At 43.2% G+C, this 72,089-nt stretch overlaps 2 long non-coding RNA genes across 2 annotated transcripts; one reads left to right on the top strand and one right to left on the bottom strand.

Moving 5' to 3' along the window:
- Window positions 1–5,713: 5,713 nt before the first annotated feature.
- On the bottom strand, window positions 5,714–29,677 carry LOC127492958 (uncharacterized). Its single transcript, XR_007922806.2, has 3 exons — window positions 29,317–29,677; window positions 26,863–26,944; window positions 5,714–12,907 (listed from the first exon to the last, which is right to left on the bottom strand). It is a non-coding gene; the product is annotated as an uncharacterized lncRNA (long non-coding RNA).
- Window positions 29,678–51,601: 21,924 nt separating this feature from the next.
- On the top strand, window positions 51,602–54,424 carry LOC138849728 (uncharacterized). Its single transcript, XR_011388860.1, has 3 exons — window positions 51,602–52,739; window positions 52,816–52,917; window positions 54,192–54,424. It is a non-coding gene; the product is annotated as an uncharacterized lncRNA (long non-coding RNA).
- The last annotated feature ends 17,665 nt before the right edge of the window (window positions 54,425–72,089 follow it).

Raw genomic sequence — 72,089 nt, forward strand, 5'->3', positions numbered from 1 at the left:
CAGAGTGAAGAGCTAGCACCTGCCACCTGCTAGCATGTCTCAGGATCCATTAATAACTTTCTCTAGGCAAAGGCGCTGCAAGATGAATAAGAGTGAAAACTACCAAAGCCCACAGTGACCATGCAGAGGCGGAAAGTGGAGAAGCACCTCAGCTTTCAAATCTGAGGACGGTGATTGTTACTGAAAACTAAATAGTCGTTTTGCCACTGCCATTGGGTCTTAGATTCCTGCCCATTTCTGCACTCACAGTGTTTTCTGGGGTAACCAAGCCGATCTATTAACCCAATGGAGTCCGATAAGTGACAGAACAGTGGGGAAGAAGATTTTTCAGAGTATAAAGTGACCAAGATGTGAGATAATATAATCTGTACCAAATGCAATTGGAATGCACCTTCAAATAAAGTGGTTCTGAACAGCAGAAGTCTCTCACACAAATCAACAAATGTCTGTGCTGTGGAATCGAAAGCAGTCACATACTTTCCACTCATAAATAAGCCAACATAGAGGCGATCTTTTCAAACCGAACATAATCATAAGAACAGGAACTCTTGTCCCTATTCTGGAGTGGTGTTTTTGAAAATGTAGGTCACAGCACATCAGTAGCTTGCAAAATTCATTAGTGGGCATGACTGGTAGTGTCTTTTCTTTCCAATGAAATAAAGTCGAATGGAAATCTCAGATTGTTTCATACACAGCAAATTTGTGAAACTTCTGCTTCAGCATGTGTGTGTGTGCACTGGGGCATGATACAGAGCAAAACATCTTGCTGAGACACTAGGTTGTACTGCTTGAAATGTCTGGACACCTTGTACTATGGGTTCAATTGTATGAACCCAAACACACGTGGAAGTCCTAAGACCTAGGTACCCATGAACGTGAACATAGACTTATTTGGAAATAGAGTCTTCGATGACCTCACAGAGGTGGACTTACATTTAAATATGTAAATGTTGTGTTTGTTTACATGTGGCTTATTTTGGAAGAAACACTAGCTAAATGTGTCAGATTAAAGCAGCTGAACCAAACCATACATAGAAACACAAAAATATATGCCTCCAGCATCTACCAGCTACCTCAGGTTGTCCTGTGTTATGAGCCACACTCATCCATGTGTATGGTGCAACTTTCCCACTCATTCAGAAAACTTTCCTTCCATGGCTTCATACTAACTCACAAGCTCCAACCCTTCCTCAATCAAATTCCTGGTGCTTGGTAAGGTAAAGTATGATATTTATTGCAATGCGTATGCCTTTCTTAACCATTCAATATATGTAACACTTTGCTACTTCCTTTATTAGAGTCCTATCTCGCCTTTTTTAAATGTGTCACTGTCATCAAGTGTTAAGCCCCAATCACACTTTTTTTTTTTTTTTTTTTTGGTGTGAGCCCTGTGGTTGTTATTGAGTGATGTGGCTATTAGTTGTGTGTAATTTTCATGGCACAGCAATGTTCAAGTTTACTGTATTGTGTGATAGCAAAACAGCCTGTGTGATGCTTAAATCCAAGACACTGGATGGAGTCACACAGTGGGTGAGTGGTGGAGAGAGACCAGCCCACGGTTGAGTCCAGGGACCCTCCGCTTCAGCAGATTGAGAAGAGGAGCCAGCCACAGAGTTGTCTGGTAAGGTGGTGTTCTAGAGGCCAAGTGCGATGTTTCCAGGAAGGCCTATTGTGCCATATCCAGGGTCGCAGAGAGATCAAGAAAGCAGAGGATTCACAGAGAGGTGACCTCTGATGCTTGTTGTGTGAATGCCTTGAGTGATTTTGATTAATGTGGGAGTTTGGGTGGTGTAGTAGGTCTAAGCCTAATCGGAGAAGACTTATGAGAAAATAGAAAAGAAGAACACATTTTCAAAATCATCATGGAATAAATTTTATTTTAATGTGACTCTTTTTCAAGTAAGTTCTGCCATTCATAAGCATATTTATGTCCTGTGTGGTACCCTATGGATCAGGATCTATTTACAATTTGTAAAGATTGCTCTGAGTTCCTATTGTATGCCTGACAGCATGGGTCTAAGGGTGCAGATGCTGGAATGAGACAGACTTAGTTGAGGGTTCTGATTCTGCCACTTACCTGTTGTTTGCAATGAGCCTCCCTGGCCACATTTCCAGAGTGGGGTTTATATCCTGAATCAATGCAGCGCTGTCAGAGTCAGATATGCAAAGTGCTCAGCACGGGGTCTGATTCAAAAGACGGGCTCACGAATGTTATTATTAATATTCTTTCAATGATGTATAGTGGTGTCTGGCCTGGAACTTACACAGAAGTCGAGGAGACAAAACAGGAAACATTAAGAAAATAAAGGATGATGCACAACTAGTGTCCTGGAGTCAGTGTGACTGGGTGAAAGGAGACTTAAAGTAGAGCATTCAGAAGAAATAGCTCTGAGAAGGAACTCAGTTTTACTACACACCTGCTACTCTTCATGGTGCCACAATCACAATCACTTTATTATTTGAGAGAGAGAGAGAGAGAGAGAGAGAGAGAGAGAGAGAGAATGCATTAGTTTTGTTTACTCTCCAAATGCCTGGGAAGCTCAATGCAGGTCTCCTATGTAGGTGGCAGAAACTCAACAACTAGGCCATTGTGGCTGCTTCTCAGAGTCTACATTAGCAGGAAGCTGGACCAAGGACTTGAATCCAGGCTTTCCAGTATGGGATACAGGTGCTTTAACTCTAGGCCAGAAGTCCACCCCAGTTATTTGTTTAATCCTCACAAACAATTACAATGAGACATTATTAACCCCAACTTAAGGAGGAGAAGACTGAGGCTATGAGAGACTTGCTATCTTGCTTCAGGTCACCAGCTAGCGGGATAGCCAAGTCAGCCCATCTGTACTTGTCTCAGAGTGCACGTTCGGTGGTGGTGGGCCAGAGCAACAGGGAGGTTCAACTCTCCACACTGCCATATGGAGAGGATGATAAGAAACAAACTAATAAAAAAAACCATGTTATACCAGCCTTTTTGTAGCCCAATTCCTATGTCACTTAAAGAACTAAATTTAAGCAACAAACCCAAGAAAAGCAAATTGTGTGTTCTTACCTTGACTTTTTTTTTTTTTTTTTGACAGGCAGAGTGGACAGTGAGAGAGAGAGACAGAGAGAAAGGTCTTCCTTTTTTCCATTGATTCACCCCGCAATGGCCTCTGCGGCCAGCGCACTGCGGCCGGCACACTATGCTGATCCGAAACCAGGAGCCAGATGCTTCTCCTGGTCTCCCATGCGGGTGCAGGGCCCAAGGACTTGGGCCATCCTCCACTGCACTCCCGGGCCACAGCAGAGAACTGGCCTGGAAGAGGAGCTACCGGGACAGAATCCAGCGCCCCAACCGGGACTAGAACCCAGGGTGCTGGCACCACAGGCAGAGGATTAGCCTATTGAGCCACAGCGCTGGCCTCCCCTTGATTTTATATCTCCAAGTAGAATGAATTCTGTACCCAAAGGGAGTTCAGGGGCAGGTCAGGGAGAAGCACAGGTTGGGAAGCATCAGCAAGCACCCATCAAGAGATGGTTGAACTTGTGGGGCAAGGGTTGTAATCCCCGTGGAGTCTGGTCCCCCACCTGGTAGATTCAAGGGTTGATTTCTCAGTGGACGGCACCACCGCAGTCCTGGTTCCTATGTATCTCCTGTTGGGGTTGCTAACAGATGGGCAGGCCTTTCAGTTTCCAGGAAGTCTGTGCTCTGGGTGAGCCTCTAACTCAAGCTAGTCACGCAGGTGCAGCTGCTATTCTGCAGGGTCAGGGCTGCAGAGTGCCCAATCATTCTGCACTAATCAGCCATTAAAGATCCTCGAAGTGCTTTCTTTAGTAGATAGAGATTTCAACTGGAAGAGCTGCGCTGTGTCACTAGGCATCCTGTTAATTAAAGCATTACCCAAGGCATTCAATCTATTCACCTGCTCTCAGCTGGTAAAGGCAGTGACATTGTAGGATGAATCCAGAGCAGGCAATTGCTGATGGATCGAGAGACAAGAAACATGACTCTTTCTAAGGTGTCTGCGGGTCCTTGAAAGAGGGTCTTGATGGAGAGGTGTGTTAGTTTCCTAGGGTTTTCTGGCTTAGAGCAACAGAAATGTATTCTCTTGCAGTTCTTATTTTCAGAAGTCTGAATTAGGGATTGGTTCCTGCCAGGTGTTTTGAGAGAGAACCTGGTCCACACCTTCTTCTTGGCTTCTGATGGCTGCCAGGGATCTCTGGGTGGCCTCGGCTTACCAGGTCATCTCTCCAGTCTTTGCCTCTGTCTTCATGGGTTGTTTTCCTCATGTCTGTGTCTCTTCTTCTTATGAGGACTCTGGTGATATTCCTTTAGAATCTCACCCTATTCCAGTACGCCTTCATCTTAACTAGTTGCATCCACAATAGTGCTACTTCCAAACAAGGTCCCATTCTGAGGTGCTGGGAAGGACCTTCCAACCAGCACAGGACAGGAACATAAAACCTTTGGGTGTTTTTGTTGGAGAGTAAGGATAATGACAGCGAAAGGAAGGGTCTTTAAAAAGCTGTTAAAAGGACAAGGAATGCTGATAGAGCAGGTGGCATTAGGCTGGGAAACACGTCCCATTGAATGGGGAAACTGAGAAGAGTTGTAAGAAAGAACTATTTACAGGGTTAACAAAAAGCAAATATGGGAATGCCAGTGCCAGAGTCACAATGGATGGGCTCTGTGATCACAAATCTATTGGCCTTCTCAGAACTACATCTCCTAGCCCTGCCCCTGGCCTGCTCCATCAAGACCTGCCTGGGCCTTCCATGATGCTGTATTCTAGGCTGCCTGGGGAACCCTGACCAGCTTTCGGGCGCAGCTGGAAATGTGCAGGCTTGCTGGAGGGTGCACAGCACCCAGCTGACATGTGTACCCCATGCTTCTTCCCCAACACGCAGTTTCGAGGTGCATTTCCAATGATTCCTCAGGAGAGTCTCAGCACCTGTTGACAGTGGCAGTGGTCACTCAAAAACTCATCCTTGGTTTTGCCTTTTAACCTCCTCATTCACGCTTCTGGCCCAGGGCACATAAGCCTTGGTCTCAAGCTCTTCCTGGGCAGAATGTGCAAGAAGACTGAAGCATTACTGGGCAAAAGGGGAGACAGGCCAGGAGAGAGTAAGAGTAAGCTGAGGATGAAAACAAACTCTAGGGTCCCAAGGAACAAAGCAGTCCCTGTCCACTGTCAGGCCAGCAGACAGCAGGGAGGGGAAACGCACAGCCCAACCCGATCTCTTTCCATTGGCAGTCGCTTGCTGGACCCTCTATTGCTGAATCAAGTCCCAGAGGGTGTGGAAGGGTTGGCTTCCATGCTGCTCCAGGAAGTCGCCTCCCAGGGCCCGGAGCAGGTGGGAAGGAAGGAGAGCCCAGCTGGAAGGAAATGGAATTTCCAGCACGACTCCAGGGAATCACTCAGCAGTTTTCTCTCCTGCTGCCTGGGAACCTCACACCATGGACACCACATTGACAGGACGGGCAAAGCAGCTCCCAGGTCAGGGAGTGCTCTCTGGCTGGTCCCAAGGCTTCTCACATGAAAATACTGCAGACAGTGCACAGAAAAAGGAAACTGAAAGGTATTTTTGAAATGTCTCCATAGTTATCTCATAATTTGAATTTTCCAGGAAAATTTTAGGATTTCTTTTTTTGCCACAAAATGAACATATCTTTTAACTTAAAGATTTATTTATTTGAAAGGCAATGTGACAGAGAAGAGAGAGAGAGAGAGAGAGATCTTCCATCTGCTGGTTTTCTCTCCAAATGTAGCAATGGTTAGGGCTAATCCAGGCCCAAACCAGGATCCAGGAACTCAACTGAGGTCTCCCACAGGGTGGCAAGTGCTGAAACACTTGGGCCATCTTCCGCTGCCTTCCTGGGTGCACTGGTAGGGAGCTGGGTGGGAAGCTGAGCAGCAGTACTTGAATGGGTGCAACCTGATTTGGGGTACTGGCACCACAAGCAGCTTCTTAACCTGCTGCTCACAAGGCCAGCCACATACTTTTCTCTGAATCCCAGATTGCAATGAACTTTTTGAAGTACCCTAGTATTTGTGTACCACCATTGAGCACAATGGTCATAACAGGCTGGCCATCATCTGGACCAAGCAGCCTCCTGGGTTAGGAGGAATGTGTCCTTGAATTCAGAGCTTCCCTGGCTCAGATCCCGGCTCTGCCACTAACAGATAGGTGCCCTTCAGCAAGCTTCCTCTCTGAGACTCAGTTCCCCATAAGCAAAATGGGATTACAATCTCAGTCTTACATCACAACATTTTTGTGAGCATTCAGTGAAATAAGATGCTGTATATGGTAGCTTTGTTTTAAAATTGATTCTCATTTGCCTAAGTTATCTACTTATGTCTATAGTTATCAACGGGTATTTTTTTTAACTTTTATTTAATAAATATAAATTTCCAAAGTATAGTTTATGGATTACAGTGGCTCTTTCCCCCCATAACTTCCCTCCTACCCGCAACCCTCCCATCTCCCGCTCCCTCTCCCATTCCATTCATATCAAGATTCATTTTCAATTATTTTTATATACAGAAGATCAATTTAGTATATATTAAGTAAAGATTTCAACAGTTTGCACCCACACAGAAACGCAAAGTGTAAAGTACTGTTTGAGTTCTAGTTATAGCATCAATGGGTATTATTAATAAATTATACAGAATTGATGTAACAGTTACAGAAATCTAAAAGTTCCTCGAAACATGAAAGAACTTTCCCTTAAAGTTATGGTTGAATAATTGCAATATTTTATCATCTTTCTGTCTTCTTGCTATGGACTACACAAAATATCCTAGAGTAATAGTAAGTGACAAGTGAGCCAGGTGTTCTCCTGTTGCTTCCAGATGTCAATGGTCTTTAAACCAGCATTGTGGGAGACGAAGCCTTTTACACTTGGACTTTATGCTGATAGTGATGAATCACCACGGGAAAGGCCCACATTGCTTCTGCTGGAGGCTCTTACAGAACTCCTGAGTCAGCTGAGCTGCACACAGTCAGTAACAAAGCGATCTCTGCCAGGAATTCTAGTGCAACAGGGCTTTTCACAGCAGGGCTTGCCCTCAGCTGTGTGACGATGTCTTATGAGACTCTACCACCCGCATCTGTGATGGGAACGCGTGGGGTGCCTGAGGCACAAGGCATCTCCCTGCATTCCAAAACTTGAAACTCTGTGAAACAGAATATCTTTAGTTCTTTTCTCACCCTCTGGGAGAAATCCATGCAAGGCTTTTAGGTCCATGATGTCATGTGAAGGAAACGCCTTTCTCTGACCTTGAAAATCATTTTCCCTTAAGTTTCTTTCTCTTTCCCCAATAAGGTGTTTTTTAAAATGTGAGCAAAAATAATAATAAAGAGGATTTAAGGAAAAGGAAAACATGATTTAAGTTTATGATCATGGCCTTATTTCCTAAAAAAGGAAAATAATGAAGTTGATGCAAATTGGCTAATCAAAAAAAAAAAATCCAGAAGTATTATCAAGATGACAATGCCTATGCTTCCTATATGCATGATGTAGCTATTAAACCCTATACTCAATGTGCTGAATATTGTGTGATTGTTGCTGTTTATAAAAATGATTACCAGTTGATAGAAAGAGCCAACCAGGCTCTATGGAAAACATCACAAGGACAGAAATGTGTGCTTGGTAAAAAAGGTTTAGAAGGAAAGAGTGTTGTTGGTAAGAAGGGTTAAAAAGGAAAGAGCTTTTTAAATAAGGAAAGGACATGGTTTGTAAGAATCCTGATGGCTAGTTTAGGGTGTGTGGAAGTCACAAAAGGTTACAAAAGAAAGAAATATTGGACATGCTAACTGCTGCTCCAGGGGTATCTGTGCCATGTTCCAGGAAGAATGATGTCTCTTGGTCAATCAGACTAGACAGGTAGAAATCCAAATTCATACTTTTCCTGGACAAAGCCAAACAGCTCCAGGACCAGCCAAGCAGGGTTGGGATTTCTGGCCTGACATCTGGTCATGGAAATCCTGGCTATTTCCTCTCCTTGGCCCAATAACTTCTGTAATCTTGATGCTTCTCTTTGCACCGAGTGTTTTTAATGCCCTTGTTCATTTTGTCTCTAGCAGACTAAAAGCTGTCGAACTCCAAATTGTCGTCAGACAAGGCTTCCAGCCCATTCCATTGGAAGACCTGAGCAGCCCTCTGGACCGAACAGCACAGTCTTTCCAAGGCCACTGTTGCACACCATAAGACAGATAGCAAGAGGAAATACCCAAATCCCCCTCGACGCCCAAATGCAAGCTTTGAAGAAATTACAGAAAACGGAACTCCATCCATAATCCCAAAGAAGAATTTTGGGTATTACCTCTTGAGGGGGGAATGTTAGGTAGGAAGTTAGGTATGAGCTTATGTGTGTGTAACAGGCCTAAAGGGAAGACTATGTCCAGCATATGCTGCATCTCAAAGTCATCCTGATGGTGTTTCAGGGGTAGCCCAGTATTCACATCCTGCCCTGCCCTGACCCCTTCTACCTGATATCTCCCAGGTGCAGCGCAGTATCTGTATCTCAAACGCCCTGCTCCCCCTCTCCTGTCTGATAACATTTGCATCCATAAAGTCCTTTGTTTCAGACCTTCAAGAGAAAACTCAGGGAGAAGCTTCTTAACATTTGCAAAACTCAGGGAGAGCTTGTTTGGAGGTTCTAGCAGGGGAGCGCAGCTACTTGTATACCCTTGACCGAAGACCAGTCCTCCTCTAGTGGGGAAGGTCGTCCTCTTCAACCGAGTGTGCAGCTTCGGGAGGGACGCACATGGAGCGGTGATGGAGGAAGGGGACCCCGCCTAGCCAGCCAGATCAGCCGAATCAACCCTGGCGATCAATGGGGTGACAGATGTCGCAGCCAGATAGCCCTCACATCGAGGGACGTTATGGGGGGGAAGCCATTGTAATCAATATTCTGTACTTTGGAAATTTATATTCATTAAATAAAAGTTTAAAAAAAAAAAAAAACTCAGGGAGAAGTTTCTTAACATTTGCATCCAAAAGCCCTTTGTTCCAAGAGGAACAGGTGGGGAAGCAAGACCCATCTCCTTAAAAACCCCCAGCCTCAACTGCACTGCGCTCTCAGCCCTCTGCCTCTCTGCTGAGTCACCCGCCCGCCTGGTCTGGCCAGGTGTAATCTCTGCACTCAACCATGTAACCTCGCTCCCCCCACCCCAGTCTCTCAGGCTCTGTCTGGAGAGGTGCCCATCCATCCTTATGGATGTCCCTTCCCTAATAAACCTTGCTATTTTACCTCCCACACACAAAAAAAAAAAAGTCTCACTCAGCAGAGCAAGCCAGAGGGTACGGTAACAGATCCTTATATCCATTAATCCTCCAACAGAGGATAAACAAGAGGGCTGGCAGTGCTGCTCAGGACTGAGGTGTTACAACCAAAACTTAAGCCACAACAGAATTCAAACAATACCCTTCTTAGGAAGCTTTCTCTCAGGACACATATTTGGAATCTGTTATCAATGCACAGAGACTGAAGGCACTGGAAGAAATGCATTTTCAGTTGGAGTTATGTGAAGGGGACACATGGAAGAACACAGTTTGAGGTAGGTGGCAGTGGGCGTTCGGCTCTGTGGTTAAGATGCTGCCCGGGACCCCCACAGGCCATATCAGAGAGTCTGGGTTCAAGGCACAGCTCTTTTCTTGATTCCAGCTCCCTGCTAACACACACCCTGGAGGCAGCGGGGGATGGCTCAAGTAGTCGGGTCCCTGACACCTGCGTGAGACCCAGATTGAGTCCCCAGCTCCTGGCTTGGTTCTGGCCAAGCCCTGGCTCCACACCTTGGGAGGCAGCAGGGGATGGCTCCAGTACTTGGATCCCTGGCACCTGTGTGAGAGATCGGCTTGTGTTCCCAGCTCCTGGCCTGGGTCTGGCCCAGCCCCGGCTATTGTAAGTATTTGGCAGTAAACCAGCAGAAGGGAAATATTTCTTTCTCTCTCCTTCCCTCTTTTTCTCTTTTTCTGTCTCTCTGCCCTTCAAATAAATAAAAATGGGAGGAAAAAAAGAGAGTGATAAATCAAATCTTTCCTTTAAAAAAATAAATCAGAAAGGAGTTATTTGTCATTTAGGACTGGGCACCAGGAGAATGGTTGCCTTTAGGAGCCTGTCAGCAAGAATTTCTTTAATTTTTTTTAATCGACAAAAATTACATACCTGCATATTTATCATGTGCAACATGTTTTAAATTGGGTGCCTTTTAGAATGGCCAATTGAAGCCAATTAACACATTCATTAGCTCACACACTTCTCATTTGTGTGTGTGTGTGGTGAGCCCATGTAAATCTACTCTCTTAGCATTGTTGCAGAACGCAATATGAAAGTGTGTCAACAAGTTTACAAAAAATGGAATGAAAATATCAAAACATTTAAGTGCAAAACATTAGAAACTCTTACATAGTGTTTCCATCGTATACATTCCCAGGAACTTTTTGAAGACCCCTCGCATGTTATTAGCTACAGCCATATTGTATACAAATATCTTGGACTGACTTATTCCTCCTTTCTAACTGAACATTTTGTGGCCTTCCTTTGACCAACATCTTCTGTTGAAAAAATTCCAAAGGAATTTCAGGAATACTGGAAAAATTGATCAGCGTGCTCACTGTCACGCGCTTCTCTTTTATCTCCGATAGAATTGTCAAAACCCCTCTTCCTCCCGGCATTTGGAGCCACCCTGGGGAAGGAGGCAGGGCTAAGGAGGCCCCTAGTCTCACTTGAGGTAGTACAAGCACACGTGGGCACACGGGACGCAGTGCCTCCTCATAGTTACCATTCCATGTGCCTCTCTTGCTAGCCCTGAGCACCTACCACCGGCTGGAAGGTCTGAGACTTGGGAAACCCAGAGCTTCAGGCCTCCCCCAAACGCAGGCAGTGACGAGTGAGCACGCTGCCTCCAGGGAAAAGTGCCAGTTGCGCCTCAACCTCAACCATGTGAAGTGACAGTTTACCCCTGTGACTAAAATGCACCCCAAATGCACCTGCGACTGATTAGATCTCCCAGAGTCAGCCCAAGCTGATCCGCCTACCTACTTGAGCAGCTGGGAATGTGCTGTCAAGTGCGGTCTCGTGTGACTTTCTCAAGAGGTGTACGGATGGCTGTCTTGGTCTTCACGTGGATTGTCTCTGGCCTGTATTCTCCCCTTTGATCCTCTCTCCCCAGTCCAGGGGTGTTGAGGTCCACACCCCTGCTCTGTTTGTGGATCTGGGGCTGACTCCTGCTCTCCCCAGCTGGGCTGAGACCATCCCTGGAAGAGTTCTAGCTCCTACTTGTCATGACTTCTTGGCACCTGCAAATTTACATGAATCTTTGCTTGCCATCCCCAAAGACAGCTTCTTCCTCTCCATTCCCCAAGCTGCCTAGGTTATTTACTGCTCCTCTACCTGTGTCCACTGTGTGCGGCTTACACAGCTAGCTCACATCAGACTGTGCGGTTCTGCAAGTTGGGGGACACTCTCACTCAGCTCAGGACTCCAGAACATTTTAGCTGGTGCCTGGTCCTTCAGAAAGAATTCTCAGCTGAGTGAAGCAATGAATTCATCACTATCAAAGGAATTCACAAACATTTTTTTCTGTAGCTGGACTGGCAACCATTCTTGCTCCTGTCACTAGCCAAGGAATTGCATTCGGCAGACATTGTGGTAACTGGGGCATGGCCACAGAGTGCACAAAAACAGATCCAAGGAAAAGACATTGTCATGAGTCAAACATAGGCTTTGTTTAGATAATAAAGGGTAACGCCAGAGTTAGTAATAAGGTAGACGAGACAGTTAGAAAAAGTACAAAATGAAGAAATAATTGCTACTCGGGAGCCCGTTGCTTTAGAAGGCAATGACCATGCTGATGATTTGTATTTATGTTGGATAAGATCCTTAGACTCCATTTTTCCAAACGCATTGTAAAATAGTTATGACCCAGTGTACTGTACCTCTGGGGTGGAGAGAGGAGTATCACGATGCGGCAGGAAACTTCTCAATATTTGTCTCTGCTATGCTCTGCTTAAAGTGTCCTGGGCTTTGTGATGCCCAAGATCTTTCTGATATCTAAAATGTGATGACTTTTTTGGGGGGGATAATCATCTTATATATAAGGGAAAACACACAATTATTCAGAGTACCTTTCACTTTACAAAAACTGGTCTGACTATTCTTCCGCCCATGAATGTAAGTTCAATACTCAGATGTCATTTGTTATCTGTTCAATGGTCTATTTTAAAATATTACCACTCATCAGAAATAAATCTGAAAAACTGCACCACAGTGATGTTCTCATCACGATTTGCTGAATCACATCTTGTTGGGACTGACGAGCGAGGTTACTTCTTAGCCCCGAGGACCACCGAAGCCTTTACGTAGTTAAAGTTGGTGGGAAAAGGGACAAGCCCATCATGGGGTGGAGGTAGGTAAGGGAGCTGAGGGGGAAAGTAGGCGCTTGTGTGTGAGATGCCTGCCACTGTAGTTCTTCCTCATAAACTGCCACCCCACAGAGCCAGGAGGAAGTGTGAAGACAGAGCTGAGTCGCCCATGGATCATAAACAAATGGAAACCCACTGGTTCCCTATCCTTTCTGTCTCATCATTTCCCAGTGCTCTCATTCATCAAACACGGATCCCCTACACCAGGTACAAAGAAGAGGGTGTTCAGCAGTGACTTATAAAAATCAACCATTGAAGGTATAATCCCTGTAGCTTGGCAGAGTGGTTAGGTTGCCTCTTAGGATACCCCTATCCCAAATCAGAGTGCCTGGCTTGAGTCTCAATTCCTCCCCTTCTGATCTGGCTTCCTGTTCAGGCACATCCTGGGAGGAAGCAGATGGCGATTCAAGTACTTGGGTTCTTGGCCTTCATGTCGTTAAGGGGAGAACGGCAACGAAGAAGACAACCTCGGTTCTTGTCTCATGTGAAAGAAGAATTTCCCTGCAGACAAAGCAATGGGTAAAGTAAGATTTATTTAAGTCAGAAACCTCCTGTGGCAGCAGCCAGGAGAGGGGCTATAAGAGAGGAAACCCTGAGGAACCGGCGGAAGTGGAGTCTTCTAAGCACAAGTCAGGGAACAACCAAAGGGCGGGACAAACCCGTCAGAAGGCCAGAATTATAATTCTGTTTAGCTTGCTCAGGATAAAACAAACAAAGCCATCCAAAGGGTGGGATAGATAACTTTTTTTTAGAAAACTTTTATTTAATAAATATAAGTACAACTTTTGGATTATAGTGGTTTTTCCCCTCATAACCACCCTTCCACCCGCAAACCATCTCATCTCCTACTCCCTCCCTCTCCCATCCCATTCTTCATTAAGACTCATTTTTAATTATCTTTATATACAGAAGATCAACTTAGTATATACTAAGTAAAAATTTCAAGTTTGCACCCCCACAGAAACACAACTTCTTTCTATTCTCATGCTAAAACTAGAAACTCAGAAAGGCAAGATAGGCACTTTTGTCCTGCTTAGAGTAGCTTTTGGAGAGAAGCATGCATTTTGTACTCTTAAAGAGACTTTCCCCTTTTCTCATTCCCACTAGGACCTGACCTAACTGCCTGTTCTCTATCACCTCACAACATGGACGACCCAGATTGAGTTCCAGGCTCCTGGCTTGGCCTGGCCCAACCCTCGCTGTAGAGGCATTTGGGGGAGTAAACCTGCAGATGGAAGAGCCTCTCTCCCTCTCTCTCTCCATATTTATCTTTCTGTCTTTCAAATGGAACAAAAGTAAGTAAATTTTTAAAAAATAAAAAGAATTTTATGGTCTAACTTGAGTGTTAAATTACATTGATCCACATATACAAGGAGAGTTCAAAAAGTTCATGAAACATAGAATTAAAAGATAACTTTATGTTAGTGTAAACATTTCTGAAGTCTATGCACAGTTTGTTCATAATACAAGTTTTCCATGAATATTTGGAAGACCAATTTTATGCACAGATTAAAATATTTTTTACACAAAAGCAGAGTTATCTTTAATTCTATTTTCCATGAACTTTGAGAAGCACCTTTGTGCTACCAAAGTCTGTTTTTTTAAAAATGAGATTTTGCAAGCTTTCTAAATGTGTTTACTTATGAGGAAGATAGTCTGGCTTGGCCTTTCCCTGTTGTCATGCTAAAACAGGTTCTGATAAATGCAAACCAAACTTCCTCTTTGCTGTGTTTCCCCTCTTTCAGAGCTTTGAACTCTTCCAGAATACAGGTCAGAGTGGGATGCCCTTGAAATAGCGCCACACATGGGAAACTAACCCTCTTACCTGTGGGCAACTATGCTAAGAGCTATGCATCCATGGCCTCACAGTCACTGTGCAAAGGCACTTACATGGGATGAGGTATCCTTGATGGGTGTCGTAATCCCATGTTCTTGTCTATGTCTCTCTAACCATAATCATTATCCAGGGAGTTGTGCAGTTGCTCCAGGATTTAATTTCAGAGGGAACCTGAGCTATGTATGTGTCTTAGTGGACAGATTGTCCCTGAAATCCCAGAAAATCCAATGCTAAATCATCTACTACAGGGCTGCCTTGGTGTAGGATCTGATTCAACTGATGCTATCTGGTGAGCTGCTCAGAGTGCAAATTAGGGTGCACAGAGGTGGCAGACGTAGGAAGCAGACAATTTGCTGAGTGACAGCTATAAAATGAAACAAGGAAGAGGTGTCACTAATTTGGTTCAAGCTACCTCTGCCATGTGAAGAGGGCCTTGTTTTGGCAGTGACAAGCTATTAGGGTCCAAGGAAAGAAGTGCTAACCTTGGATGCATCAAGTTGTCCAGAATTCTCTCTGAACAACAAAAGCTTACTGCCCCCACCAGCACTGACCGGGGGTGGAAAGGAAGCAGAATTGGATGAGTTCCCAGAGAAAAATGGAATTGATTTTGTACACAGCTACAAAGGCTATCACCAGCAAATGCCCTCCTTTAAGAAATGCACACCACACTCCTGCGTCCCCTTGAGTCACTTGGGCTGACTCTCAAGGCATGGTAAATGTGCTTTCTTTACCCTTACTACAATGTGTTTTCCCCTTTGTTTCTCTTCCAGACCATGATATGAGGAATTAGAAGGAAATGGGACACCACTTTTCCTAAAACACCATCCTAATGCTGTCTTTTGAAAAAGCAAGAGTGTGTCAACTGCATGAGAACAAGAAATACCAAACTGGTGCTACTTTCTTTTTCACTTGGTTTAGTTTGTGAATGGGTACCAGGGTACTTCAGAAAGTTCATGGAGATAGAATGATAAGGTATGTTTATTTTGACCCCCCCCCCCAAATTTCCGAAATCCATGCAGAGTCTTTGCATAATGCCCATTTCCCAGGAACTTTCTGGAGCTTCTTTATATGACAATAGTGAGGAACCTCACGGGAGTTTGCAGAGCCACTGTCTGGGGCGGAAGGGTATTTGCTGCACCCTTTCACATATTCTCTCCTGGCAGAGGGAGACCATCTGTCTACAGCTGTGGGAAAGAACAAAGTTGGGTGGAACAGACGCAATGACACCCACACCTTCTTGCTGGTGCTGCTGCTCTCATCAGTTACTTGTTTTCAGCTCTTAGCTTTCAAAACACAGCATGGGCTTTGCAAAAAACTTTCTTCCACACCCACTTCCTACTCTCTTCCCTCCCCCAGTGAATCATTTTCCCCAGACTGTTTCTAGACTTTGTGCATAGAGCAACATAGTGAAACCGTCCATTTGCATTCTGTTTGTCTCCTCCTAGTATGTGAAGCCCCAGAGAGAATAGATGCTATTTTATCAATAGCCCTATGCCTAATAGTCAATGGCAAAGTAGGAACCAAAGGAATGTATGTGACACTGAGCTGGCTGCACACAGGCAGCTCCAGAAACACACGGTCTTTTTCGTGCGGATCCATCTCAGCAATGATTTGTTTATTTCTGACTCAGTAAGGTTCCCTCAAAGCCATTTCCAATGTATTGTGAAATATCCTTCTCATGAGCCACTTCCCCTTCTAGCCCCTCCACACATATGTACACACAGGCCAGGGTTCTAGACAGTGACGGGAAATGAAAATACCATATTGCATTAATTCTAAAACGCAAAAAATTTTTTACCATTTGAATTGACATTGGGTGCTATTTCACAATCAGTGGCATCTTAGCATTATGATTGGCAGTGTTTTTTTTTCTTTCTGAATAGTACTCAGAATAATGTGTCTTAAAATGGGTGTCTTAAATGTGTTAAAAATGCAATACTACTAAAAGAAGTCCTACTGATGGCCAGCCTAGCCATGTCAAGTTCCATGGTAGGGGTAGCTACTGTGGTGTAGTAGGTATTGGTGCAGTGCAGGCATCCCATATGGGTGCCAGTTCAAGTGCTGGCTGCTCCATTTCTTTTTTGTTGTTGTTGTTATATAGTTTTTTTTATTTAATAAATGTGAATTTACAAAGTGCAATTTGTGTATTGTTGTGGCTTCCCCTGCCCCAAACCTCCCTCCCTCCCGTGGCCCTCCCCTCTCCCACTCCTTCTCCCATCTCGCCCTTCATTGAGTTTCATTTTCAATTACCTTCGTATACTGAAGATCAACTTAGTATATACTAAGGATTTCAACAGGCTGCACTCACACAACCTCACAAGGTATAGGGTATTGTTCGACTAGTAGTGTTGTTTTTAAGTTTCATAATAAAACACATTAAGGACAGAGATCCTACGTGGGGAGCATGTACCCAGTGACTCCCGTTGTTGATTAATAATTGACAATCTTATTTATGACATCAGCAATCACCCGAGACTCTTGCTATGAGCTGTCTAGGCTATGGAAGCCCCTTGAGTTCACCAACTCTGAACTTGTTTAGGCTGTATCACAGTGGAGGTTCCTTCCTCCCTTCAGAGAAAGGCGCCTCTCTAGGAGGCCTGTTCCTTCTGCTGGGGTCTTATTCACCAGGATCTTTCATTTAGATTGTTTTTTTGCCACCGTATCATGGCTTTCCATGCCTGTGAGACTCTCATGGACCTTTTAGCCAGATCCGAATGTCCCAAGGGTTGATTCTGAGGCAGGAGTGCTGCCATTCTATGAGTCTGCTGTGTGTCCTGTCTCCCCTGCAGGATCATTCTCTCCCTTTTAATTCTATCCTTCATTATTTGCTTACACTGGTCTTATTTGTGAAATCTCATCGACACATACCCTATCTTTTTGATCAGTTGAATCCAGCTCTCTGCTATGGCCTGGGAAAGCAGTAGAAGATGGCCCAAGTCCTTGGGCCCCTGCACCCACGTGAGAAACCCAGAAGAAGCTCCTGGCTCCTGGTTTTGGATTGCCCAAGCTCCAGCCATTGCGGCCAATTGGGAACTGAACTAGCAGATGGAAGACATCTCTCTCTCTCTGCCTCTGCATCTCTGTAACTCTGCCTTTCAAATAAATAAATCTTTTTAAAAAAAATGCTCCATGGTAAATTCTGCATATGCTCCATGGTGCTACATTAAAATACATCAAAACAGAAACACAGTTTGTAGAATACAGTTAGAGAGTTGAACTTGAAGGATCAGAAGGCAAAGTTCATAGGAGATTCACTGTTACGACTCTGGCATCTGATCTGTTATGTAGCTGGCACATCTATTCCTCCCTTAATAAAAAAAAATAGTTGGTAAGAGTTTTTGAGTCCTTACTAGGAGTTAGTCAGTGTTTTTTTTTTTTTTGAATCCCCTTTCCATTTCCTTGAAAGGCAGAAAGAGAAAGAGAGAGAGAGAGAGAGAGAGAGAGAGAGAGAATATGGATCTTCCATCCACTGCTTCACTTCCTAAATGTTAGCAACAGCCAGGGCTAGGCCGGGTTGAAGTCAGTAGTCTGGAACTCCTTCTAGTTTCTATGGGCCACAGGGGCCCAAGCACTTGAGCCATCATCAGCTGTCTCCCAGGACATATTAGCAGGAAGCTGGAAAGGAAGTGGAGCAGCTAGAACTTGAACCAGACACTCTGCATGGGATGGGTCCATCCCTAGTGGCAAGCTTAACCTGCTACACCACAATGTGATCCCATCATTGTGTTTTAAAAGCTTTTCATAGATGAGTTTATTTAATTCTCAGGACAACTCTTTGGGTTGGTTGATTCTAATCTCTGTCTTTTGGATGCATAGACAGACTGTGAGTAGGTAGATGACTTGCTCTGTGTGCTATAGATAGTAAGCAGCAGTGCTATGCTGGATCCTAGATCCACTGAACTTCAAAGTCTACACCCTTGTGTTCTCTGCAATGCTTTCACCCCAGGAGATACCAATTTTGACAGCCATTGCTTGATCAGAGCTATTGGTTCTCAATTTTGTTTCTAAACTTGCAACTTTCCTAATGACTTTTCTGAGTCTCACAATCTCAATTGGTCATTAAATGACTAGCAGAGATGTAATATTTAGATTAGCATGCTAATTTTTAGCAAGCAGTCCGTGGGGGAAATGTTTTTATTTAATGAAAGGCAACATTCGATCAAAATTCAGTCATCCAAGGACCATTGCGGTCATGATTGGATGTCACAAATGTGATATAACAGAGGCAAATTTAAGATTTTAATAAGCGGGAAACAAAGCAATCTCTCTTTTCTAAGATTGTCGCCACTGAGTTCCCTGAAAGGAACTAAGTCCCATGGGCCTGTTAACCCCCTCTGTTGGGGCTAAGAGCTGTTTTTGTCCAACACTGAGAAATTCCAGCATAATCTTACAAAATTATCAGGGAAATTTCACTTCAGGCACGGAAGTTTCTGTTAGGTCACCTCACCGCTTTCTTTGCCTTTGTTTCAGGGAGCCAGTGAGGTGATGGAGTGGCCACCATGCTGTCAGGCAGAGGAAGCACTGAATGAGAACAAACTTGAGCATATTCTACGGCCACCTGCAGTGCTTGGGCTAGCACTCAGCACTGGCCTCACCCCAGAGATTCTGAATTATTAGGATTGCTATGGGCCCTTAGAATATGCATTTAAAACAAATTCCCAGATGGTGTGGGTCCAGGTACCACACTCAGGGATCCATCCATCTCAATATTAGAAGACCTGGTGGCCGGCGCCGCAGCTCACTAGGCTAATCCTCCGCCTTGCGGCGCCAGCACACCGGGTTCTAGTCCTGGTCAGGGCGCCGGATTCTGTCCCGGTTGCCCCTCTTCCAGGCCAGCCCTCTGCTGTGGCCAGGGAGTGCAGTGGAGGATGGCCCAAGTCCTTGGGCCCTGCACCCCATGGGAGACCAGGATAAGTACCTGGCTCCTGCCATCGGATCAGCGCGGTGCACCAGCCGCAGTGCACCAGCCGCGGCAGCCATTGGAGGGTGAACCAACGGCAAAGGAAGACCTTTCTCTCTGTCTCTCTCTCTCACTGTCCACTCAGCCTGTCAAAAAAAAAAAAAAAAAAAAAAAGGAAGACCTGGCTTTCAATCCTTAATTCCTCACTTGATTAGCTGTAAATCTGTAAATTAAGGAATTTATTTGGAAACTTAATTCTCAACTACCTGTTTTACCCACTTTTATGAGTATAAAATATAATAGCACATGCGCAAATTATTTTAAAACTTGATTCTTATTATTACAAGTATTATCATGAAAGAAGCTGTAGATTTACGTCAATCCAGACAGGAGCTGGTGGAATCTTTGAAGCGTACCAGGAGTTGGGAGTAATTCAGGGAATTCACAGTAAATATCATACAGCTTAGAGGCCCTGGGAACCAGATAGAACATGTCTTCTGCTTTCCTGCAAATCCACACATGTGTATTCAACTCCTAACTCCATGGATCTGTGCCTGTTTCCAGCCTGAAAAAATAGAAACAGGAATAGCTACCTTGCTGGTCTCTTGGGAGGGCTATTTGAGATAATAAGATACTAAAGAGCTAATTCTATTGAGGGCATTTAAAGAATGAGTGCAGTGCCTGGAATGCAGTAGGCTCTTAATAAATATTAGCTCTTACTATAGTTATGAGAACGAAAACCAATGGGGGCCGGCGCCGTGGCTCACTAGGCTAATCCTCTGCCTTGCGGCGCCGGCACACCGGGTTCTAGTCCCGGTCAGGGCACCGGACTCTGTCCCGGTTGCCCCTCTTCCAGGCCAGCTCTCTGCTGTGGCCAGGGAGTGCAGTGGAGGATGGCCCAAGTCCTTGGGCCCTGCACCCGCATGGGAGACCAGGAGAACCACCTGGCTCCTCGCTGCGGCCGTTGGAGGGTGAACCAATGGCAAAAAGGAAGACCTTTCTCTCTGTCTCTCTCTCTCACTGTCCACTCTGCCTGTCAAAAAAAAAAAAAAATGGGGAGAAAATATCCCAGGGGTGCTGCTCGGGCTAAGCAGCTGGACTTGCTGACTTATGGGGTTATTTCCAGATGCGATCCTAATGTCAGCACAAAGCAAATGCAGCTAGTCAGTTGCCAGCTACCAGGGCTCTCTCTCCCAATCTTCCTTTATGACTGATAACTACGCCACTCTCTTCATTGCCATGACCTACCACATAATCATTAAGCAACGCTTTCTGGAATTCCCTACCAAGGACAGCACTAACAAGAGCGGCATGGAAACGACAAAGAGATTAGTGCTCAGAGCTCATCATTCTCCCTGTACATTATGTGATCTTTGAATCAAGCCTTAACCAAACAACTCATGACAGGACAGTGAGCTCTGCACTAACAAACACCAGATAAGCGCCGGCAATCTGCTCCGGGTGGGTGGAAGTTCCAGGCTTGCAAAATCCTGTAGTTAATAGAAGCAACAACTGGAGTACAATCGCTGACCCAGTCGCCAAACTTGATGCCATGTCATAAGGCTGGAATGCAGCTCCTGGTGCTATGCTGGACAGATTTTCATACGCCTCATGCTGATTAGAAGTTCAAGTTCACCCAGGCTGCGTGTCATCTTGCACATTATGCAGACCAACACTCTACTCATTCAACTTGATCCCAAGTGGTGCAGACAAGCAGGGTGGCCTTGAACATGCAAGGTGGTTCCTGTGACAGCAAGTGCTTGAGTCAACAGCACAGCTCAGTTCTGTCATCCTCTGCTTGAGCGGTGGAAGCAGACTGGGTGGTCACAGGACAGGTGGGTGCAGGTAAGAGGAGGCATTTCGAGGTTATCTCGTTATACTCTTTGCCAACAAGTATGCAAAATGTGCTTCTTTACCTGAGTACCTAATATTCCATGTTAGAACTAGGGTTGAGGTAGCTTTAATATTTTTCTGATGGAAATACCCCTGTAACTTCAAGATAATGCACTACCCATGTTTTAGCCAATCCCTTTCCCTGCCCCACCCCAACTCAACATAAACTTCAGGCTTTGTTGTCCTCTACTGTATTTCCTGATCCCAGTGCCTGCTGACTCTGAGAACTTTTTCTCACTTTCTTTGATGGTTTTAGTTTCTGGACTTCCTTTCCGTGTAGTTTACTGCCAGCTTCATGGCTGCCCCTCAGACTCATAATCTTCTGAGCTCTTCCCCATGGATGCAGTCTGCTCACAGGCAGTGTCAGCCACCCCCAGGAGGGCCCAGCATTGCCCTGGTCACTTCCAGGGAGCTCTGCTCCACTTCCAGGGAGGCCAATTCTGCAATCTTCTTCTGTTGATTGGTTTTCTGTTGCTAATAACACAACTCCCAGGGTAGGTAAATTTTAAAGAAAAGAGGTGTCTTTTGGTTGAAAATTCTGGACCAAGGCTGAGGAACTGTATCTGGTGAAGAGTTTCTTGTTGGCAGAACCCAAGGCGGCACAGAGAAGAGACAAGGAGCTTGTCTGTCTATCCTTTGGTCTGTCTGTCTTTTTTTATTTATTATTTTACACATTTTGCCATATTCACTACAAATATAAACATTATATGCATTTTTATGTATACTATTTTTTCTTGAAAAGAGATTGACAATGATCATAACGTAGGGATTAAAATATATTATCATTTATATGGTATGATTCAATAAAGCAATACTGATAGCTAAATACCAAATGATATGACATCCACACAATTTGTATGTTCTTTTTCTATATTAATTTCCACAACTAAGAGAAAACATACAAAACTTGTCTTTCTGCATCTGGCTTATTTCACTTAGTGTAATGATCTCCAGTTCCATCCATTTTGGGGTGTGTGAGTATGTGTGTGTGTGTGTGTGTGTGTGTGTACCACACTAAGCAATCAATATTCAATCCTGGAGGTTTCACCTTGATAAGCTTGTCTAATACCCCAGCAGAAGGAACAGGCCTCCTAGAGAGGCGCCTTTCTCTGAAGGGAGGAAGGAACCTCCACTGTGATACGGCCTAAACAAGTTCAGAGTTGGTGAACTCAAGGGTGTCGCTCCCCCTCTTCTTGGAGGAATGACACTAAGCCCTGCTGGCTCTCTCAGGGGCTGCACAGGTGTTCCTCTTAGATGTTCCTGGTGCATGTTGTCTCTCTCCTTCTTTATAGTCCTCTTCCACCAATCCCAACTCTGCTACCCACACGCCGAGTACACTGCTCTCCTCCAATCAGGAGCAGGTCCTGCTGTTTATTGGTTGAACTGGAGGCAGCTGTGTAGAAGCTGTTACTCCCTTCTCAGCGCCATATTGTGGGAGAGCAGATGCATAGAATAAGTCTTAATTCCAGTAACAGTCTAGTCCGAGTTGCTCCCCACAAAGGGGCTTCCATAGCCTAGACAGCTCATAGCAAGAGTCTCGGGTGATTGCTGATGTCATAAATAAGAGTGTCAATTATTAATCAACAATGGGATTCACTGGGTACATGCTCCCCACGTAGGATCTCTGTCCTTAATGTGTTTTATTATGAAATTTAAAAACAACACTACTAGTCGAACAATACCCTATACCTTGTGAGGTTGTGTGAGTGCAGCCTGTTGAAATCCTTGCTTAGTATATACTAAGTTGATCTTCAGTATATGAAGGTAATTGAAAATGAAACTCGATGAAGGGTGAGATGGGAGAAGGAGTGGGAGAGGGGAGGGCCACGGGAGGGAGGGAGGTTTGGGGCAGGGGAAGCCACAACAATACACAAATTGCACTTTGTAAATTCACATTTATTAAATAAAAAAAACTATATAACAACAACAACAAAAAAGAAGCTCCTGTTGCAGTTAAATCCCTATGGCAAGCTATTAAGAGGATGGTGTTTAGGGGAAAGGCTGTTTGCAAAGTGATAAGCTTGTCTAATACTAATCACTTTGCAAACAGCCTTTCCCCTAAACACCATCCTCTTAATAGCTTCCCAGGGGACAAACACCCTCCTTCCCCCACTGCTGCTCCTTCACCTGTCACCTTTATGGAGACCACTGGTTTCTGGTTGCTAGGAAGGGGTTTTTGGATGTGACTAACATTTAACTCAGGAAACTTTGAATAAAGCAGATACCGCCACATGTTAGGGAGCCTCTCCCAATGAGCTGAAGGGCTGGAGGGAAAAAAGCAACCTGAAATCCACAGTGGCAGGGAATCCTGCCTCCAGACTGCCCTCAGACCAGAGCTGCAACGTTGGTTCTCCAGATCTCTGGCCCATTGGCTTGCTGTGCCGATTGGACTTACCAGCCCCCACAATTGTGTGAGCCAATCCCTTAGGATAACTCTCTCTCTCTCTCTCTCTCTCTCCCCCCTCCCTCCCTCTCTCTCTCCCTTCTACCCCATCTGTCTCTCTCTCTCTCCCAATATATGAGGAATTTCCAAAAGTTCAAGTGTGTACCATGAAAAAAGGTATGAATTTAAACTATTTCTCCACAAAAATTAATTTAGCTTTTAACTCCAATTTTCCATACACTTTGACTTATTTATTCATTTTTTTATTTGAAAGGCAGACAGGCAGAGATCTCCCATCTATTAGTTCTCTCCCCAAATGTCTGCAATAGCTGGGGTTAGATCATGAGCCGGGGGAACTCAATTCAGGTCTCCCACATGGGTTGTGGGGACCCAAGTTCTTGAGCCATCACAGCTGCCTCCCAGGTGTGCAATAGCAGGAAGCTAGATGCAGAGCTACAACTCAAACCCAGCAACTCCACTATGGGTACCCCAAGTGGTGTCTTAACTGCTATGCCGACCTCACGCCCCTCCATGCAGTTATAATCTCCTGATGGATCTGCTCTCTGGAGAACGTGGACTGATATAGCTTGCCTTGCTCACTAGGTGCAAATTGAATGCCAAGGTCTTTATCTAACTGAGCCTCACAGACTCAGTACTTTGCACATCTCCAGACTCATAGTAAATAGCCATACTATTTGATGGAAGCATAGAAGCTCATACTCATACCTACCTTGTAAAAAAAAGTTACTTGCACATACTATTCGGTTAATTCATTCCCTCAACCTAATGAGGCATTTATCTAACACTTAGGGTCATCCACTTCTGTATTTGAATATGCTTGACACTGATGATGCAGAAAGAAAAGATAGAACACCTTCTCACTACTTAATCGTGCAGGGGACAGGGGTATGGATGGGGCAGACCCAGCAATGGAGGGAAAATCAGCAACGGGAAGCAGATTTGCCAGGTGAGACAGATTAGTTAGGTGAGAGATTGGCCCCAGTGAGACACAATACTCAGATGATAAACTGATAATGGAGAGGATCAATGGGGAGGCCGTGGAGGATGAGTAGAGAGCAATTTAGGAGGTAGAAACAGTGGAGGTGAGAAACAGGAAGCCGGCTGGCTCCCATGACTCCCTGGTTTCTGGCTGAGATGTTGGGAAGATGGCGGGGAGGGGGGGAGTGTAGAGTTTCTCATCGTCTTATCTGATCCCGCTCTTCCTGTACATCACAGAGCACCCCCCCCCCCCGCCACCCATGGTAGGATACAGGCGTGGAGGCTGACAGATCTGTCCCAACCCCCCTTCAGCTGCAGCTGACAGGGTGTGTACTAGACTCAAGCCTCTGCTATTAGGCCACTATGTCCCCTCCCTGACCCCCACTGTGGTGCCTGCCAAATTCCTTGGGCAAAGGCGAGTTGGTGGGTGTGGAGTCCCTGTTCTTGCCTCATGGTGCATTTTGCCTCCCAAGCTGCCAGCTGCTGACCAGCCTGCCAACGTCCCTGTCTGTTCAGTGGCAGTGCATTGATGACCCAGAGGGAAATCACTTCCTTTCCCGCTGACCACAGAGCCTGGCAGGTTTGGGAAAGGGAGTGGCATCTATTTGGAGAGAGGGAGGGAGGGAGAAGTGTGATTGGTCAAAATGAAAGTACATTTTCTCCAAAAATCTGAAATAATTATATGACTTTCTTCCTGAGAAGCACCTTAGTCTTGCATGGGAAAAGTGTGTTCCTTTTCCAGTAAATGACAGTTGGTAATGTCATGTCCTTTACAACCTGCCTGCCCATGCCTTCTCTTTCCTGCTCCTGCTGTTGGCCAGAGTGGCTGCTTGAAGCCTGTGAATTCAGGAGCATGGAAGGAGCCTGGAGCCCTTTTCCTAGGTTGGTGGTGTTGAGTAGCCACTGGGGAAAGAATTGTGTATTCTCCATTTCTGAGGCTGGAAAGTGGAACCCAAAGGTCATCTCTGGCCTCCCACACCATATTCCAAGGCGCTCTGCATTCTCCCTTCAGCTGTCCTGGCCTTGATCTCTCAATAAGGCCCTTAAGTTTTAGGAAGAACCAGTGGTAGTCAGTTAACCATCTGGAAAGACGTCTTCACATAGCTGGACCTTTGTCTTGGCCTCCATTTGTGATTCTTTTGTAGTCCTCTGCTGAGACCCAGAGGCCTTCTGAGGATACAGGCACTGTCTTGTTTTTCTAGCATCTCTGCCTGCTCCCTGCCCTGCAGGACTGCCCTCATGCTAACTACATGACAGAGTGCTTGCCCAGTAACTCAAGTGGCATTTGAATTTGTTTGCAGTACAGAGCATTAATCAATGCTAGCATTCTTTCTGCTACAGCCTGGACTTCTGAGCCTTGCTCTCCCTGAAATGTCTAGAGGTTTGCTTCACCCACCATTATGGATGGCCTTTGCTGTCACGAGTTGGGTCTGAGGGGCTGAATCTGGAGATCAATTGGGTCCTGACCTAGCACCTGACTCATTCCAGCTAGAGGATGGTCTGATGCCAGGCCTCAGCCTTCCACCCTCTCCCCAGCCATGCTCAGCTGTAAGTTGATGATCAAAACTTCCTGAATCTCAAGGGGCAGTAATCAGATCCTTGCCAGATGGCCAGGCAGCTGGATGCTATTTTTATATGAAATCACTGCAGAGCCCGTATCCAATAGAACAACAGTTTTCAGGAGCACCAGCTGAACCCTGCTAACCATGCAAACCCAGAGTTTCTCTAGCTTTTTTATGCAGTGGATAAAGTATCACAGTAATGTGATTCAAATTCATTGTGTGCTCCCTGTTGTCATCCTGCGAGTTGGAGAAAAGGGTAGAAAATATCAACCATTGTTTTCCATGATAAGATTGTTTTGTGTGTGTGTGCTAACATTCTGACCACAGAATGGTGCAATGGGTCTTAACTCACATTCTTTTATAGCTTTTCATCAATTTAAAATAATGGATATAGTGGACGTCAACGTTCTACTGCTTAACCCCTGGGTTAGATCTGCAAGCTTTCCGTTGTTTGTTTCACCCTGGGTTTCCAGTTTGGACAACTGAGAGTTGCCAGCACACTCATGAGACTCACCATGCACATGAGACTCACTAGGCATGTGAGACTTGCCCTGTAGTGGAAAATCGTGATGCTGCCCAACAGTCTTTGTGAAGCCTCCAGAGCCCTCTGCTTCCCCGGGGGCATGTGTGTGTACCATCTGTTAGGCTTGTGTGTTCCATGAGGTCAGAGGCTGCGGCTGCCTTGTCCACCACTCTGCCCTCAGAGCCTGGCACCTAGAAACCTCAGAATAAATATTTATCGAGTGGATGCCTTGAGGCTGACCATCGGCTATGCAATGGTGTACTTTGTCTTTTTCTATAACAAATGATCCTCAAAGGTCAGAAGGAAGAAGATGAAAATAGGAGAGATTAAATAAGAGTTGTGACATGGTCCCCACTGACCTGTGCATATGCAGACAGGGTTATGCCTAGATCTCAGATCTTCTTCAGAGTGTCTTTCCCTCTGCTCTTAAAACTGGAGATTCTTGTGCAGTTATCAGGCAGAATGAAAAAAAAAACATATGGGAGGAAGAATTCAGAAGGATAAGTATAAGCATCCTCTTCCCTATGGAAGCAATAATAACAGAAATAATAGTAAGTTAAAATTATATTGTATGCTTTCTGCCCACTGTACTTTACTCTTTAATCCTCACAAGTAACCCATGAGATGGATATTATTATTGTACTCATTAGTGGGAAACAAAAAAGGAACTTAGAATAATTGAAATAACTTGCCCAAACTGGTAGTGGAAAAGCTGCAATTGTATTTCAGGTCTGCCTGAGTTCACTGCTTAACCACTAGTTCTTGGGTTCTTGGCGGCTTCAACAGTTAAGGGCAAAGTCCAAGCCTCATTCACTTTTGTTTCTGTCCACACCAAGCTGAAGGTCATGTCTGCCAGCATGGAGAGAGTAAATATTTATTGATTCATAAATACAGATAACCAAAGGCACTGGGCCAGGGTTATTTTACTAGAAAACAGAGCCTGCGAGAAAGGAAATTTCAGAGCCAACTGAGGGCTAGCCTTGTGGCACAAGCAGTCTTGTATCCTACTTTATCATTAAGTATGTTTGGAATTCACAGCGTCAAGTGAAAAGAACATTCTAAAGTGGCAATAAGGATGATAAATCATAGGAAAGAGCTGGAAGGTTCCTAAAGGTCTTTTGCACATTTCCAAGTCCTTGTTTTGTTCCAAGGACTAAGCTACAGAAGCCAATTGGGATAAATGCTCACAATGGTGCATGAGTCGACGATCTTCACAAGTCAAGTAAATCAAGCCAGAATTATCGTAGATCCATGCAGTGCTTGCATTCGCATCTTTAGGCCTCATCTCTTTCTGACCATCTTAGAGAGCCAGCTCCCGCTGAGCAGGGCAGCCAATTCAAGTCCTCGCATGATCACCTTGTGGCTCCCTGCTCTACCCCTGCCCTCCAGGCAGGGCGCATGCTGCATCTAGATCCTTCCTAGAATGCTGTCTCATCCTCTTTCCTGACATTTAAAGAAAACTGAAGAAAGTGAAAGCTTAAATGAGAAAATGAGTAAGCACTTTCACATCAGAACTCTTAAACTCACATCCAGCACAGCTTAGAGTTAGTTCCTTTCCAAATGCCTTTGACTCTCATGCTCAGAACCAGATCTTGCAAATAGTTTATGTTTATTGTCTATTTATTGCTTGGATGCATGCATGAATGAACGTCCCCTCATATTTCTTTAGAGGATACGTAATGAGTAACATGTTGTGATAGAATCCTGCCTGCCAAACAGAGTATGAGAACCTGGTTTAGATCTCATACCAGCAGGCTTGGGTTACATAATGAAGAAACTGAAAATCATCCTTACAAACAATTAAATGTGTCTCAAAAGGAGTTTTGAGGACCTTTCCAAAAAGTTCAATATTGATAACTTCTGGATAAAGGGTCTTTTAGGCAGCATTCACTTAAGAGAAGATGAATTAAAAGTTTTCCAAGTGTAAGGAAACTTCAAAACATTTGTGGAAAAAATGTAATTAAAAGAGAAGTTTATTTTAGTGCAAGACATCTGTGAAGTCCATGCATACTTGTTTTGTAATACACACTTTTTGCAACTTGGGGGAGTCTCCCTTATACACCTGCATAACCTCACAATACCTCAGATCAAACAGATCCCAAAGCCGCAAGTCTGCCCAGAGATCTTGCTCCTCCATACTCATTTTCCTCTTCGCTATGGCTCCATCGCCAGATTTTAAACACAGCTGTCAGAGGCAGTTCATCTTGGCTTGTAGTCAAGAATTATGAAGACTTTTTTTTCTCTATAGCCTCTCTCTTTCCTTCCCTTCCCTTGCTTTCCACTCCCTATAACCCAACACTCTAGGTCCAGCCCTTCTGTTCTCAGATTCTGCTATTTCATCAAGAATTCAAGTTGTCTCCTTGCCTAGTTTTCTCTCTCCACCAGCAGCTTTTGAACTGAATTGTGTGCCCTGCCCTAACCCCATGTGACTGCTTGGAGATAGGGCAGGCCTTTGGGGAAGTGACTTCGGTTCGTTGAAATCCTGGGGGTGGGCTTCAGGATTTCAGTAGGACTGGTGTCCTTCCTGGAGAAAGGAGAGATACCAAAGACAACTTTTTCTCAGCTTGTACACAGACAAGAGGCCTCACCAGAAGCCAACTTTCCCACTGTCATGACCTGCACTTCTAGCATCCAGAACTGTGACAAGTTAAATTTCAGTTGTTGAAGCCACCTTGTCTGTGGTATTCATGCAATCCTAACAAACAGGCCATGCCCAGTGTTCTCAGAGTTAGACGTGGGGAACAGTAAATGGATCTCATGCTTTTACCAGCTTCCAAGGCCTCCTCACTGACCTGTGAGCCCAAACTCCTTACCTTGGCACCTGATGCCATCTTCCCAGTCATCCTGCCTCATCTGCCCGGCCTGTGGCTCTCACATTGCTTTCGCACACATTTGGCTCCGGTGATCTTCTCATTGTCCTCAAAACACGCTCGGCGTTTTCTGGAGCCACAGTGAAGCACTATGCCTTCGGGGAGCTGCCTTAGTTGCCGTGGTTAAAGGATGAGTCACAGGCCAGGGGACGGCAGGATGTAAGGGAGAGGAGGCCCATCTCCGACTCGGCCGTTTCCTCCCTTTCCTCCGTGTCAGCAGGGTCCCCTCACTGAGTTTGGGACAGATCCAGAGCCAAGAGTGATGTCTAAGCCGGGAGTCAGCAAGTACTTTTTCGCAAGGATCCAGTGAACGTGGGCACTTTAGGCTTTGTGGATTTTGCAGACTCTGTCCCAACTCTGCGGTTACAGCAGGAGAGTAGCCATGGGCAGCAAAGGAGCAATAAGCCCTGCTATGTTCCAAGAGAGCTCTATTTCAAAATAAATAAATTAAACAAATAAATAAATAAAATAAAATAAATAAAAAATTGTTGGGCTAGATCCAGCCTGGGGGGCATCATTTGCCAGTCCCTGATCCCTGGTTGGACAGTCCCAGGCTGGTGACATGGCTGATTTTCTGAATCAAGTCTGGCCAGCTTTCATATTTCTTGGTATACAAAGGGGAGAAAGTAGCACTGTTTTAAGCTCTTGCTATTTTGGAAGGTGTAGGCCTTAGACTAACAGAATGAGTATCACCTGCAGGCTTGTCAGAAATGCAGGATTTCAAGCCCCACCCCACCCAGGCCTCCAACCAAATGTGCGTTTTAATAAGAAGCCCTAGTGGTTGGCAGCTACACTGGGGCTTGGGAAGTGCCAACTGAAGCTGCTATTGATTGCACGGCCTGTTGCTTGCAGCTGAAAGCATATCCTCACTACAGCCCATAGGGAGGGACCAAGTCATGAACATCGCACCTGCTTTGCTGAGGACTTGGCTTTGTCCTGAAGGACATTAAAGTGTTTTAAATGGGAAGTGAAATACTCAGGCATTTATTTATTTATCTATTTATTTATTTATTTTGGAATACATCTCATCACTCTTAGAAAACAATAAACTTCTTTTTAAAAAATTTATTATGTGTCTTTATTTATTCGCCCTCCCAAGACAACTTTTATTTAAGAAACACAAGCTTCATACATGTCACAAGTACAACTCTAGGAATACAGTGATTCTCTCTACCATACCCGCCCTCCCACCCACTCTCCCAGCCCTCCTCCTCCTCCCTCTCCCACCCTCAGTCCCATTTTCCACTAAGATCCATTTTTGATTAACTTTATACACAGAAGACTCTGTACCAAGTGAAGAGTTCAACAAATTTGCATGAAAACAACAACAATAACAAAACTGTTCAACAGTTGAGACAAGAGCTGGAAAACCATAAACCTCTAAAACTCAAAGCATACACCAAAGAAACAGTGCCGTTATTTATCCTTCTTTCCAAGACCAGCCAGCTAGACACTTCAGTATTGCCACACCATCAGCTGGAATTCAAAAGCAGCTTCTTCTGTAAGATCTGCTCTCCCGCCCAGGCCCCAGGAGGCTGGCTATTTCTTACTTACTCTTGGGAAAAAAATAAAAGTGGCTGGGGGGGTGGTAAGAGGGGGCATTTGGCAACAGTTAAGACAGTACTTGGGATACTCCCATCCCATATTGTAGGCCTTGGGTTTTAGTTCTAGTTCCGCTCCCTTTTCCAGCTTCCTACAGATGTGTGCCCTGGGAGGTAGCAGGTAGTGGCTCAAGGGCTTGTCATACTTATGGGAGACTTGATTGGAGTTTCCAATTCCTGGCTTCGTCCTGGCCCAGACCTGGCTGTTGAGGACATTTGCAGAATGAATGGGTGGATGGCAACATCTGTGTTTCTCTCTCTCTCTGTCTCTCAAATAAATAAATAAATTTAAAATTGGTTTGTAAGCTATAATTATTCCAACACTATATTTTGTAACCTCAGACTTAGAAAAGCTTTACTTTTATTGCATCCAACACTGCCACCACCAAGCTTGGATGGTCTATTTTCTGAATGTATCTTCTCCTATCTCATAAGAATATAAGCTATTTAAGCACAATTACATTTTAAGATTTTTTCAATCCTTTCCATAAGCCTTGCAAAGTGATCTGCATTCAGTAGATTCCTGGCAAATATAAAATTAATTTTAAAAATACAAAAGTCACCATATATTGCTTCTCCAAGTTTGTTAAACAATATTTAAATGGGATAAGCATCCTGAATGCATTGCTCATGAGCTACGTTAAAACCGATAGAATCCAAAGGATTCAAATATTATGAACTCCTTTACAAAATAGGCCTTTCCATATTCTTTATGTTTGGGTTCTAACACAACCCAGAGATGGTTTTATAAAGAATTATGTACAAACATCTGCTCAAGGGTGCCCCATTTATCAAGTCACCACATCCTCCTGTGGTTCATCTTTGCTAAAACACAAACAAGCACCACCTCTTACACAGTTTCCCAGAGCACTTGGCTCATGCTCACGTAGCAGTCATAACTTCTTGATAAATACTCGCTCAGTGACTCTGTACAGGACCCTAGGAATGGGGAGATTATTAACTCCTATTATTGCTGAGGCAACTGGGGCACAGCGTGTAGATGCCAAGGGACTTAGGATTGCATGGCAAGAAATTTGGTGGCAGTAGGAGGGGAGTTGGAACTCAAGCCCCACCCACTGAGTCCCGGAGTCTGCTTAGAATCACCACATACAAGTCTTTTTTTTTTTTTTTTTTTTTTTTTTTGACAGGCAGAGTGGACAGTGAGAGAGAGAGACAGAGAGAAAGGTCTTCCTTTTTGCCGTTGGTTCACCCTCCAATGGCCGCCGCGGAAAACCGCGCTGATCCGATGGCAGGAGCCAGGAGCCAGGTGCTTCTCCTGGTCTCCCATGGGGTGCAGGGCCCAAGCACCTGGGCCATCCTCCACTGCACTCCCTGGCCACAGCAGAGAGCTGGCCTGGAAGAGGGGCAACCGGGACAGAATCCGGCGCCCCGACCGGGACTAGAACCCGGTGTGCTGGCGCCGCAAGGCGGAGGATTAGCCTAGTGAGCCGCGGCGCCGGCTCACATACAAGTCTTTGATACATCAAAGGCTAACCTCTCACCACTCTCTACTCTCTTTTCTTTTCTTTTTTTTTTTTTATTAAAGATTTATTTTATTTGTTTGAAAGACAGAGTTAGAGAGAGAGGTCTTTCATCCGCTGGTTCACTCCCTAGATAGCCACAACGGCCGGAGCTGTGCCAATCTGAAGCCAGGAGCCAGGAGCTTCTTCCTGGTCTCCCACGCAGGTGCAGGGGCCCAAGGACTTGGGCCATCTTCTACTGCTTTCCCAGGCCATAGCAGAGAGCTGGATGGGAAGAGGAGCAGCCGGGACTAGAAGCAGCACCCATATGGGATGCCGGTGCTTCAGACCAGGGTGTTAACCTGCTGCACCACAGCGCCAGCTCTTCTACTCTTTTTTCCTCTGCTGGTAAAATCATTGGCTAAGATTTTTATGTGACAAATAATTTATACTAAGTCCCAGATATATTGAAAATAAAGCGTTAGGAGCCACTCACTCTGGTCAAGTTCCATGACTGAAGATTTCTTTTTTTTTTAACTTTTATTTAATGAATATAAATTTCCAAAGTACAGAATATGGATTACAATGGCTTCCCCCCCATAACGTCCCTCCAACCCGCAACCCTCCCCTTATCCACTCCCTCTCCCCTTCCATTCACATCAAGATTCATTTTCGATTCTCTTTATATATAGAAGATCAGTTTAGCATACATTAAGTAAAGATTTCAACAGTTTGCTCCCACACAGAAACATAAAGTGAAAAATACTGTTTGAGTACTAGTTATAGCATTAAATCTCAATGTACAGCACACTAAGGACAAAGATCCTACATGAGGAGTAAGTGCACAGTGACTCCTGTTGTTGACTCAACAAATTGACACTCTTGTTTATGGCATCAGTAATCAACCTAGGCTCTTGTCATGAACTGCCAAGGCTATGGAAGCCCCCTGAGTTCACTGACTCTGATCATTTTTAGACAAGGCCATGGTCAAAGTGGAAGTTCTCTCCTCCCTTCAGAGAAAGGTACCTCCTTCTTTGATGACCCATTCTTTCCACTGGGATCTCACTCACAGAGATCTTTCATTTAGGCTTTTTTTTTCCCCCAGAGTGTCTTGGATTTCCATGCCTGAAATACTCTCATGAGCATTTCAGCCAGATCCGCATGCCTTACGGGCTGATTATGAGGCCAGAGTGCTGTTAGGACATTTGCCATTCTATGGATCTGCTGTGTATCTCACTTCCCATATTGGATCATTCTCTCCCTTTTTGATTCTATCAGCTAGTATTTGCAGACACTATTCTTGTTTATGTGATCCCTTTGGTTCTTAGTCCTATCATTACGATCAATTGTGAACAGAAATTGATCACTTGGAATAGTGAGGTGGCATTGGTACATGCCACCTCGATGGGATTGAATTCGAATCCCCTGGTATGATTCTAACTTTACTGTTTGAGGTAAGTCAGCTTGAGCATGTCCTGAATTGCACATCTCTTCCCTCTATTATTCCCACTCTTATCTACATTTAAAGCCCTTTCCCAGTAGGAGTTAATGACTTGATATGACATTATTAATACTGGAAAATACCACAGAAGTTAAGTTATAATTTATAAAAAATTTTTTCTTTGCAGTAATTGCAGTAGAAAGCTTTCCTTCATCATTTCAGAGTCCACAGTGAATACTATTGAAGGACACCTGATATTATGACTTTATTGATCTACCTAAATTCAAGACAGTTTGTTACAAAGCACCTAACCATATACAAACAGCACAATGTAAAGCATGGAACAACGTTTCAATGACTGAGAAGTATAGACAGCCAGATGAGAATACTGAACTTAGAAAGTGGGTCGTTTTTCTCAGAATAATTCTGTTTGTCCCAGTTCATGCAACAATTCAACTCTTACTTCCCCCTGGCTTCTAATCTTGAGTCTAATGTTTTCAAAGTCAGCATGACCACTGAAAAATTACAAATCTGAAATGTGATCCCTGTTAAACATAAGAGTAGGAATAAGAGAGGGAAGAGATGTACAATTTGGGATATGCTCAAGCTGACTTGCCCCAAATGGTAGAGTTAGAAACATACCAGGGGACTCCAATTTAATCCCATCAAGGTGGCATGTACCAATGCCATCTCACCAGTCCAAGTGATCAATTTCAGTTCACAATTGATCATAATGAAAGGACTAAGAGTCAAAGGGAGCACATAAACAAGTCTAGTACCTGCTAATACTAACTGATAGAATAAATAAAGGGGAGAGTGATCCAACATGGGAAGCGAGATACTCAGCAGACTCATAGAATGGTGGATGTCCTAAACAGCACTCTGGCCTCAGAATCAGCCCTAAAGGCATTCGGATCTGGCTGAAAAGCCCATGAGAGTATTTCAGGCATGGAAAGCCAAGACACTCTGGCAAAAAAAAAAAAAAAAAAAACCCTAAATGAAAGATCTCTGTGAGTGAGATCCCAGTGGAAAGAACAGGTCTTCAAAGAAGGAGGTACCTTTCTCTGAAGGGAGGAGAGAACCTCCACTTTGACTATGACCTTGTCTAAACAAGATAAGAATCGGAGAACTCAGAGGGCTTCCATAGCCTTGGGAACTCATGACTGGAGCATGGGGAGATTACTGATGCCATAAACAGGAGTGTCAATTTGTAAAGTCAACAACAGGAGTCACTGTGCACTTACTCCTCATGTAGGATCTCTGTCCTTAATGTGCTGTACATTGAGGCTTAATGCAATAACGAGTACTCAAACAGTATATTTCACTTTGTGTTTCTATGGGGGTGCAAACTGTTGAAATCTTTACTTAATGTATACTAAACTGATCTTCTGTAAAAAAAAAAAAAAAAAAGAAGAAGAAGAAATTATCAATTCCCACCTTGACTCTCACTGGGATTAAACATGACAATAGGTCTGATCTGATTTCATCATCATTTAAAAAACCATCTATTATTTTTCACTTTATGTTTCTGTGTGGGAGCAAACTGTTGAAATCTTTACTTAATGTATGCTAAACTGATCTTCTGTATATAAAGAGAATCAAAAATGAATCTTGATGTGAATGGAAGGGGAGAGGGAGTGGGAAAGGGGAGGGATGCAGGTGGGAGAGACAATATGGAGGGGGAAGCCATTGTAATCCATAAGCCGTACTTTGGAAATTTATATTCATTAAATAAAAGTTAAAAAAAAATAAAAAAAATAAAAAATGAAAAAAAAGTAAAGGAAAACTTATATTGGATTAGGAAATTCAGAGGGGCTTTTGTCAGAATTGTGTGTGTGTGTGCTTTTTAAAGCACCATATATAAAAAAATTAGAAACATATACAAAATTAGAATCATAATAAAATCCTACATATACCTCACTCAGATTCCATAGTTACCGATTCTTACTGGATCTTATTTGAGTTAAATTCCCTATGGAATCCTTGGAAAACTGGATTATTTAAAGCTAATTCTAACATCATATCATTTTATCACCGGTATTCAATAGTTTTCCTGAAAGAGGATTATATCTTAAAAATTGAATTGCTTTACAATTACCACAATAAAAACTTCTAGTGATGCCTTTATATCTTAAAATCCAACTGGTGTTGAAATCACAGTTGTTTTTATTTTATTTGTTTTAAAGATTTATTTATTTAGCTGAAAGGCAGAGTGAAAAAAAATTTAAAAAAATTATCAAAAAAAAAGAAAAAAGAAAAATTACAAATCATCTCCAGTAGAGCCTCTTTCTCCTCCAAGTTATTACAACTACGACTTTGTACTGAGCAAGTTGACACCAAAGGATTAGTTGGCGTATGCCTTGAAACCTTACAATTGTTCCTAGAGATTTCCAGCCCCGTCCCCATTTTAAAAACCAGGAGTCATTAACTATTTTTAAATGGCAGTGTACTAACCTAGGTAAGTTTCTAGGAAAAACTTATGGCCCTACTTCAAGCTGTTGCTAGCAAAAATTGCAGACTTTAGTAAAGAGAGATGGTCTTCTGCAAATCAGTTAGTTACTCACCAATAATTTCTGGTGTGTGAGTTCCTTTTGGTGTGTGAGTGCAGTTCTTTTGGGTTGATTGATTGTTCAACATCATTACTCCTGACATCACTTTGGCCTCTCCTCCTTCATTTTTTTCCCCTTTTGTCAAAGTCCTTTCTTTCTAGAAATTCCTCTTACACTCACCCAATTGCTCAAGCCAGGAAGCCAGGATTATCCTCTAAATATAATCAATGATCAAGTCTCACAGAGTACAACTTCAAAAGAGACCTCAAATACAATTCCACTTATGCTTTCCACTCTTCCCCCAATCAACATCCTCAGAATTTCTCTTTATATGAATATCTACCCCTAAGGAGCTTGGACTACTGCAGTAGCTTCTTAACCATCTCCATCCACTTCTGCCCCATCATCTATTCTTTACACATAAGCCAAAGTGGAATATGTTATTCCATTGTTTAAATCCTCTGAAGGCTCCCTGTTGACCTTAGAACAGAAGTCAGCCACATGCATGATCTGGCTTTTCTCCAGCTTCATTGAGACCTCTCACAGTACTCCAGTCATGCTGGACTCCAATGTGCTAAATTCTTTTCTATCTTGAAATCTTCTCCTTTACTTTCACCTCTGCCAAGAAATCTACCCACCCATCCTTGGCTTTTTTGACACATACTTTAGATCTTTGTTCAAATATTGCTTCCTTAGAGATCTCTCTAAACTTAGGTTTCTAGGTGCCTTACCTCCTTCTCATAACAGCTTACTCAAAGAATAGGTTTGTGTTTGTGTGTTTCTGTGTTCATCTCCTGCCTCTCTCAAAAGGTTATAATCTCCATGGAGCCAAGGACAATGACTTTCAATTGATCGCTTAACCTTGGGTTGGGTTCATGGTATGCCCTCAGTTATTTTTTGTGGAATGAGTGAATCAATATAATTTGTAGTAAAACAAAATGCATGTTTCTTTGAAAAACAAAAGAAAATTGTTCATGGATTCTTAAAGATAATTGACAGATCCGCAGCAAGTTCTTGTGGGTTACCTCACATGTTATCACAGAACTTGTTTCTGCGAAATGCATCAGTAGAAATGGAAATATCAATATATTTGAGAGGCTTTGTGGTAAAAATTACCCTGAAAAAAATATGTCAACATGAAAACCAGAGCCTACTGTAAACAACAAAAAACAAAAAAACTGTGCTTAATCATGGCCTTTTGTAGCAATGTCACAGACCTGCACTGTCGTGACATACCATGGCTTCTTCCAGAATAGCAGGAGAGCAGCAGCAAGTCTGATATATCTCCTCTTCCCCGGGGCCAGGACAGGAGATTTTCTGGCCTAGGAAAACCGTCCTGTATGTCAGAGGTGACACTCATGCGTGCAGTCATTATAGTCAGCATGTTGGACATCTCCCACTCCGGTTGCAAATTTGGAGCTAAGGTTGTCTTACACACTTGATAGTGGCTAAAAACATTGTAATCCTAAACACTCTAGTGCCAGACCAGTTGGCATTTTCTGTAGCTTTCCTCAATGTTGCTTTTCCATGCAGAGCACATTTGTAAGGACTTTTGCATATTCCAGCTAATCTGACTCTCAAAGAAGGTATTGTTATCCCTAATTTGTTGCTTGTTATAGTAAATATACTCTCCTCTCTTGGCTCCAAACAAAGCTATTTAGTCTCTATTTTTTGGTGCAGGTCTGACACTCTGAAAACCTTGTTTTCCTTGTAGGGTTGCAGGATTCTGTCCAAAAGGACCTTGTAGGGAGACTGGAAGGCAGGAGGAGGGAGCTGGAACTTGATTCTACCAGTGCATACCATTCCTGGCAGAGCAAGTGTTTCTTCACCAGGTGTAAGTCCTGCTCATTTTAGCTTCCAGCTTCTTTCTGCTCTCCCTGAACCAGCCTCATGGCCCCGCAGTGGAACATCAGCAGCACTGGAGCTGTGTCCCCTCTTCAGAGGTTTGAAATGTCATGATACAACCCTATCAGGCTGACTTATTCACTTGAAGGTAGAACCATACTGCAGTACTTTTTCAATAAATGTTGAGTATGTATCTAATCCAATTATGGTGAAAATGGGACTAAAACATTTTCGTGGTGTTATTATTGTGAATAAGCTCCATATGTGCCAAGATAGGCTCTAATTGCCCCTCTGCTTGTACCATGACCATGGAACTGCCTGCAAGGCGTCTCAGACCTCTGCCTGCCTCTGCTACTGTGAGCTCACCGTTCTTCTCTATGGAAGCTAGGAAGAGATTCTGTCCATACAGCACACAGCTGCACACGAGGGTACGGACATAGCATGGTGGTGCCAGGTGGTTAACTAGATAATCCAAGTGGAACTTATCATGACATGGAGTTAAGGGAAATATTTATAAAGAATTGTGGACTTCTGAAAAATATGTCCATAGATCTCTAGGGCTCTGTGAGTCCCCATCATACTTATCAAATGTGAAGGCAGTACTTACTATGTGAACACTTTCCTAAACACATTTTAACTCCTGGTTCAGTTAAGCCCCATAATAACACAAGGTAGGTACCACTCGTATCCGTGTTTTCAGAAATGAGGAAACACGGTGAGATTACGTAACCTTTCCAAGGTCACAGCTTCACATGGTGGAGCTGCAGCTCAAGCACAGGAAGCTCTGAAGGTCATGCCTGTAATTTCTTGATTTTGCTGAGAATCATTCATCATTTTGACAGGCTGATCACTCTGAAATTCAACTCAGGGTCCCCAGCTGTGTAGCTAACAGATAACAGGAGTTTTGTTGACTCTGGATTTCCTAGCCAAAGATAAGACAGGTAAGGCAACATGGAGTCCCCACACTCTGACTGTGACCAAAGTCGAAAGGTGTGGTGAGAGGAGCTCAGGATCTCACAGAAATTTTGACACACTATTGAGTTCTTCCTCTTAGGATTTACCCCATTGTCTGCCACGCAAGCACATCTCAAATTCTTTGGAAACTGCCTCAAAGCACACTTGGAGATACAAGTTTCCATACCTGGAATGAAAGCCAACTTCTTTTTCCTGTGGGCTCTTCTCTTTATAACATCTTCGGTCTGGCAGGGGTGCCTATCACTGAGGCCACAGTCCTTGGTGACACTGTCCATGCTCAGGTCAGTATCAGATTGTCTCTGTTCTGCTCCACAAGGCCAAACTCTAACTGGATTCTTGGCTCATTCTGCAGTAGTGGCTTGTAGAAAGGCAAATATTTTGCAATTTCTCTTTCCTCTTTCCACTTCAAGGTCTTGGTGTCTTGAAGAGCTCCCTGATTTTAGATTTTCTACAGCTATGAGATGAACTTGATACCTTTCCCTCCTCCAAAATAGATGAACTTTTTACTAGTTTAGTCAATATTCAAGACTAAGTCTTAATTCTAGGTCTTCCATTTTGTGACATTATCTTTGATATACTTTACAAAGAGTTGGGGTCTTGTTACGCAAAATGTGGTCCACAAACTAGCAGCATTGGCAACACTTGGGAATCTGCTAGAAATGCAGAATCTGAGGCCCCATTCCAGACTTACCGAATCAGAATTTTCATTGCATGGTTCAGATGCACTTTAAAATTGAGAAGCACTGGGTTAAAGGATATCAAATTGCTTTCATCTCAACTGAGGGCCTGGGATATCTGTTGGCAACTCATATCATAATCTCTGAACATTAATAATCTTTTTCTCATGGCCCTGGAATTCTCTGTGAGACAATGTTGTTAGGCACCAGAGGAAAAATCATCTGAGAGGGGCCATTGTTGTGGCATAGTGGGCAAAGCCTCCGCCTGCAGTGCCGGCATCCCACATTGGTGCTGGTTCGAGACCCAGCTGCTCCACTTCAGATCCAGCTCTCTCCAATGGACTGGGAAAGCAGTAGAAGATGGCCCAAGTCCTTCGGCCCCTGCACCTGTGTGGGAGACCTGGAAGAAGCTCCTGGCTCCTGGCTTCTGATGGGTGCAGCTCTGGACATTGCAGCCAACTGGGGAGTGAACCAGCGAATGGAAGACCTCTTCTCTCTCTCTCTGCCTCTCCTCTCTCTGTGTAACTCTTTCAAGTAAATAAATAAATCTAAAAAAAGAAAAAAGAAAAATCACCTGAGAAATCTTCTCTCACCTGGAAGATAAAATTCTCATCCTTCCATGCCCCTACAATGCAATGGATCCATATGAATGAGAAATTGAATGCCACTAGATTTTTGTGGTCACATTTGAGTTAAAATAAAATTATTCAATTGCTATAATCCCACCTTCGGATATACGAACTTAGTGATTCTCTTGATTTTCTTATACTACATGCTTCTCAGTTCACTGTATGTTCCTTTCTCTGTGGAATTCCCTTCCTTCACCCAGACCTTGTCACATTTCATGATCAAACTGAAATCTTTCCTCTGTGAAATCGTTAAACCCCATGGCATCTAGACGAGCAACTGTCTGCTCTGTACCCATCAATGTCTGGATATTCTTTTAAGGGGACTGTGGGAGAAAATTTGCATGAGCTTGAAAATGACCAAGCTTAAAGGGCTTCTTGGTTTGACCAATTCACTTCCTACATGAGTTTGGTTAAGTTGTTGAAGTTTCATTGCCTTCTGTAAAATGACATGGCTTCCCTTCTCCTGATGCACTCCTGGCACCGCCATCTGTTTAGTTGTTGAGGACTAAATCCTTGGATCCGTCATTGACCCCACCCTTTTCCCCACCACTCACCTCCAACCCAACAATAATAAATCCTGTTGCTTCTACTTTCAAAGCACATCCAGAGTCTCCTCCCTTTTACCACCTCTATTGGGGCCACCTTGATGTGAACCATCACCTTATCTGTGTGGATCACCACCATCAGGCATCTTCTAACTGACTTCTACCCTCTTTCCTATTCTCTTCTAGTGGATAGTGGCCGGACTAATCATATTAAAATAACAAGTCAACCAATCTCCTATCCAAAACTGTCTAATGGAAACCAAAGTCAAGGCTAAAGTTCTGATGGTGACCCAGGGACTGTCTCACCTCCAACTTTAACTCCGGGGCCACTCTACTCACCCCGCTGTGACATTCTTACTGGTCATCTTCTGGTTCCTGGAGCAGGCCAGGCAAGGGTATGGCAGGAGCTCTTAGCACTTGAGGTCCCTGCCCTTTGTCTGGAATGTTCATCCTGAAGATATCTACATGTTTTGCCCCCTTACCTCCTTCAAATCCTTGCTCAAATGATGTCTTCTCAATCAGCCCTTCCCTGACCACTGAATTCAAAATGGAAACCCCATTCCCAGCATTCCCCATCTATTTTCTTTGTTTCATGGTTGATGTCACCACACTTTTTAAAAATCTTTTCCACATAGGGGATAATTTCATTGCAATGGCAGTCTCCAAGTTAACAACTAGGCAAGCTTTCCCTGAAGGGCTCACAAATTAAATTAAGGTAATCAAATCACATGGCTTATTAAACCAATTTGAGGCTCACACTGGCAGAGCAGCGGGGGTAAGTTCACAAGCTTAGCACAGCACAGAGGCGGGTAGAAGGACCACAGTACCTGGTCCACAGCTACAACAATGGTCAGATGGTCAGAAAAAACAATGTTTTTTTCTCTTCCATAAACTTCCCTGATAGTTCCTGGGATCTCCATTGCCCTTGATCAAGCGCTCTCAGCAGACAGAAAAGGTATCTGGACCCAACACATAGCCATGCTATTGTCTGCTAATTAGCCTGCTGAGCAGCTAGGGATCTATTTGTTATTTTTGAGCGAAAGTCACCTGAGACCAGAATGGACTTCACAAATAAGTGGCAAATAAAGAACTCATGAATACTGAGTGCCTTACACATAGTATACTGTCATGAATATCAAGAATCCTGGCCCTGCTATTCCTTACTGGTTTTAAAAAACTAATTAATTTAATTGAAAGAGCAACAGAAAGAGAAAGAGAAAAATAAAGAGAAAGAGAAAGAGCAGGAGAAAGAGTGCTTCCATCTGCAGATCCACTTCCCAAATGGCCACAATATCCAGGACTGGGCCCAGTGGAAGCCAGGTCCTAGGAACTCCATCCAGGTCTCCCGCAGAGGTGGCAACAGACCAAGTACTTGGACCATCTTCTGCTGCCTTCCCAGGTGCATTAGCAGGGGGACTGGATCAATAGCAGACCAGCCAGGACTGAAATCAGAACTTTGACATGGATCACTGGTATCTCAAGCAGCAACTTAGCTCACTTGCCCCAAGGCTGGCCCCCATTCCTAACTGTTAATGTTAACAAACACAGGTTCTACCTGACCTTTCTGACATACCTCACACATCGCCGGTATATCCATGTACTTACACAAAATATGAATTCATAGAAATGTGAATCTCATCCATCCCAGGTGTTGTCTTCTAAAACAGAATTGAAAATTCCCAAATGATACCACCAATGCTCATGAGAGCCTTCTAACAGATCACAACATTCGCTCATTTGTTTTCTTAACTGTCAGTCTCACACCAACTAGAATAGAAGGGCCAGGAACACTGGACTTCTCACCTGCTGTCATGGCTAAGTCGGCACCTAGACGTGTGCTTGGCACAAAGTCCATAATTGTTACAAAAAAAAAAATGAGTGAAATTTAAGAACCATGAGGATTGAATCAAGGGACGAATTGCACTAGAATAAGGGAGGGGAACAGTGGCTTGGAACAGGGAAGGAAGATGAAAGTGAGGGCTGAATTCCATGTGGCCTTGGCCTTGCTGGATACCTGTCCTGCTCCAAGCCCATGGGTATGGAAGTGGTTGGAACGTTCACGTGGAAATGCTGCAGACTGCCTCTTCTTCTGGAAATGGGCTCTCTGGGGCTGTTGTTCTGCCCACTTTACCTACAGTCCAATACATTGTAAGGATACACGTTGAAGTATGCGCTTAGTGGATAAATACCCTGTCGAAGTTTTCCTTGCACTCGAAAGTGTTCGTGAAGACTGACGCTTGAATGACTTCAGGTATTTCCCCTGATGGGACTGGGCTTCATTCAGCCCGGAATAGAACTGGGCGAGAGGTTGCAGCCTGGGAGACCAGGAAGTTCCAGGCTTTGCACCTTGTCTCAGTCAGCTCAGCAAAATGCCACGGACTGCGTGGGTTAACCAACAGCAATTTATTTCTCACAGTTCTAGATGCTGGGAACATGAAGATCCCAGATACATTTATCTTTATCTATAGAGATAAGTGTGATTCCTGGTGAGGAACCTGGCTTGCCAACAAAAACCTTCTTGGGATGGCCTCTGCATTACAAAATAAAGCCCTGGATATCCAAAAAAAAAAAAAAAAAAAAAAAAAAAAAAAAAAAAAAAAAGAAGAAGAAGAAGAAGAAGAAAAAGAAAGAAAGAAAAACCAAACAAACCAAAAAACACCTTCTTGCAGGGCCTTCTTAGTGAGGGGTGTGGGGGAGTGCAGAGTGCATGTCCTTCACTTCCAAGGCCACGAGTGCTTCAGGATTGGGACCTCATTCAACTGCAGGTACCTCCTACAGACCCTGACTCCAAACTCAGTCACACTGGGCTTCCACAGATGAATTTTTGAGGTGGGTGGGGGGACATAATTCAATCCATAGCATGTCTGGTTTCTTCCTAGTACAGTATCTTTTTAATATATTCTTTAAAAATATTATTGTCTTTTAAAAATTTTTATACATTTCTTATAAGATCCACATTTTAATCCTTTCCTACTCATGGCTCACTTATTTAATTTGCCTTAACAGCTCCTCTAGGCACTGGGGATATATATTTTTTCCAAACCACAATTTAGAACACAGGACATTGTGAGTATGGGTGTGCTTATCGAAGAACAGGGCAAAATTCCAGAAACTGGGATTATCTTAGAAAATCTGGAAGTACCAAAATGATGATGATGAATAATCTAATTTTCCATATTTGTACAGCAGGGGTTAAGGATACCTTTAGTTCAGTTTGTGGCTCGATATCACTCATACCCATCAAAAATTTTCTTTGTTCAATTAGACTTTGCAATGATGGGGGAGCCTATTGGTACTGGCCTGCAGTAAATACAAAGTTGAAAGTAGGCATAGCCCTCCACAACAGAATTCTGCATGTTCACTTTGGTCATATCTCAAAGCAAGAAATTTTACCTTTGGATCTTGTACACTGAGATGCAATTTCTCCTCTATCCTGTCCTAGCCTATCTTATCCTTTGCCATCCCATTCTTTGATATAATGCCTGCTACGACCTACAAAGCTGATTTCCAAACTAATTGGACCTTCAAACTTAATTGTGACCTGCAGTTTGAAAGCAACAGTTCTAATGGACCAAGTCCAGTAAACTTCAGTTTGTTTTCTGTTACTATTTTGGTTAAAGTGAAGGAGGTTTTGCTTATTTATTTCTGTTCCGTAAATACTTATAGATACCAGCCTAGTATCTATGGAAAATAATTTTATTTCCTTAGAAATGTATCTGCTGAAGTTTCTCCAGCCACAGAGCAGAGATGTTCAGAACTGGAAGGAGCTGCAGTGGTTAGATCACAATGTATCTCTCAACAGCATCCTTGTTCGAGTTCTTGGTGTTTGGGCATAGTGTCCCTGAATAAAAATGTTTAAAAATTGCTTTCCTTGTTTTTAAAACTCTTCTGAGCATAACTGGTTTCTACTTGTTCTCCCTTGCAAGACTCACTGTATGATTTATATTTTATTTTGTCTTGTTTTTAGTTTCCTGGCTATTTTTTCCAGGTCATAGTATCAGTTGATTTGGTGATTGTAGCTTGAGATCACCAAGAGGCTTAGTATAGAGAAGGAAGGGCTATCCGCGATTTTATTATACACTCAAATTGCTGTATGATGACCGAAGAGTTTCAAAAGGGCCGAAGAGCCCAATGGTGGGGTTGAAACTGCCAAGAGGGGAAGATGGATCATGTGCTGCCATCTATTGGTAGTGCTATGAAACAGCAGTGATTAAGCTTTGGCAGCTTTTCAATCTCACTCATCGGCTTTAAAAATGTATGATTTTGAGGGAACTAAAGTTCACTTCACCTGTCCTCCAAAACTGTTCCCCAAGCAGCCTTGCATCCCAGTGAAGGATCCCGTGGATGGGAATGACCGATCTCTAACCCTAGTGGAGTTGTCTGTAAAGTAGACCAAAGGGAGAGGGGAATTCCCACACTTCCCATTACTGTCCAACCCGACGCACTTCCCCTTTAGGATGGTCTGGGAGAAGGAGAGACTGTCTGCCCATCAGAGAGATTCCAAAGAACATGCTGTTCTCATCTTTCAGCTCTCTCCCATTCCTTCCCCGGCCTCTGGGATTACCACGTGTCACGTGAGCAGGGTAGCTTTGAAACAGAACTACACAGTGCCCCCCCCCCCCCGCCGCCCCTTTGAAGCTTGTTGATTCTAAATGCAGCTCCATTGTGAACCTTCCTTTGGGTTTGTTTATTACTCAAGGAAACTGAGCATCAAGGACAGAGCACTTCCATTTTTAAAGGATTCCTGTTCATTTTCTTGATGAGTACATATTTATGCTGAAAAAGTGATCATTTTTACAGATCACAATTCAATGCAGTTTAATTGTGCTCATCATTATGTAATTATAAGCTTTATTTATTAATTTATAAGGCATCATAATAGTGGAATGAACAACCATAGTTCTAGCTGCATTCACACACACACACACACACACACACACACACAATCTTCAAAAAGTTCATGGAAATGTGTTGAATTGCAAGTTTATTGCACCCAAAATGACCTCATTTAATTCCATTTTCCACAAATTTTTGAAGTTCCTTGCATATATAATATATATATATGTACATATACATACATGTATAATACATAAAATAATATGTACATGTGTATTATATATATATACTGAGTTCTCTACTGGGTGCTCAGATGTACCCATCAACAAAGCTGGCTTAAATCTCTGCCCTTAGGAGCATGCATTCTAATGGGGGCAAATAAACAAATGAAGCCCAATATAGAGCAAGACTGGGAAAAATAACGCCTGTGATGGGGAAAAGGCTTCAAAGAACAGAAGTGGGGAACATAGGTGAAGGAGTTTGTTGTAACTTTAGGTTCAGGGACTGCTTTGTTGAGAAGTAGGATTGGAGTGGATACTTGTAGCTGGTGAAGGAATTAGCTGTGTGGGTATGCAGAGGGAGTATTCCAGGCACAGGCAGCAAACCAGTGTCCTGGATGCAGATGGGAGGTAGTGAAAAGGAGGTGGGATTGGTAGTGCCCATTGCAAGGTTTTAAACAAGGAAGAAATGAGATCCGCCATAGCTTTCTAAATTAAAAAAATCCATTTTATTTAAAAGGCAGAGAGAAAGATGGAGGAAGTTCTTTCAATCACTGCTTCAACTCCTCAATGCCTGGAACTCAGTCTGGGTCTCCCATGTGGGTGGTAGGGATCCAGGTATTTGAGCCATCACCTGCTGCGGTAGCAGGAAGCTGGGTTGGACTTGAATCAGGCACTCTGATAGGGATGTGAGCATCCGAAGCTGCCACTTAACCATGGCACCGAATTCTCTCTCCTTCCTGGCTTTTAAAAGAACTATGCTAGCTGTGAAGTGGAGGATAGCGCACAGGGAGTGAGGACCGGGGCCAGCCAGGTCAGGATCGCAGGGGCTTGCCCCAGTTCACCAGGCAAGGTCATGAGGAATGACTGGATTCGGTGTATAATTCGAAGACAGAGTCAGCAACACTGAAAGACAGGTCACTAAGAAACGCCAGCAGGAGCAGAGAGCAAGATGACCGAGGCTTTTGGCCTGAGCACCCGAAGACCAAGCAGATATCCACAGTTATAAAAGACAGCACCGAGCATTTGGATGGACAGAAAAATTTAGCAACTTCTCGCAGTCCCATCAGAGGAGCTCTGTGCCTGGATGCACAGCCTTATATGGCCACAATCAGGAGACTAAGTGAACAGCTGTTTGGTCTGAGATGTAATTCCTTTCTCATGGGGTGGCTCCCTCTTCTCCTGTGGCTACCAGAAACCCCTTCCGAGGGGGTAATCTCAGAGCATGTATTTATGATTTGGTGATAGCTGTGTGGTTATTTGCTTAATTACTATTTCCTCTACAAGACTCCAAGTGCCACGTCTCTGCTTTCGTTGATACAGCCACCTGCTAGGCTGACCCAGCTTGTGATGGGTGTCTACTGCACACGAGGTAAAGAAGCAACGAAGTTGAGTAAGACTTCAGGGCCCTGCCAGAAACCCTCAGGAGCTCGTCAGGTTTGATCCTTTCACTCTGTCTGCTTACTGGGGGCTTCTTTAACCACGTACAACACTTTGGGTCAAGGATTCTTATATGATAAACCCAAGAAGCAATGTGGCCCTGTTCTAACAGGGAGGCTACCTGGGGCTGAGGAAAACATGGGGCCTAGGTACATACATCTTGAGGAAGCAAATCCAGCCAACCCTTGGTATCTTTGGAGTACGGTTCCAGGACCCCTTGCAGTGTCTAAGATCTAGGGATGCTTGAGTCCCTTATATGAAATGGTTGGTATTTGATTATAACCCACACATGTCCTCTTGCAAACTTTAAGTTACTTCTAGATTACTTACAAACCTCGAAACAACGTACACACTCTCTAAATAGTTGTTTAGACTGCATTGTTTAGGAAGCAACAACAAGAAAAAGCCTGCTCCTAGGGCAATACAACGGCAGGGGGTTTTGATCCAGATATTTTCTATCTGCAGGTGATTGAATTTGAAGATGTGGAACCCACAGATATGGGAAGCTGTTTTCTCTGTTGTTGTCCTTTGACCTCCTGCCTAAGAAAAATTCTCACTTCTCCTGCCTTTCCTTTACTCCAACTCCTTAGCTGACCCTGTTCTCTCCGTAATGCTTTTTGGATAGATCGGAAGGAAGAGACTAGCTTCTCTCTCCACTAACTACTTTGACAGCTAACCCTCAAGGCTGCCATTAGCATCCCTCTATCTCAAGTCCAAGTCCTGGGTGGGTTTATAATGTGAATACGGTATTGTTCTACAGACTGTCGAAACCCTTACCCATGGCACGACCATGTCTTTGTCTCTACTCGGAATTTTCCTTGTTAACTTTAGAAATAGTTTTGGTGGATGATAATACTAGGCATGGAAAGCTAAAAAAAGTTGTTAGATTACAAAATAATCATTGGCAGAAAATCCTGGGAAACTCCCGCCCTAGTGGGAAAATTACTGGGTTGTGTATGGTATTACAAGCCTTCACTAATCCAAGCAGGAGTTGTTAGCTGAGTTGCAAATGAGAAACCAGCAAAACAAAATTTGTTATGAAATATTACCTAAAATGTGGGCTTACAGAGAGCTAGAAATAGAGCTTGACTTTCTACATTAGACCCAGAGCAACAGGAGCTCAGAGAGTCAGACTCCTGCGGAGGTTAACTCTTACAAGACTATCATTTGGCAAAGGCAAAACAGAGGGCAGAGAGCTTGGTTCAAGGGCCAAAAGGAGCCTGGATTCAAACTCAGCTCTTCTAGGTCTCTGTTCTGATGTGTGATGGACTTTCAGCAATCCATTGCAAATTGACACAAATATGGTCAATTTAGACAGTTGTTTTTTTTCCTAATTGTGAGTCAATTAAATTCAAAGCACTTGCCTTTATCCTCCCAGATTCATGCCCTATCAGCCCTTCTAACTTTTTATTATTGTTGTTGTTGTTGTTGTAGTTGTTGTTGTTTTGGTGATAAAATATTGTTTCTATTAGGAAATAATGACTCCCAATGGCTTTGGAATTTTGGGGGTTTCTAAGTACCCTTATTTTGGCAATCCTAAAATAATTCATGACTGCTGCCGCTTTAAAAAATAAACAAAAAATCTGGGAACCGCGGCAATAGAATGCCTGTACCCAAAGGACAACAGTGGTTTTCCTGTTCCTAGAGAGTAAGGCAGGGTGCACCAGCCTGGAGGGTGAAGGAACCGGAGACTCACATATGAACAATATCCATAGACAATGGCTGCCCCATGTTTCTCACTGGGGCAGCTCTGATCCTTCCTCTTCCCTAATCTTCTCTCCCTCATCTCTCAGATCTTTCTGGAGCTTTCCAGAGCCCTTGTACATGACTCTTCATAGGGGGCCTTGTTTGGTCACCAAAGTGGCCATGACTGGTCTGAGCCAAGACTTTTGGGTATATCTGGTGGGAGTAGGGAGTGATAGGAGTGATGGCTCTCTGAACCATCCATGGTTTTTCCTGCTTGTGGTTTACTCTAGAATGCAAGAAGTATTAATGTGTTAGTTATCCCATTTTCTCTTTAAAAGCTTTTTATGTATTATTTATTTGAGAGGCAGAGAGACAGGTGTGTGCTCACATACACACACACACACACACACACACAGCTCCCATCTGCTGGTTCATCCTCAGATGCCCACTATAACAGAATCTGGGCCAGGAGCCGGGAATATGGGTGGCAGGGACCCAACCACTTGAGCCATCACTGCTGCCTCCCAGGGTCTGCACAAGTAGGATGGCTGGAGCCATGTATGGAACCCAGGGGTCCTGGTGTGGGATGTGGGCATCTTAACTTGTGTCTCAGTTGCCACACTAAACTCATGCCTCCTCCCATACTCGTAAGCTTTCCACCTGAGGAAAAAATGCTACTATCCAAGGAAAGACTTGTAGGTACTGTAGGAGTGGGACTGAAACTGCTCTTTCTTTGTCCCATGGTTTGCTTCAAGCTCACTCCTGCTGCTGGGAATAAGAGGGTGAAGTGATTCTAAAAGTTTTGCCAGGTTGAATGTGCACCAGTGTCCTGATACACCAGTGCCACCAGACCCATCCGATTCCACATTTACATTCCGAGTCTTCTGTGAAGGAGTGAGCCTGCAGCCCCGCCATGATCATCCGCGGTGCTCGGGGGCTCATATACCGGGAGCCTATGAGTGTCCTCCAAACCACGGGGCCTCAGCAGTTCCCAGCCAACCCTTCCCTAGAAGGAAGTTTACATAGGGTTTTGAAGAAGGAAGGGGACAGTGAGATGTCTCAGAGATCTGAAAGCATTCTCAAGAGAAAGGGAAATCAGAAATAGGGAAGAAACATGCTGTCCACATTTACCTACGTCCTCGTCTCCAATTGAATTTCTGTTTGACCAATTCCTGGACTCACAGTTGTGTCAGAGGCCCGTGTTTCTTCATCAGGATGTACTGTTCCAGTAACGTTACAGCTGGCCAAGGGCGAGGCTGGCTTTAGGTGGTCTCAGATGAGGTCACCTGGAGATGCAACTCCAGGAAGCAGTAGAAGGGGATAAACAGTTCTTGACTTGCTTTGCAAGAGGCAAGTTTGGGAGCTCTCCACATATGTCCTTGTGCAATCTTCACCACAATCCCCTGGGGTGGGTGTTATTGTCCTCAGTTCACAGAGAAGGAAATTTGTCCCAGCTCACAGGGCTTCAAGAGGACAGAACCAGTCCTATCTCCCCAGGAGCAACCCAGGATTTGAATCCAGATCCTCCTGCCCCTACAGTGTTCCAGGCCATCCAATGCCTTTGCGAAACAGGGAAGGTGAGTGTGGTCTCTGAGCACAGAGGGAATCTACAGGGCAGAGGCCAGGAAACATTCCGAGAACAGTCAGCTTCACCACACAAGGTCATGTTAACTGGCGGCTCCTGGGCTTCCTGCGGCCCTTTGTCAACCAGACAGCTGTGTTGGACAGCAGACACACTTTGACATAGGAAAGGGAGGAATCTATATTCCATAAAAAACTAAAAACTTAGATTTTAGATTGTGATTTTTTTCCATTCTTACCATGGAGAATATTTTATTTTATTATTTTTTTTTATTTTTATTTTTTTTGGTGAGCTTGCCTTTCTAGCAGTTTCTAGAGTTAGGAAACATCTGACAGCCGTCAAGATGCAGGTTAGGATGCCTGCGTGCCACATCACTGTGTCTGTTTGAGTCCTGGCTCCAGTTCCTGATTCCGGCTTTGTGCTGATGCAGACGCTGGGAGTGAGCAGTGGTGGCTGAAGTAGTGAGGCCCTGTTCCCGACATGGGAGACCTGGACTGAGTTCCCCACTCTGGGCTTCAATCCCTGGCTTAGCAATTGCAAGCTCCTGGGGAGGGAACCAGCAGATGGGAGCTCTCTCTCTCTCTCTCTCTCTCGGCCTCTCAAATAAATAGGTACTTTTTAAAAAACGTTCATGGAAAAATGGGATTGAAAGATAAACTTATTTAAAAAAAAACAGAGTAAAATTGTGTGACATCTTTATTATAGAATTACTGTTTGGCTGATTCCTTCTTTCCTTCCAGATCATCAATATTAACTGATGTCAGGTATATCATGTGTGTGAAGACAGAAAAAGAAATGTACCTAACAAGCCAGAATACGCGTTGGGATCCATGTGGACTTTGGACAGCTCAGGAAATCCGTTGGCTTCTGCCTGGGAGCTGAAGTCTGTTTACATTCCAGTGGAATTCCTGGGAAAGTCCAGAGCTCTCTGTGCTTTGAAAACAATGACTTATGGAGCTAAACTCCCACTGCCACAACCTGAAAAGAGGGAGAGGCCTGAGAGGGTCCCATGGGCAGGACAGGACCAGACCAGCATCCCTCCCAGCCTTGGCCTCTTTGCTCCCTGAGCTGAAACAAAAACCGGCTTGCGGGCCTGCTGAGTGGAGGCTGGGCCTGGGAGGTTGCTGCTACGTCTCTTGTCATCAGTAGTGGTTATGCATGGATTTTCAGAGGCACAGCCACTACCTGCGCAGGGTGGCTGCTCCTAAGGTGTGGGCACCTCTCCCTTCGTGAGGCAGCTGTGAAGACAGAGCCAGCTGGACTGAGCCCCTCCTTTGGAGCTGAGGAAACTGAGGGCCTGGCAGTTCCATCAACATCTTGAGGTCCCACTTTAGGTTAGGGCCTAGAAAAGGAGGCAACAAGCTTCATTTTTCTACTTGACACATACTGCTCGAGCTTCATGTGATGTGCAGGGTATCACTCAAAAATCACAACCAAGATGATGGCTCTTGGACAAACTGAATTTATTGTGAGATGGAAAGGGTTCATGGGTCTTTAAGATGTAAGAGTTAACAGGAAATACATGTTTTCAACATAGAAAAAAAAAACTCAGAAGTACAATAAAATAAATGCCTGAGGGCCACAGTTGAACTTCATTGGGTTTTAAACAATGGGAATATGGTGAGCAGATGTTCCAGGTTTACTTTTATAAGAGAAAAACAGACCCAGTGCTGATCAACTTATTCATTCATTTATCCCCCTCCGTCCCTGAGTGCCTACCTACCATGTGACAACTTCACGGGCTATGAACTGCAACTTGTTCTCTGGAAGTCACGTGGGAGAATCAGATGAATGCTAACGCTAACAGTAAAATCCAGGATTTACACATAGCAGAGGGAACCCTAAAAGGAACTGCTCTCTTGCCAGAGAGGGGGGCAGCAAGGTAAGTAGCCAGGGAGGTTTTCAAGGGTGTCCTGGAAGAAATTCCATAGATAGGGAAGATGAGTAATGCATTTCAGCAGAAGCAGCATTCTGCTTGAACGCCTGGGTGCTGGGAGAAGAGTGTTGGGAGGAGCAAGAATTCAATCCTGCTGGTGAGAAGGATCCTCTAACAAGTTAAGGTAGGTAAATAATGCAATCAGATTGAGCTGTGATAGTGCAGAGGCTGAACATGAGGGAGGAGACCTAGAGGGAATGAAAATGGGAGACACTTTGGCCTATGAGACTGGCATTTTAACAGGAATGGAATTTAAATTCAAAAATAAAATTGGTGCTGATATTTTGGGTTAGAGACTCTACAGACCATCACACTTCAGTTTAAAGTTTAAAGGCTTATTTTTGTATCCATTGACAAATTGGAGTCTACATTTTGCTTTCTTGGGATGGTGACCTTGTTACAGAATTAGAGTCCAGTGACCAAAAAAAAATCTTTGAAGGATTAGATTAATAATTGATTTCAGTGTTTTTTCAATTTTTTTAAATTTTTTAAATTTATTTGAGAGAGAGAGAGAGAGAACGCTTCCATTAGCTGCTTCATCCACCAAATACAACTACCATACCTGAGCGAGACCGTAGCCAAGAACCAGGAACTCAATCCAGGTCTCCCACATGGGTGGCAGGGACCCAACTACTTGAGCCTCCTAGGGTGTCTGCCTTAGCTGGAGCTGGAGTCAGGTAATGAGGTTGGATTCTCCCAAACAATCAACAATGTCTTGTGTGGGAACTACCCCATGGCAACTATTTCCTTAGGCAATTGAAGGTTAATTCCCTCACAAGGGGTTGGGAAAGCCAATATTACTGTAGATTGGGAGGCTGTAGCCACCAGGTAGGGAGAATCTTCTTTTTATGGGGATGGGAAGGCTACTTAACTAGCGGTAGCAAGACTTCTTTCACTGGCAACGATGACTTATCAGAAGTTGGGTTTCAATGTCCACAGCCTCATTAAGGTGTCTCCACACACTCCCATCCCAACTTACAGGATACATTCATTCTCAACTAATGTTTTCATTTCATAGTGGACAGCCTGGAGGTTAGAAGCTCATCTTGTTTGTTTTGTAATTCAGCCAATTACAGCATGAAGTTTTGCCTTTGGTTTTCAGAAATTTCAGTCCTGGTCTTCAGGAGAGAAAACCATCCTTCAGGGCACACTAGATGCTATTGGGTTGTGTTTGCAATGATTGCACTGGGAATTCAAATCCCTGTCCTCATTCTTCTTCTTCAGTATTTCCAGCAATGTTAGTGCAACCAATGAAAGTCATCATATCCCTTCATTTTACTGAAAAGTTAGAAAGTATTGGGGCCGGTGCTATGGTGCAGTGGGTTAAAGCCCTGGCCTGAGCACCAGCATCCCATATGGGTGCCGGTTTGAGAACCGGATGCTCCCCTTCCCATCCAGCTCTCTGCTATGGCCTGGGAAAGCAGTAGAAGATGGCCCAAGTCCTTGGGCTCCTGCACCCGCGTGGGAGACCCAGAAGAAGCTCCTGGCTCCTGGTTTCAGATCGGCGCAGCTCCAGCTGTTGTGGCCATCTGGGGAGTGAACCATCGGATGGAAGACTTCTCTCTCTGTCTCTACCTCTCTCTGTAACTCTTTCAAATCAATAAAAAATAAAATAAAAAATAAAGTATTATACACAGAGTTACTTAGCTCCTTTGCTTCTTATGCATGGTTGAATAGGAAGGAATACCCAATACAGATCTTTTGTGTTCCTCTAAAACTAGACTATTCCATGGACTATTAGTGCTTTCTTTACTGTTGGAAATTTAGTCATCAACATTTTAAATGTAATGGCCTTAGAGAGCTAGTTCACAAAATTCCAGAGACAATTCAGAAAACTCATGAAATTCTGTTCTCCTAGAACAATTATTGGTATCAAAATCAGTCAAGATCCTCCAGAGAAACCAAATCAATCTCTCTGTGTGTATTTACACCAATATCTATGAATATAAATCTGCAAATATTTCTCTCTCTCCCAGTTCTCTCTCTCTCTCAGCACTCCCAATGTCCAAGAGCATAGATGATGGATGACTCAGATCAGACATGTTCTCCCTTCCTCCGTTTTTTTGGTTTATGTGTACCCTTGGAAAGATTGGATGATGACTGCCCACATTGGTAGGGGTGGTCTTCTTTGTTGAGTCTATTGATTCAAGTACTAATTTTTTCTGGAAGCGTGCTCATAGATACAGCGAAAAATAATTTTTTTTCCAACCATCACTTAGACTAATCAAGTTGACACCTAAAATCAACCATCACACCCATTACACCCTTGATGACTTTGTGCGTGAAAGCTGAATTTGTATTTCTCTCTGGGTATGCTGACTTGACTAATGGCATAGGGAATGTGGGATCTGGGTACTGAGATGCTGCTGAGGTCATGGGCACGAGACCTGAGATGTTGTGGGAGGAGGCCTGTAGTCCAAGATGGTAAACACATCTTGTATATTGCTTTATATAGATTCACAGCTTTCCTATCTCGTATTACCTCTGCTGAGTGCCCTTCTAGGAGGTCCTGTTTTCTAACTGGGCAAGCATGTAAAGGAAGGAGTAGTGTTGCCTGAAACATGGTGGTGGCACGGAGATAAAAAAAAAATTCTTGGGCTGGTGCCGTGGCTCACTTGGTTAATCTGCCTGTGGCGCTGGCATCCCATATGGGTGCTGGGTTCTAGTCCCGGCTGCTCCTCTTCCAGTCTAGCTCTCTGCTGTGGCCTGGGAGGGCGGTGGAGGATGACCCAAGTGCTTGGGCTCCTGCACCCACATGGGAGACCAGGAAGAAGCACCTGGCTCTTGGCTACAGATCGGTGCAGCACCGGCCATAGCGGCCATTTGGCGAGTGAACCAATGGAAGGAAGACCTTTCTCTCTGTCTTTCTCTCTCACTGTCTATAACTTTACCTCTCAAACAAAAAAAAATTCTTAAGAAGATGGAGAGAGTTAGAGCTAAAATGCCCGACTACCTCTCTGGACACAGGATTCCTATTCTATTGCTAATATTGGAAAATCTGGAGGTGACAGTCTTATTTCAATGGGCACAGCATAGAAACCAAAAACTAAGGGAAAACAAGGCCCAAAGCTGTTGAGCAATGCGACTTTCTATTCCACCACCTACCCTCTCACTGTCATCCGCTCTTGAAGGTGCTCTTGTGTTGACGGTAATATCCATGTGAACACTATCAAATTCAACTCCTCCCTTTTGTTTCCCTGATTCACTGATTCCATTAATCACTAAGTTTAGTGGCCCCTCGGGCATGCATGACTGCCCATATGCTTCCCACGGTTCTGGCTGAACACAAAGACTCAGTTAATGTGAGTGCATTCATGAGCACCATGAAACTAAGTGAGGAAGAAATAATGAACACTGGACTTTTCACTCAAAATAACTTTGCTGAAGTTTGGCTGAGTATACTAAAAATATCAGCAGGGGAAGTTGTTTCCTCTGTTTCTCATTGCCAAAGACTTTCTCCAATAAGCACTGCATTAGCAGTAGCTTCCCCGACTTGCTGAGACTAAAGAGCAATATGAGTAAAGCTAATGGCATCCACTGATGATCAGAGATGAGTTTAACCAGGATTGGGGAATCTTGGAGGGCCTTCAGCTGGGGTAAAGGCTCTAGAATCAACTCCACTTCGATTCCCAGGACTTCTGCTTTGACTTCTTATTTCTTGCAGTGAAGTTTCTCAGACATATTTTAGCCCACACAGAGATGCTGACACTCCCCCTGACCTTTCTACTTCAGTTATTTCCAAGTTTGTCTCCACATTTCCATCACTGGGGGATATGAGCTTATCACTCTGCTCCCAGCTGTTCTGGTCACCATTTGGCATGAGGTGATGGGGAGTTCCATGCCCATTGCCTACAAGCTTCTGATGTGCTTCCACCTCGGTTCAACCCACAGAGCCCAGGAACAAAACATTCCACCAGTTTTGACCTTTGGTCAACCACTGATGCAATTTGCCTCCCTATCCCATCTACATTTCCTTCCACATAGAAATGTTGGCTGGCTTCATAGGCATTCTGACCACTGCAAGGGTATGGTCTGTCTCAGGATTTTTGCTGCCAAATGAAACTAGGAGTGCAGTGGGTGACAAAAGGCCATTGTCCATACCATCAGACAACCCATGTGGTTTGGCAACCTATTGCCATGAAATAAAACTTTAAATTGACTCAGAGAGGCATAAGACAGAATGAAAATGTAGGAGGCACTGTGGTCTGTGACATAGGTGTTCTAAGGAAAATGGAACTCAAGTTGTTAAAGTAGATTGGCCTCTGATATTCTGGGATCAGAAGATACACAGAATATCATATTTTGATTTGCTAATTTTAAAAATTTATTTCTGAATCCTTTATCAAATTGGAATCTTATTGTACTTTCTCAGACTGATGACCTAGTTGCAGAATTACAGTCTTGGGTTCCAAAGAAATTCTCTGAAAGTATGCTTAAAACTGTTAAGTGATTGAAGGTGAGTGTGTATGTGGGGCTTGTCTTAGATTTTTGGTGGAGAATCTGAAAACAAAAAGCACATTTAAAAATCTTGGCTTTGTTCAAAGATCACTTTAAATTGGCACTTAAAAACACAACATCAGGCAGTGTTGCTGTTGAATGATAAGAAAGGGTATGGTATGTCAGATGTGTGTATATGTCCAGCTGTGGGTGAAGTCTGAACCTAAACAGAAAAACCTGGAGAATCAACCTGGGGTCAGCATGTGAGGTTTGGAGAGGACTTGTTTCACAGACTGTCCCTTAAGAATGAATTAATAGATGAGGCAGAGCACAGTGGTGGAAGCTTGTGTAGTTCTTCTCTTTCCTACCACTTGGGTGATGCACACTCAGCCTAGAGACTGGCAAGTGTATTTTGCCCCACAGAATTTAGTTTCAGATCTGTTACATGCACTCATATGTACTGTCTAGATCAGGTCCACCCTGAAGAAGCTGTAACAACAGGTGGAAAATGAACCTGAAAATGAATAGAAAGTGAAATGTGTCATGATGAATAATTAATTCAAGTGGCTATCCCTTTCCAAACCCAGAGAGGTGAGTATTTTTATTTTTTCTTTTTCCTATTTGAAAAGCAAAGGGAAATAGAGACAGAAAGAGACTGAGACAGAGAGAGAGAGGGAGAGAGAGAGAGAGAGAGAGAGAGAGAGATCATCCACCTGCTAGTTCACTCCTAAATGACTGCAATAGCCAGGGCTAGGTTAGGCTGAAGCCAGGAGCCTGGAACTCCATCCAGGCCTCCCATATGGGAGGCAGGGACCCAAGTACTTGGGCCATTATCTGTTGCTTCCCTGGGTATGCATTAGCAGAGGCTGGCACTAGAAGCAGAGGTGGGACTTAGACCCAAGAACTCTGATATGGGTTGTGGGCATCCCAAGTAGGCTCTTAAACACTGCAACAAATGCCTGCCTGGGGTGGGCATTTTTAAATGAAGGAAGTAAAGAAAGTCTTAGAAAGACTGGGGAAGCAAAACACTTCAGCCCAGTCCTGAATCTGGAAGTGAAGGAAGAACAATGATTTGAGGAAGCCAACTCAAAATTGCCAAGCTCAAATTTGCCCCTCAAAATTCCAGGCATTGTGGAAAGAACTCTGTTTTGGCCTTCCCTCCCCATGAAGCTTTCCCATCAAGATTCCTCAGAGCTGAGCTCTCCAGGGTGAGAACAATCACCCCTATGACACAAAAGATGACTACGTTTTGGAACCAGAAGCTAATCACAAGAGCAAAGTGCAAAGCACTGAAAATGTGTTCAATATGCTTCAACTACTTTTTAGAGTTAATAGTTTTCAACACCTGACCAGTTGGAGGAAACGGGTGAGGTCTTGACCTAGATTGCAACAGCAGCAGTGAAGGAACAAGCATGACATGATGGGGGATTTCTACGATGCTGACAGAGTGGGACCCATCCAAGCAGAAGCCTGGTGAATTCTTGAATTACCCAGCTGGACATCAACTCTGCCAAAGAAACAAGACTAAGAAGAACTTGTACCTTGAATGAATTATGAAAAACAGGTAAAAGCAGGTTGGAAAACTGAAGAGGAGGGAGGGAAGGTATAGAGGAAGGGAACAACACTTCCTGAATACTTAAGGAGTCAGCTGTCATCACCCAAGACATCTAAAATACATCATCTCATCTACTCATCTCAATGGCTCTGTGAGGACACACACGTCTGTCTGCCCTTGGCCTCAGAGGTTATGTACATGGCCTAGGTCACCCAGATAGTATGAGCAGCTGCAGGCTTGAAGCAAACTCTTCACTCTTCCATTGCCACATTGCTTCCTTGAGAATCTGAGAGAAAATACCTCTGTCTTCTGCAGAGGGTCAGATGCGGGAACTAGAGCTGGAGAGACATTGCAGAAAATCTAGCAAGAGCTTAGGGCTAAGTCCGTGACTTCACCTGCACAACAGAGATGACCTAAAAGGTTTGGATGACTACAGATCTCTGCAAACAACCCACCCAGAGGAAAGCAAGGGTCTTTGGTGAAGACGCTAATGTGGCTTTTGAGGAATTCAACTTGGATTTTAAAAATATGCATTGGAAAGGCAGAAAAACTCATAATGAGGGTGTATCAGACACGTGAAGTTCTACACAGGACCTGGACTGCTGATGTGGAGCAGAAACCAAGGCTTGTGAAACATGCTGACATGGGGGCAGGCGGAGTTGGAGTGTGTGCTAAGCAGGAAGTAGGATGAGGAGGGCAAGGACACGCTCTAGGGGCCTGCTATTCTGCCTCCTGTCTTCCTCACCGAGATTCATCTTCAGACCTGCAGGGTTAGAGCAAACAGTGTTAAAAGAGTCTTCCATCCCACTGCCTTACATGAGTGTGGGTCTCTCTTGTTCTAAGCTAATGATCTGCCTGAGAAAAGTTGCCAGAGAGACCTCTGGGAAGTTTCAGTCATGGTCCCACACTATTTAAGATTTTGGTCTTATTGCTGCTCAGTTCACAATAGCTAAGATATAGAATTAACTCAAATGCCTATCAACTGAAGACTGGATAAAGAAATTATGGGATATGTACATCATAGAATACCACACAGTGGTTAAAAAAAATGAAATCCTGTCATTTGCAACAAAATGGATGAGACTGGAAACCATCATACTTAGTGAAATTAGCCAGCCCCAAAAGGACAAATACCATAAGTTCTCTCTAATCTGCGATAACTAATAGAGCACCTAAAAGGTAATCTATATGAGTGAAATTGACAATCTGAGATGCAATGACTTTGAACAGCCCTTGTCTCGACTGTTGAGGAACATTTTTTTTTCATACTATTTGTTGAACTCTCTGCTTAGTATAGAGTTAATCATATTTGTATAAAGTTAATTGAAAATAGATCTTATTAAAAATTAGAATGGGAATAGGAGAAGGAGGAGAAAGAGGGGTGGGAGTGTGGGTGGGAGGGTGGGTATGGTAGGAAGAATCACTGTGTTCCTAAAGTTGTATGCATGAAATGCATGAAGTTTGTATTCCTTAAATAAAAGATTTCTGGGGGAAATAAATAAATAAATACTAAATCTTAAAAAAATAAAGTTTAGGAGGCCAGGGCTATGGCATGATTTAAAGCCCTGGCCTGCAGCACCAGTATCCCATATGGCCACCAGTCTGAGTCCCAGTTGCTCCACTTCCAATCCAATTCCCTGCTAATGCACCTGGGAAAGCAGTGGAGGATTGCTCAAGTCCTTGGGCCGCTGCACCCACATGGGAGAGCCGGAAGAAGCTCCTGGCTCCTAGTTTCAGATCAGCTCAGGTGCTGCCATTGCAGTTACTTGGGGAGTGAACCAGTGGATGGAAGATCTCTGTGTGTGTGTGTGTGTGTGTGTGTGTGTCTACCTCTCTCTGTAACTCTTTCAAATAAATAAAATAAATCTTTAATAATAAAAATAAAATTTTTAGAATATGTATTTTATGAAAAGACTCTGCATGCATTTTGAATTTTTTAACATCAAAATAAACTTCTCTTAATTCTATTTTCCACACACAAAAAAATCGGTCTTAATGGACAAGGGCTTATCTGGCCTTTGAGTCAAAGTTGCAGATGATTGAAGACTTAGAGGAGTGACTAAACACCAGCTGTCAGACCCAGAATTGGAAGGGGCTGAGTGTGTTAGAACAGTGACCCACATCCAAAAAGGAGCCAGTGCAAAGTGGTTAGTAGGAAGCTGGACACTTAGATTCCAAGGGGAGTTTCACAGGTATCTCTATCCACAGAGTGGTACCTGCTGACAATAACTTGTGGGTTTGTTAACTCTGAGTCCAGAGTATGAAGGACTCTGACCTTGTATTAATGAAATACATGATCGGTAACAACATAGTTAACAGCGTCTCTCTTCTGCTCATGTCAGACTGCACTCAAAGTGTGCACTCCCAAAGGGACAGTGACATTCAGGAGCATGGCAAGAGAAGAGGAATGAGGATGGGAAATTAGAAACAGTTCATGAAACTGAAAAGATCTGGCCTGGAGAAGGGACGATGTTAAAGAATGGGGCTTTTGCTATGTAATCTTAGAAGGTACACTGAGGTCAACCAGATGGCTTTGAGCTAATTTGAAAGAGAAAGATTCCATGAATCTTGGTGGTCAGCCAAAAGAAAGCTACTTTGCACATTCTGTTTCCTCTCACCTTACTCTTCAAATACAGGTTTGAGGTTGGACACTGTGGTGCAGGAGGATGCCTGCAACCTATATTGGAGTACTGGCTCAAGTTTTCACTACTCTGCTTCCTATCCGGCTTCCTGCTAATACATCCCCTGTGAAGCAGTGGATGGTGTCTCAAGTTCTTGGGCTCCTGCCACCCACTTGAGAAACCTGCATGGAGTTCCAGGCTCCTGACTTTGGCCTGCCCCACCCTGACTGTTGCAGGCATTTAGGGAGTGAAGCACAGTATGGAAAATATTTCTTTCTCTCTCTGTTGCTCTGACTTTGAAATAGACAAAAATAAATACTTTGAAATAGACAAAAATAAATAAGTGAACATTAAAAATACAGGTTGGACAATCACTTGTTGAGGAAGAAGAAGAGTCGTGATTCTTGCCTTGAGGTTACATCTTGCCCATTGGCTGACTAGTTTTTCTTGAACACTTCCTGGAATGGAGATATCACCAACAGAAGATGTTGCCTAAATATCTGAATGAAGGCTTTTGCAGTGTTACTCCCACTTTTTAGATTACTATAGATCACAGGTGATTTCTGTAATTCTCATCAGACTTTGGACTCATTCCTTGGATTGAATTTAAGATGAAGTCCTCCCTCCATTCCCTGCTATAACTACCTAATGCTGACTACTATAATCTCTTGTCCAAAATACAGCAATTCTTTCCTGGGTGTACTCTCCCAGTCTTTAGTTTTTCTAACGCCCCTTCCAATGCACTCATTATTTTGGCCACAGTATGCCTTTAAACACATATTTTGTCAGGTCATCACCATCTTTAAGACATTTAGCAACTCAGTTTCTTCAGTAAATCCATGGTAAAATAGGTGGGAAGAGGAGTGATGTCTTCCTCTGGAATCAAAGAGAAAAGGCTTAACCCCCAAATACTGCAGTGCTTGGACCTTGCTTGCATTTTGGTCTGTCTCAACCAACTCCAAAGTTTTTGATACTTCATAACAAAAGTCCTTTGATTCATTCTTTGGCCTTTCCCTCAAGAAAACCATCTTACTTTCCCTTTCCCCACAAACACTTCTCCATCTTTATGACTGAAGGTGCACGGTAGCAGCAATAATTTGACTCATTAGCCTGCTTGATCACTTGAGAGAGTGATGGATAATCATTACCATCTTCGTGCTCCATAGCACTTTCTCTCTATACTGGAGGCATGGTAGAGTCCATTCTTGCCTTTCTGCTAATGGATGGAAGAAGATGCAAGCACAGTTAATCAATAGATACTTCACCTAGTGTGTTCCACTGCTCTAGCAATGTCTTAAAACACTGCTACAAAAACATCTCAGGGGTAGGTGTTTGGCCTAGTGGTTAGGCTGCTCCAAATTCCATATTAGAGCCCCTAGGATTGAATCTTAGCTCCACTCTTTTTTGCTTCTGACTCCAGTTTCCTAACAATGCACACCCTGGCATGCAGCAGGTGATGGATAGCTCAAGTGGCTCCTGCCATTGATGTGGGGGACCTGGATTGAGTTCCTGACTCCCAGTTTCAACCTAGGCCCTTGTGGACATTTGGGGGTGGGAACTCTATCTCTCTGTCTCTGTCTTTCTCAAATTAAAAATAGTTAGTATTTAAAAAACAAAAACAATGTCATTATTTTAAAATAAAATATTTGTGAAATTTTAAACAGCTAGGAAAAATAGGTTGGTAGAAAGTAGTCTTTGAGAAATTTTGGGGGACTATTGAGTGGCAAATTGAGAACCTTAAATTTTTTTTCTTTCAACAATTATATGTAAATTGCGTTTTTAAAATTATTTTTCCTGAGCGAACAGCTTCACACCCTCTTGCCACCCCAAAGAAATTTTCCATTGGGATGCCTGAAATGCTAATATGTAAATGATGAAGTTGGGGAATTTTGTCCCCCTGGACCAAAGAAGCAGGAAAAGAAAAATCAAAACAAAACGAAGAGCACGAGAGGGAATGAGAGAACACAGCAGGTGGCCTAGGGAAGCAGAGGGAGATCCTGAAAGGGAAACCGTGGGGCTTTCCAAGGCTGCTGTGGTTGCTTCCTGAGGTCCCACTGCCTTTCTCATCTCAAAGTCCTTAAGACACAGCTCTGCTCTTATCATGAAGCTTTCCTTACTGACCATAGAAAGAGAAAGTATAACAAACAATCAAAATGGGACCTGGTCATTGACTGAACATCTTTCAAACTCATACTACTATGAAAATGTTCTTGATTATATCAGCCCAAGCAGTGGCATTGTCTCGATCCCTGTAAATGCTTATTATCTCCTCCACTCATTTAACCCTAATCACGGAGTGTGTACTGTGAATTATAATTCTATATTCCCCTATGTAGATTATACATTATTTCAAACTATGATTCTTTCATTCTCTTGTATTTTTTACTGCACCAAGCAAAGCTTAGGGGAGACAGAATCTCAGTAAATATTTGCCTATTTGATGAGACTGATTTATTCTCAGCAGTTCAAGTTCACCCAATGATTGAGTAATTGAAATTACCTTGGTTTGGGACTTTGATAAAACAACAGAGTCTAACTACATTAAAAAAATAAAAAAAAGAAAACAATACTTAACAACACTAGGAGAGTTCTGAACCAAATACCAGCAAAGAAACAGTTTGAAGAGACCTCCAGCAGGGTTGCCTGGCTGACCAGCTACCTCAAGAAGTCAGAATGTTCTACCTGTTTACCAAATGTAATGAGTTGCTGACGCACTGGTTTATCCTGTGTAATTTCCCTATGCAGTTGCCTAAATTTCATATGCTGATGATTTTTCCACATTTACATCACCCAGAAAAATAAAGAACTTATTATACAAGTATGGATTTGGGGAAGTCTGGTTTGGTAGGCATTCTTGTGAAAAAGAATTGGGGCTTTAATTGATCTCACTCTTAATAGGACTCCAGAGCCTACTTTAATTTCTTGAACAGGTCAGTTCAACCTTTGACCAAGTGAAGCAAAGAACCTCATTAACTTCCCATTGGCTGTTTGGTTACCTAGCTGCCCAGACTCTTGGATAGCACTGGACTTTGACTGTCATGAATTATCCGGGATCTCCTTTGACTCCATCAGTGAACCCTGAAACGGTCCTCTCCATGTAGTACAGTTCAGTTTTTAGTAGATTCCCTAGTATTTTAAACTTTTTAAAAAATCTTTATTTATTTATTTATTTGATAGACACAGAAAGAAAGATCCCATCTGCAGATTCACTGCCCAGATGCCTGTGACAGGACGGGGACAAGGTCGAAGCTAGGGGTGGAGAGCCAGGAGCCAGGAACTCAGTCCAAGTCTCTCACATGAGCGGTAGGAATCCACCTGCTTGAGCCATCACTACTGCCCCCCAGAGGTCTGCATTAGCGGGAAGCTGGAGTCAGGAGCTAAAAGCAAGGATTGGATTGAAATATCCTGATATGGAATGCAAATGTCTTAACTGTTTGGCCAAAACTAGCCCCTAGTATTTTAAACTACCATGTACTTCCCTGGCAGCTTGTCCATTGAGTTTAATTCTATCAACTGAGACACATAATCCAAGTTTCACTCTTCTGCTTTATCACAATGGCAAGACTGCTATCATATACACCCCAGTTCCAAATCTAGACTCAGCATCTCCTCAGGTCTCATAACCATTCTCTAAATTATATGGTTTTGAGCTCCCTCACTCTTCTGCCTACTCTTCTTGGAAAGCTCTATTTTAGGCATAAACTATGGCCAAAGAGGTAAGTTATTTGCTCAAAGTCACACAATCAACAACATCAGAGCCAAAGTTTGTATTTGTTATTTGCAATGAATTGACTCACTGTATAGCAACTTGTTTTGTTCATTTGTTTGTTTGTTTCTTTGCAGTGAGTAATGCTGTAGTCTATAACAGCAGGGAGGGAAGGGAACGCCTACAATGGATGAGGAATTGGGCCAGACAACCTCTATGATTTCTATACCTTTCAAATGAAAGTGTGTCCACCTTTGTGACCAGAAAGATGGAATAGGTTGAAGGAAACCAGTACTGTCTCGCTTAGTTAATGAGAAGGATAACTTTTACAAAAAATGCAGTAAGTATTTTCCAGAACTAAGAAATTCAAGGTGAATAATGAGCATATTGCATTTTTTAAGTCTGATAAATTTTAGGTAACCATATACATTTCCCTTAGGTTGGCAAATTATTTTTTTTAAAAAAACTTTAATGAATATAAATTTCCAAAGTACAGCCCATGGAATACAATGGCTTCCCCCGCCACAACGTCCCTCCCACCCTCTACCCTCCCCTTTCCCACTCCCTCTCCCCTTTCATTCACATCAAGATTCATTTTCGATTCTCTTTATATACAGAAGATCAGTTTAGCATACATTAAGTAAAGATTTCAACAGTTTGCTCCCACACAGAAACATAAAGTGAAAAATACTGTTTGAGTACTAGTTATAGCATTAAATCTCAATGTACAGCACACTAAGGACAAAGATCCTACATGAGGAGTAAGTGCACAGTGACTCCTGTTGTTGACTCACCAATCACCCTAGGCTCTTGTCATGAACTGCCAAGGCTATGGAAGCCCCCTGAGTTCACCGACTCTGACAATATTTAGACAAGGCCATGGTCAAAGTGGAAGTTCTCTCCTCCCTTCAGAGAAAGGTACCTCCTTCTTTGATGACCCATTCTTTCCATTGGGATCTCACTCGCGGAGATCTTTCATTTAGTTTTTTTTTCCCCCCGGAGTGTCTTGGATTTCCATGCCTGAAGTATTCTCATGGGCTTTTCAGCCGGATCCGCATGCCTCAAGGGCTGATTCTGAGGCCAGAGTGCTGTTTAGGACATCTGCCATTCTATGGGTCTGCTGTGTATCTCACTTCCCATATTGGATCATTCTCTCCCTTTTTTGTTCTATCAGCTATTATTTGCAGACACTATTCTTGTTTATGTGATCCCTGTGGTTCTTAGTCCTATCATTATGATCAATTGTGAACAGAAATTGATCACTGGGACTAGTGAGATGGCATTGGTACATGCTACCTTGATGGGATTGAATTGGAATCCCTTGGTATGTCTCTAACTCTACCATTTGAGGTAAGTCAGCTTGAGCATGTCCCGAACCGCACATCTCTTCCCTCTCTTATTCCCACTCTTATATTTAACAGCAATCACCCTTCAGTTAAGTTTCAGCACTTAAGAATAATTGTGTATTGATTACAGTATTCCACCAAAAGTATTAAGTAGAACAAACAAAAAAAATACTAAGAGGGATAACATATCAAGTTGCTCATCAACAGTCAGGGTGAGGGCTGATCAAGTCACCGTTTCTCATAGTGTTCATTTCACTTTAACAGGTTTCCTTTTTGGGGCTCAGTTAGTTGTCACCTATCAAGGAGAACAAGTGGTATTTGTCCCTTTGGGATTGGCTTATTTCACTCAGCATAATGTTTTCCAAATTCCTAACAGGGATCACTTTTCAGTTAAAATTTAAACACCTAAGAATAATTGTGTGCCAATTACAGAGTTCAACCAATGGTACTAGAACAAAAAAAAATACTGGCCGGCGCCGTGGCTCAATAGGCTAATCCTCCACCTTGCGGCGCCGGCACACCGGGTTCTAGTCCCGGTCGGGGCGCTGGATTCTGTCCCGGTTGCCCCTCTTCCAGGCCAGCTCTCTGCTATGGCCAGGGAGTGCAGTGGAGGATGGCCCAGGTGCTTGGGCCCTGCACCCCATGGGAGACCAGGAAAAGCACCTGGATCCTGGCTCCTGCCATCGGATCAGCACGGTGCGCCGGCTGCAGCGGCGGCCATTGGAGGGTGAACCAATGGCAAAGGAAGACCTTTCTCTCTGTCTCTCTCTCTCACTGTCCACTCTGTCTGTCAAAAATAAAAAAAAAATACTAAAATGGATAAAGTGTTACATTGTACATCAACCGTCAGGACAAGAGCTGATCAAATAACTGTTTCTCATAGTGTCCATCTCATTTCAACAAGTTTCCCCTTTGGTGCTCAGTCAGTTGGCAAATTATTTCTTTAACTGAACTTACCTTTTTAAAGAATATATAGGAGCTAGAGTTGTGATGAAGAGTTCAGCTATACAGGAGTGCTGGTTCCAGCCTCAGTTACTACACTTTCCATCTAGTTTCCTGATAATGTGCTTCGGACGGCAGCAAATACTGGCCCAAGTCCTTGAAGCCCCCATGTAGGAGCCTAGGATGGAGTTCTACAGCCCTGGATGTTGTGGCCATTTGAGGAGTAAAACAGTGGTTGATAGAAGATCTCTCTCTCTCTCTCTCTCTCTCTCTCTCTCTGTTACTCTTTTAAATAAATAAATATTTTTTAAAGAATACTTAAATGATCTTACATAGTCCTGAGAAACAGCTTGGTAATGCACTGTTTGATTGTAAAATATATATAGTGACTCAGCTTTGTGTTTATTGTAAATGTTGAGGTTTATGAATTGCTGAATCAACCTTATTTAGAATCCTGGAAATAGGAGATACTGACTTGACTGTGATTTCTCCCTGAGGTCAGGTCTAGGTCACCATATTCTGGGTCTATACCACTTAGTCATTGTGGGAATTCAAGTTGACCCGGATTTCCCCATTGACATTTCCACTTGATCTGCTCTCAGATGTAAAGGGTATAAATTCTGTTTCATTCTAGACTCAAGTAGCAGGAAACTTCTGCTTTTCTTCCCAAACATACTCCCTCATTTTGTAGAAGTCAGAAGTCCCAGGAGAATCACACAATAGATATTCCTGACATGTGGTTCACTCACAGGGACCATGTGGCTACCAGGATAGGAACTTTTCACAGTTCCCCAGGGTACTACTTGATAAATTGGAGCCATTTCTTACTAATTCAAATTGACTGAATGAAGAACACTCTGAAGTAGAAGCTGTTTTAATCATTTTTTTTGAAAAACTGTCTTGTAATAATTTCAAACCTAGAGACAAATTACAAGACTAATATGTAACATTTCCTTATATTCTTCCCCCAGATGCCCACTTTTTAAAATATTTTCACCACACAGTGTCATGGTTCGGTCTTTATTTGAACATTCTGCATTATTTGCTTTCTCTGAATCATTTGATAAATTGTTCATTTATACTTCCTATTATCTCTTAATATTTCTTAAGTGTTTCCTAAGACTAAGGGCATTTCCTTACATAACCATAGTACAGTTTTCAAATTTGGAACACTTGCCATGGACACAATAGTTTTACCTAATCTACCATTCACATTTTCTCACTTGTCAGCATTTTGTCCCTTAAAGCTCCTCTCTCCAGTCCAGGATTCTCACTTAGTTGAATTCTTTGGTCCTTTTAGTCTGGAACAGTTCCTTCATTACCTTTCATGACAAAGGCAGGGATATATTTGTTCATGGGGCTTACTCATGCTCGCTCACACTTCCCTGGCAAGTGACAGCATATGAGTGAATGATGACGGGTCCCTCTTCCCTCCCCCGCCCCGCCCCCAGCATGAGGTGTGCGCCTGCTCCTTACCCCTGAGGTTACCTTCGATTCTTGACTGAACTGTTCTCCATTTTCTCCACTCTGGAGTCCCTGTTTGTTCTCTGGTACTAGTAAGAGATCTGTGGGGAGACCTGTTACGCCCATGCAAATATCCTGCCTCTTATCACACTGTCAGCTCTCAACTTGGTTCTCGTCCTGATCGGTCTTTGCTGTGATGGTTGTAAAGCATTAAGTTTCCATCTTCCACTCTGTCCACATTGTTCTTTTCTCCCATAATAAATGTTCCTTTCTCTCTCTCTCTCTCTCTCTCTCTCCCTCTCGCTCTCTCCCATGTCAATTATAATATAGATTCTAATTTTATTCAGTGCATTATAATCCAGTGCTGCATTAATATCTCAATGATAAAACTTCCTCAGATTTGGCAGGTCAGGGCCCCTGTACACTGGCTCCTGTGTGCTTTTGACATGGTCCCTTAGTTTTTAAAAACACATTTTCTTGTTCAACAAGATATTCCAAAATCCTCATGGATCTTCCCTTTGCCAGCATCAGAACCAGATATTTCTGCAGGATCCTTGTTTATTTTGCATAAAGTTCAGAAGCTATGACCTGCACACTTGGTATGTTCATTTCTTCTGGGCAACGTTGCCTGTCAACCTTTTAGGAGACAGCGCTAGGAAAACTATGCACACACACATATGTGCACAGGGGTGCTCGCACACCCACACAGATGCACAGTGCACATGTACACGAGGGGTTGCCCATACATGTAGTAAAAATTCTGAAACTGTGCTGAGACATACAACATCAAGCCTACTTACCAAGGTTCTTCATCCTTTCCTCTATTTCATCACTGAATTTCCCTTCTTCTACAACAAGAATCTGACTTCCAGCATGAAGATACTGACTTGTTTTTCTGGTCCTACCAACACATAACATAGTTGCAGAATTATTAACTCCAAGTCACTCTATAGATCAGATCAAATGAATAGAAATTAACATACATCAACAGTTCTTTATTTTTTTTCCTAAAATACGATTATTTGGTCAAAATGTTTGACTTGAAGCTACTAGAATCAGTTCTCTGCTCTCCCAATCCCTATTTCAATGTGCTTATATTATTAGTTTCCAGAAGGTATAGGACTCAGAGGGATACCATTGCCTTTCTTATCACTTTCATTGGTTCCCCATTTCATTGCTGGCTTAGCCTTCTTGTGAGCGTTTCTTCTTCCCAAAATAAGCAAATTTATATGTGTTATTTCTCCTTGCTTGCAGGAAAGGTAGCATGTTGGACATACTTTTTGCAATGAGCTTTTTTTTTTTTAAATAAAATGTCTACTGGAGTTAGAGAAATCTAATTTTTCACAACTGTCTGATCCCCCATTGTGAGAAATACTCTGAGACATTCAGATAATTCTCACACTTGTATTTTACTATTATCAATAATGTTATATTGCAGAAACTTGTACGAGCTTATTTTGTGTGTTGAAGGTTTATCTTCAAGGTAAATGCCTAGAAGGAGGATTCCTAAGTTGAAGAATAACTGTCTATGAGGTTTGGTTAGTTATTAACAACTCCCCTTCCCTTTCATGGAGATGTGCCATTTTACATTTCACCTATTCATATATGAGAGTACATACTTCCTATCAACAGTGAGCTAGTGAGCTTTTAAGAATTTGCCAGTCTGCTGGCTGATAAGAAGCATCTCTGTGTAGTTTCAATTTCAATTTCATAAGTGAAATTGTATATTTTTTCCTATGGTTAAAGCTCATGTTTACATCTCTTTTGGGGGAGGAGGTAGGTCTTTTACTATTTTAAAATAGTATTTCTAGCATTTCCTCAATTTTAGAAGTTCTTTGTACGTTATTAATCCTTTTCTTGTAATTTGTTGTCTGTGGCTTTTGTCATTTACAATTTTTTGTATTCAAATATATCTTCTTGCTTCTGAATTTTGATTTATAGTTAGAAATCTACATACACTGTTATTTTGGAGAAAGTCATTCATTTTCTTCTGGTACTTGCATAGTTGCATCTAGACCTCTAATCTATTTGGAGCTTTTTCCTATATGCATGAAAAATGGATATAATTTTACCTTTTTCCCAAATATACAGTTACCCCACTCACTTTATTAAAACAGTCCATTTGTGCCCCTAGAGATTTGAAATAACCCTTCTTTGATCATAGTCTAGATTTTCATACATAGTTGGATCCATTTCTGGACTTTCTATTTTATTCCATCTGCTCTTGTGCCAGGACTAATCTGTTTCCAAACAGGTTTTATAACCTGTTTTGATATTTGGTAGTACTGGTCTCTGTTTCTCCGCCCCCACATCATATCTTCCCGTCAGTGTTTTCCGACCATGTTTGTTTTTCCACATGAACTTCAATGTCAATTTTTCTAGCTCAGGGCAGGAGGAGCTTACTGTTTTATTAAAATTTTGTTACATTTATAAGTTATCTTAGTGAAAACTGGCATTCAAATATCATTGGATAAGATTATCCAAGAACCCAAGATGTTTTTCCATTTGTTCAATTTTAATTTTATATTTTAAGAAATGTTTATATTTTTTATTTAGGTTTTGAACTTTTCTTATGTTTATTCCTAGATATTTTGTCTTACTTATTGATATTATAAATCATTTCCCTTTCACTATATTTTCACATGGGTGTATATGTATATGTATATGTATCTTTTCACATATGTGTATATGAAAGCTACTGATTTTTGCAATTAATAAAATGCTTAAAACATAATTTTATTGCTTAGAGTATGTAATCTCAGTATTTAAATGTTTCAGAGCTTATGAAGCATTTGACAGTATGTTTTGTAGTTAATGCACAAAATAACAATCTACTAAAACAGAACAGTTCTTAATAGAATATATGGCTTCAATGAAATGGCTTTTAATTAGCTTATCAATAGCATATTGTTTCTATTGAATGAAATCACTCTTAAACATAGTTTGTTTTCTTAAGTACTTTAGAATAATCTACCGTAGTGATAGTCAATTTTTAATTTTCAAAATATGATAAAGAGTGTGCGTAAGAAGCTTCAACTCAGATTCTACCCAAATTCCCTCAGAGATTCAAATTATGAGCTACACTGTAGATGCCCAATAAAAATCATCGTGTTGGGGGCCGGCGCTGTGGCGCAGTGGGTTAACACCCTGGCCTGAAGTGCTGGCATCCCATATGGGCACCGGTTCAAGACTCGGCTGCTCCACTTCCTGTCCAGTTCTTTGCTA

Source organism: Oryctolagus cuniculus, chromosome 5 (assembly GCF_964237555.1).
Source record: "Oryctolagus cuniculus chromosome 5, mOryCun1.1, whole genome shotgun sequence".
Taxonomy (NCBI): domain Eukaryota; kingdom Metazoa; phylum Chordata; class Mammalia; order Lagomorpha; family Leporidae; genus Oryctolagus; species Oryctolagus cuniculus.